Raw genomic sequence first — 72089 nt, forward strand, 5'->3', positions numbered from 1 at the left:
GCCCCTACAACCACAAAAAGGAATGGAGTCATTAGCACTTAAGGTTTGTAAATGGCACCCAGAATTATGTTGCACGAAGCACAATTTCACATCATTCTGGGTCCATTTGTGTGAAAACAAGGTCCAAACAGGCTGAAACGCTACAAGAAGGTAGAACCTATTGAGTTGTAAGTGATCTGAACGTTTCAAGATGATCTCACATTCCTATAGGGGGTAAAACCATGTCCCAAAGGTCACCGGGCCTGGTGTCTCTTTAAAGAAGTAGTCCAGTTACACCTTTGTGGGCTTATAACTTGGCTTCTGAATGTCCTAGAGAGATCAGGTTTGTTTTAGTGTACTCCAATCTACAGCCCCTACAACCACAAAAAGGAATGGAGTCATTAGCACTTATGGTTTTTAAATGGCACCCAGAATTATGTTGCACGAAGCACAATTTCACATCATTCTGGGTCCATTTGTGTGAAAACAAGTCCAATCAGGCTGAAACGTTACAGGAAGGTAGAATCTATTGAGTTGTAAGTGATCTGAACGTTTCATGATGATCGCACATTCCTAAGGGGGTCAAACCATGTCCCAAATGTCACGGGATCTGGTGTCAATTTAAAGAAGTAGTCCAGTTACACATTTGTGGGCTTCTAACTTGGCTTCTGAATGTCCTAGAGAGATCAGGTTTGTTTTAGTGTACTCCAATCAACATCCCCTACAACCTCAAAAAGGAATGGAGTCATTAGCACTTATGGTTTGTAAATGGCACCCAGAATTATGTTGCACGAAGCACAATTTCACATCATTCTGGGTCCATTTGTGTGAAAACAAGGTCCAATCAGGCTGAAACGCTACAAGAAGGTAGAATCTATTGAGTTGTAAGTGATCTGAACATTTCAAGATGATCGCACATTCCTATAGGGGGTAAAACCATGTCCCAAAGGTCACCGGGCCTGGTGTCACTTTAAAGAAGAAGTCCAGTTACACCTTTGTGGGCTTATAACTTGGCTTCTGAATGTCCTAGAGAGGTTAGGTTTGTTTTAGTGTTCTCCAATCAACAGCCCCTACAACCACAAAAAGGAATGGAGTCATTAGCACTTATGGTTTGTAAATGGCACCCAGAATAATGTTGCACGAAGCACAATTTCACATCATTCTGGGTTCATTTGTGTGAAATCAAGGTCCAATCAGGCTGAAACCTTACAGGAAGGTAGAATCTATTGAGTTGTAAGTGATCTGAACGTTTCATGATGATAGCACTTTCCTAAGGGGGTCAAACCATGTCCCAAAGGTCACCGGATCTGGTGTCAATTTAAAGAAGTAGTCCAGTTACACATTTGTGGGCTTATAACTTGGCTTCTGAATGTCCTAGTGAGATCAGGTTTGTTTTAATGTACTCCAATCAACAGCCCCTACAACCACAAAAAGGAATGGAGTCATTAGCACTTATGGTTTGTAAATGGCACCCAGAATTATGTTGCACGAAGCACAATTTCACATCATTCTGGGTCCATTTGTGTGAAAACAAGGTCCAATCAGGCTGAAACGCTACAAGAAGGTATAATCTATTGAGTTGTAAGTGATCTGAACGTTTCATGATGATCGCACATTCCTATAGAGGGTCAAACCATGTCCCAAAGGTGACCGGGCCTGGTGTCACTTTAAAGAAGTAGTCCAGTTACACATTTGTGGGATTATAACTTGGCTTCTGAATGTCCTAGAGAGATCAGGTTTGTTTTAGTGTACTCCAATCAACAGCCCCTACAACCACAAAAAGGAATGGAGTCATTAGCACTTAAGGTTTGTAAATGGCACCCAGAATTATGTTGCACGAAGCACAATTTCACATCATTCTGGGTCCATTTGTGTGAAAACAAGGTCCAAACAGGCTGAAACTCTACAAGAAGGTAGAACCTATTGAGTTGTAAGTGATCTGAACGTTTCAAGATGATCTCACATTCCTATAGGGGGTAAAACCATGTCCCAAAGGTCACCGGGCCTGGTGTCTCTTTAAAGAAGTAGTCCAGTTACACATTTGTGGGCTTATAACTTGGCTTCTGAATGTCCTAGAGAGATCAGGTTTGTTTTAGTGTACTCCAATCAACAGCCCCTACAACCACAAAAAGGAATGGAGTCATTAGCACTTATGGTTTGTAAATGGCACCCAGAATTATGTTGCACGAAGCACAATTTCACATCATTCTGGGTGCATTTGTGTTAAAACAAGGTCCAATCAGGCTGAAACGTTACAGGAAGGTAGAATCTATTGAGTTGTAAGTGATCTGAACGTTTCATGATGATCGCACATTCCTAAGGGGGTCAAACCATGTCCCAAATGTCACCGGATCTGGTGTCAATTTAAAGAAGTAGTCCAGTTACACATTTGTGGGCTTATAACTTGGCTTCTGAATGTCCTAGAGAGATCAGGTTTGTTTTAGTGTACTCCAATCAACATCCCCTACAACCTCAAAAAGGAATGGAGTCATTAGCACTTATGGTTTGTAAATGGCACCCAGAATTATGTTGCACGAAGCACAATTTCACATCATTCTGGGTCCATTTGTGTGAAAACAAGGTCCAATCAGGCTGAAACGCTACAAGAAGGTAGAATCTATTGAGTTGTAAGTGATCTGAACGTTTCAAGATGATCGCACATTCCTATAGGGGGTAAAACCATGTCCCAAAGGTCAACGGGCCTGGTGTCACTTTAAAGAAGAAGTCCAGTTACACCTTTGTGGGCTTATAACTTGGCTTCTGAATGTCCTAGAGAGGTTAGGTTTGTTTTAGTGTTCTCCAATCAACAGCCCCTACAACCACAAAAAGGAATGGAGTCATTAGCACTTATGGTTTGTAAATGGCACCCAGAATTATGTTGCACGAAGCACAATTTCACATCATTCTGGGTTCATTTGTGTGAAAACAAGGTCCAATCAGGCTGAAACCTTACAGGAAGGTAGAATCTATTGAGTTGTAAGTGATCTGAACGTTTCATGATGATAGCACTTTCCTAAGGGGGTCAAACCATATCCCAAAGGTCACCGGATCTGGTGTCAATTTAAAGAAGTAGTCCAGTTACACATTTGTGGGCTTATAACATGGCTTCTGAATGTCTAGTGAGATCAGGTTTGTTTTAATGTACTCCAATCACAGCCCCTACAACCACAAAAAGGAATGGAGTCATTAGCACTTATGGTTTGTAAATGGCACCCAGAATTATGTTGCACGAAGCACAATTTCACATCATTCTGGGTCCATTTGTGTGAAAACAAGGTCCAATCAGGCTGAAACGCTACAAGAAGGTAGAATCCATTGAGTTGTAAGTGATCTGAACGTTTCATGATGATCGCACATTCCTATAGGGGGTCAAACCATGTCCCAAAGGTCACCGGGCCTTGTGTCACTTTAAAGAAGTAGTCCAGTTACACCTTTGAGGGCTTATAACTTGGCTTCTGAATGTCCTAGAGAGATCAGGTTTGTTTTAGTGTACTCCAATCAACAGCCCCTACAACCTCAAAAAGGAATGGAGTCATTAGCACTTATGGTTTTTAAATGGCACCCAGAATTATGTTGCACGAAGCACAATTTCACATCATTCTGGGTTCATTTGTGTGAAAACAAGGTCCAATCAGGCTGAAACCTTACAGGAAGGTAGAATCTATTGAGTTGTAAGTGATCTGAACGTTTCATGATGATAGCACTTTCCTAAGGGGGTCAAACCATGTCCCAAAGGTCACCGGATCTGGTGTCAATTTAAAGAAGTAGTCCAGTTACACATTTGTGGGCTTATAACTTGGCTTCTGAATGTCCTAGTGAGATCAGGTTTGTTTTAATGTACTCCAATCAACAGCCCCTACAACCACAAAAAGGAATGGAGTCATTAGCACTTATGGTTTGTAAATGGCACCCAGAATTATGTTGCACGAAGCACAATTTCACATCATTCTGGGTCCATTTGTGTGAAAACAAGGTCCAATCAGGCTGAAACGCTACAAGAAGGTATAATCTATTGAGTTGTAAGTGATCTGAACGTTTCATGATGATCGCACATTCCTATAGGGGGTCAAACCATGTCCCAAAGGTCACCGGGCCTGGTGTCACTTTAAAGAAGTAGTCCAGTTACACATTTGTGGGCTTATAACTTGGCTTCTGAATGTCCTAGAGAGATCAGGTTTGTTTTAGTGTACTCCAATCAACAGCCCCTACAACCACAAAAAGGAATGGAGTCATTAGCACTTAAGGTTTGTAAATGGCACCCAGAATTATGTTGCACGAAGCACAATTTCACATCATTCTGGGTCCATTTGTGTGAAAACAAGGTCCAAACAGGCTGAAACGCTACAAGAAGGTAGAACCTATTGAGTTGTAAGTGATCTGAACGTTTCAAGATGATCTCACATTCCTATAGGGGGTAAAACCATGTCCCAAAGGTCACCGGGCCTGGTGTCTCTTTAAAGAAGTAATCCAGTTACACCTTTGTGGGCTTATAACTTGGCCTCTGAATGTCCTAGAGAGATCAGGTTTGTTTTAGTGTACTCCAATCAACAGCCCCTACAACCATAAAAAGGAATGGAGTCATTAGCACTTATGGTTTGTAAATGGCACCCAGAATTATGTTGCACGAAGCACAATTTCACATCATTCTGGGTCCATTTGTGTTAAAACAAGGTCCAATCAGGCTGAAACGTTACAGGAAGGTAGAATCTATTGAGTTGTAAGTGATCTGAACGTTTCATGATGATCGCACATTCCTAAGGGGGTCAAACCATGTCCCAAATGTCACCGGATCTGGTGTCAATTTAAAGAAGTAGTCCAGTTACACATTTGTGGGCTTATAACTTGGCTTCTGAATGTCCTAGAGAGATCAGGTTTGTTTTAGTGTACTCCAATCAACATCCCCTACAACCTCCAAAAGGAATGGAGTCATTAGCACTTATGGTTTGTAAATGGCACCCAGAATTATGTTGCACGAAGCACAATTTCACATCATTCTGGGTCCATTTGTGTGAAAACAAGGTCCAATCAGGCTGAAACGCTACAAGAAGGTAGAATCTATTGAGTTGTAAGTGATCTGAACGTTTCAAGATGATCGCACATTCCTATAGGGGGTAAAACCATGTCCCAAAGGTCAACGGGCCTGGTGTCACTTTAAAGAAGAAGTCCAGTTACACCTTTGTGGGCTTATAACTTGGCTTCTGAATGTCCTAGAGAGGTTAGGTTTGTTTTACTGTTCTCCAATCAACAGCCCCTACAACCACAAAAAGGAATGGAGTCATTAGCACTTATGGTTTGTAAATGGCACCCAGAATTATGTTGCACGAAGCACAATTTCACATCATTCTGGGTTCATTTGTGTGAAAACAAGGTCCGATCAGGCTGAAACCTTACAGGAAGGTAGAATCTATTGAGTTGTAAGTGATCTGAACGTTTCATGATGATAGCACTTTCCTAAGGGGGTCAAACCATATCCCAAAGGTCACCGGATCTGGTGTCAATTTAAAGAAGTAGTCCAGTTACACATTTGTGGGCTTATAACTTGGCCTCTGAATGTCTAGTGAGATCAGGTTTGTTTTAATGTACTCCAATCAACAGCCCCTACAACCACAAAAAGGAATGGAGTCATTAGCACTTATGGTTTGTAAATGGCACCCAGAATTATGTTGCACGAAGCACAATTTCACAACATTCTGGGTCCATTTGTGTGAAAACAAGGTCCAATCAGGCTGAAACGCTACAAGAAGGTAGAATCCATTGAGTTGTAAGTGATCTGAACGTTTCATGATGATCGCACATTCCTATAGGGGGTCAAACCATGTCCCAAAGGTCACCGGGCCTTGTGTCACTTTAAAGAAGTAGTCCAGTTACACTTTGAGGGCTTATAACTTGGCTTCTGAATGTCCTAGAGAGATCAGGTTTGTTTTAATGTACTCCAATCAACAGCCCCTACAACCTCAAAAAGGAATGGAGTCATTAGCACTTATGGTTTTTAAATGGCACCCAGAATTATGTTGCACGAAGCACAATTTCACATCATTCTGGGTTCATTTGTGTGAAAACAAGGTCCAATCAGGCTGAAATGTTACAAGAAGGTAGAATCTATTGAGTTGTAAGTGATCTGAACGTTTCATGATGATAGCACTTTCCTAAGGGGGTCAAACCATGTCCCAAAGGTCACTGGATCTGGTGTCAATTTAAAGAAGTAGTCCAGTTACACCTTTGTGGGCTTATAACTTGGCTTCTGAATGTCTTAGAGAGATCAGGTTTGTTTTAGTATACTCCAATCAACAGCCCCTACAACCACAAAAAGTAATGGAGTCATTAGCACTTATGGTTTTTAAATGGCACCCAGAATTATGTTGCACGAAGCACAATTTCACATCATTCTGGGTTCATTTGTGTGAAAACAAGGTCCAATCAGGCTGAAACGTTACAGGAAGGTAGATTCTATTGAGTTGTAAGTGATCTGAACGTTTCATGATGATAGGACTTTCCTAAGGGGGTCAAACCATGTCCCAAAGGTCACCGGATCTGGTGTCAATTTAAAGAAGTAGTCCAGTTACACATTTGTGGGCTTATAACTTGGCTTCTGAATGTCCTAGAGAGATCAGGTTTGTTTTAGTGTACTCCAATCAACAGCCCCTACAACCACAAAAAGGAATGGAGTCATTAGCACTTAAGGTTTGTAAATGGCACCCAGAATTATGTTGCACGAAGCACAATTTCACATCATTCTGGGTCCATTTGTGTGAAAACAAGGTCCAATCAGGCTGAAACGCTACAAGAAGGTAGAATCTATTGAGTTGTAAGTGATCTGAACGTTTCATGATGATAGCACTTTCCTAAGGGGGTCAAACCATGTCCCAAAGGTCACCGGATCTGGTGTCAATTTAAAGAAGTAGTCCAGTTACACCTTTGTGGGCTTATAACTTGGATTCTGAATGTCCTAGAGAGATCAGGTTTGTTTTAGTGTACTCCAATCAACAGCCCCTACAACCTCAAAAAGGAATGGAGTCATTAGCACTTATGGTTTGTAAATGGCACCCAGAATTATGTTGCACGAAGCACAATTTCACATCATTCTGGGTCCATTTGTGTGAAAACAAGGTCCAATCAGGCTGAAACGCTACAAGAAGGTAGAATCCATTGAGTTGTAAGTGATCTGAACGTTTCATGATGATCGCACATTCCTATAGGGGGTCAAACCATGTCCCAAAGGTCACCGGGCCTTGTGTCACTTTAAAGAAGTAGTCCAGTTACACCTTTGAGGGCTTATAACTTGGCTTCTGAATGTCCTAGAGAGATCAGGTTTGTTTTAGTGTACTCCAATCAACAGCCCCTACAACCTCAAAAAGGAATGGAGTCATTAGCACTTATGGTTTTTAAATGGCACCCAGAATTATGTTGCACGAAGCACAATTTCACATCATTCTGGGTTCATTTGTGTGAAAACAAGGTCCAATCAGGCTGAAACCTTACAGGAAGGTAGAATCTATTGAGTTGTAAGTGATCTGAACGTTTCATGATGATAGCACTTTCCTAAGGGGGTCAAACCATGTCCCAAAGGTCACCGGATCTGGTGTCAATTTAAAGAAGTAGTCCAGTTACACATTTGTGGGCTTATAACTTGGCTTCTGAATGTCCTAGTGAGATCAGGTTTGTTTTAATGTACTCCAATCAACAGCCCCTACAACCACAAAAAGGAATGGAGTCATTAGCACTTATGGTTTGTAAATGGCACCCAGAATTATGTTGCACGAAGCACAATTTCACATCATTCTGGGTCCATTTGTGTGAAAACAAGGTCCAATCAGGCTGAAACGCTACAAGAAGGTATAATCTATTGAGTTGTAAGTGATCTGAACGTTTCATGATGATCGCACATTCCTATAGGGGGTCAAACCATGTCCCAAAGGTCACCGGGCCTGGTGTCACTTTAAAGAAGTAGTCCAGTTACACATTTGTGGGCTTATAACTTGGCTTCTGAATGTCCTAGAGAGATCAGGTTTGTTTTAGTGTACTCCAATCAACAGCCCCTACAACCACAAAAAGGAATGGAGTCATTAGCACTTAAGGTTTGTAAATGGCACCCAGAATTATGTTGCACGAAGCACAATTTCACATCATTCTGGGTCCATTTGTGTGAAAACAAGGTCCAAACAGGCTGAAACGCTACAAGAAGGTAGAACCTATTGAGTTGTAAGTGATCTGAACGTTTCAAGATGATCTCACATTCCTATAGGGGGTAAAACCATGTCCCAAAGGTCACCGGGCCTGGTGTCTCTTTAAAGAAGTAATCCAGTTACACCTTTGTGGGCTTATAACTTGGCCTCTGAATGTCCTAGAGAGATCAGGTTTGTTTTAGTGTACTCCAATCAACAGCCCCTACAACCATAAAAAGGAATGGAGTCATTAGCACTTATGGTTTGTAAATGGCACCCAGAATTATGTTGCACGAAGCACAATTTCACATCATTCTGGGTCCATTTGTGTTAAAACAAGGTCCAATCAGGCTGAAACGTTACAGGAAGGTAGAATCTATTGAGTTGTAAGTGATCTGAACGTTTCATGATGATCGCACATTCCTAAGGGGGTCAAACCATGTCCCAAATGTCACCGGATCTGGTGTCAATTTAAAGAAGTAGTCCAGTTACACATTTGTGGGCTTATAACTTGGCTTCTGAATGTCCTAGAGAGATCAGGTTTGTTTTAGTGTACTCCAATCAACATCCCCTACAACCTCCAAAAGGAATGGAGTCATTAGCACTTATGGTTTGTAAATGGCACCCAGAATTATGTTGCACGAAGCACAATTTCACATCATTCTGGGTCCATTTGTGTGAAAACAAGGTCCAATCAGGCTGAAACGCTACAAGAAGGTAGAATCTATTGAGTTGTAAGTGATCTGAACGTTTCAAGATGATCGCACATTCCTATAGGGGGTAAAACCATGTCCCAAAGGTCAACGGGCCTGGTGTCACTTTAAAGAAGAAGTCCAGTTACACCTTTGTGGGCTTATAACTTGGCTTCTGAATGTCCTAGAGAGGTTAGGTTTGTTTTACTGTTCTCCAATCAACAGCCCCTACAACCACAAAAAGGAATGGAGTCATTAGCACTTATGGTTTGTAAATGGCACCCAGAATTATGTTGCACGAAGCACAATTTCACATCATTCTGGGTTCATTTGTGTGAAAACAAGGTCCGATCAGGCTGAAACCTTACAGGAAGGTAGAATCTATTGAGTTGTAAGTGATCTGAACGTTTCATGATGATAGCACTTTCCTAAGGGGGTCAAACCATATCCCAAAGGTCACCGGATCTGGTGTCAATTTAAAGAAGTAGTCCAGTTACACATTTGTGGGCTTATAACTTGGCCTCTGAATGTCTAGTGAGATCAGGTTTGTTTTAATGTACTCCAATCAACAGCCCCTACAACCACAAAAAGGAATGGAGTCATTAGCACTTATGGTTTGTAAATGGCACCCAGAATTATGTTGCACGAAGCACAATTTCACAACATTCTGGGTCCATTTGTGTGAAAACAAGGTCCAATCAGGCTGAAACGCTACAAGAAGGTAGAATCCATTGAGTTGTAAGTGATCTGAACGTTTCATGATGATCGCACATTCCTATAGGGGGTCAAACCATGTCCCAAAGGTCACCGGGCCTTGTGTCACTTTAAAGAAGTAGTCCAGTTACACTTTGAGGGCTTATAACTTGGCTTCTGAATGTCCTAGAGAGATCAGGTTTGTTTTAATGTACTCCAATCAACAGCCCCTACAACCTCAAAAAGGAATGGAGTCATTAGCACTTATGGTTTTTAAATGGCACCCAGAATTATGTTGCACGAAGCACAATTTCACATCATTCTGGGTTCATTTGTGTGAAAACAAGGTCCAATCAGGCTGAAATGTTACAAGAAGGTAGAATCTATTGAGTTGTAAGTGATCTGAACGTTTCATGATGATAGCACTTTCCTAAGGGGGTCAAACCATGTCCCAAAGGTCACTGGATCTGGTGTCAATTTAAAGAAGTAGTCCAGTTACACCTTTGTGGGCTTATAACTTGGCTTCTGAATGTCTTAGAGAGATCAGGTTTGTTTTAGTATACTCCAATCAACAGCCCCTACAACCACAAAAAGTAATGGAGTCATTAGCACTTATGGTTTTTAAATGGCACCCAGAATTATGTTGCACGAAGCACAATTTCACATCATTCTGGGTTCATTTGTGTGAAAACAAGGTCCAATCAGGCTGAAACGTTACAGGAAGGTAGATTCTATTGAGTTGTAAGTGATCTGAACGTTTCATGATGATAGGACTTTCCTAAGGGGGTCAAACCATGTCCCAAAGGTCACCGGATCTGGTGTCAATTTAAAGAAGTAGTCCAGTTACACATTTGTGGGCTTATAACTTGGCTTCTGAATGTCCTAGAGAGATCAGGTTTGTTTTAGTGTACTCCAATCAACAGCCCCTACAACCACAAAAAGGAATGGAGTCATTAGCACTTAAGGTTTGTAAATGGCACCCAGAATTATGTTGCACGAAGCACAATTTCACATCATTCTGGGTCCATTTGTGTGAAAACAAGGTCCAATCAGGCTGAAACGCTACAAGAAGGTAGAATCTATTGAGTTGTAAGTGATCTGAACGTTTCATGATGATAGCACTTTCCTAAGGGGGTCAAACCATGTCCCAAAGGTCACCGGATCTGGTGTCAATTTAAAGAAGTAGTCCAGTTACACCTTTGTGGGCTTATAACTTGGATTCTGAATGTCCTAGAGAGATCAGGTTTGTTTTAGTATACTCCAATCAACAGCCCCTACAACAACAAAAAGGAATGGAGTCATTAGCACTTATGGTTTTTAAATGGCACCCAGAATTATGTTGCACGGAGCACAATTTCACATCATTCTGGGTTCATTAGTGTGAAAACAAGGTTCAATCAGGCTGAAACGTTACAGGAAGGTAGAATCTATTGAGTTGTAAGTTATCTGAACGTTTCATCATGATAGCACTTTCCTAAGGGGGTCAAACCATGTCCCAAAGGTCACCGGATCTGGTGTCAATTTAAAGAAGTAGTCCAGTTACACATTTGTGGGCTTATAACTTGGCTTCTGAATGTCCTAGAGAGATCAGGTTTGTTTTAATGTACTCCAATCAACTGCCCCTACAACCACAAAAAGGAATGGAGTCATTAGCACGTATGGTTTGTAAATGGCACCCAGAATTATGTTGCACAAAGCACAATTTCACATTATTATGGGTTCATTTGTATGAAAACAAGGTCCAATCAGGCTGAAACGTTACAGGAAGGTATAATCTATTGAGTTGTAAGTGATCTGAACGTTTCATGATGATAGCACTTCCCTAAGGGGGTCAAACCATGTCCCAAAGGTCACCGGATCTGGTGTCAATTTAAAGAAGTAGTCCAGTTACACATTTGTGGGCTTATAACTTGGCTTCTGAATGTCCTAGAGAGATCAGGTTTGTTCTAATGTACTCCAATAAACAGCCCGTACAACTACAAAAAGGAATGGAGTCATTAGCACTTATGGTTTGTAAATGGCACCCAGAATTATGTTGCACGAAGCACAATTTCACATCATTCTGGGTCCATTTGTGTGAATACAAGGTCCAATCAGGCTGAAACGTTACAAGAAGGTAGACTCTATTGAGTTGTAAGTGATCTGAACGTTTCATGATGATCGCACATTCCTATAGGGGGTCAAACCATGTCACAAAGGTCACCGGGCCTAGTGTCACTTTAAAGAAGTAGTCCAGTTACACATTTGTGGGCTTATAACTTGGCTTCTGAATGTTCTAGAGAGATCAGATTTGTTTTAGTGTACTCCAATCAACAGCCCCTACAACCACAAAAAGGAATGGAGTCATTAGCACTTATGGTTTGTAAATGGCACCCAGAATTATGTTGCACGAAGCACAATTTCACTTCATTCTGGGTCCATTTGTGTGAAAACAAGGTCCAATCAGGCTGAAACGTTACAGGAAGGTAGAATCTATTGAGTTGTAAGTGATCTGAACGTTTCATGATGATAGCACTTTCCTAAGGGGGTCAAACCATGTCCCAAAGGTCACCGGGCCTGGTGTCACTTTAAAGAAGTAGTCCAGTTACACCTTTGTGGGCTTATAACTTGGCTTCTGAATGGCCTAGAGAGGTTAGGTTTGTTTTAGTGTACTCCAATCAACAGCCCCTACAACCACAAAAAGGAATGGAGTCATAAGCACTTATGGTTTGTAAATGGCACCCAGAATTATGTTGCACGAAGCACAATTTCACTTCATTCTGGGTCCATTTGTGTGAAAACAAGGTCCAATGAGGCTGAAACGTTACAGGAAGGTAGAATCTATTGAGTTGTAAGTGATCTGAACGTTTCATGATGATAGCACTTTCCTAAGGGGGTCAAACCATGTCCCAAAGGTCACCGGGCCTGGTGTCACTTTAAAGAAGTAGTCCAGTTACACATTTGTGGGCTTATAACCTGGCTTCTGAATGTCCTAGAGAGGTTAGGTTTGTTTTAGTGTACTCCAATCAACAGCCCCTACAACCACAAAAAGGAATGGAGTCATTAGCACATATGGTTTGTAAATGGCACCCAGAATTATGTTGCACGAAGCACAATTTCACATCATTCTGGGTTCATTTGTGTGAAAACAAGGTCCAATCAGACTGAAACGTTACAGGAAGGTAGAATCTATTGAGTTGTAAGTGATCTGAACGTTTCATGATGATAGCACTTTCCTAAGGGGGTCAAACCATGTCCCAAAGGTCACCGGGCCTGGTGTCACTTTAAAGAAGTAGTCCAGTTACACCTTTGTGGGCTTATAACTTGGCTTCTGAATGGCCTAGAGAGGTTAGGTTTGTTTTAGTGTACTCCAATCAACAGCCCCTACAACCACAAAAAGGAATGGAGTCATTAGCACTTATGGTTTGTAAATGGCACCCAGAATTATGTTGCACGAAGCACAATTTCACTTCATTCTGGGTCCATTTGTGTGAAAACAAGGTCCAATGAGGCTGAAACGTTACAGGAAGGTAGAATCTATTGAGTTGTAAGTGATCTGAACGTTTCATGATGATAGCACTTTCCTAAGGGGGTCAAACCATGTCCCAAAGGTCAACGGGCCTGGTGTCACTTTAAAGAAGTAGTCCAGTTACACATTTGTGGGCTTATAACCTGGCTTCTGAATGTCCTAGAGAGGTTAGGTTTGTTTTAGTGTACTCCAATCAACAGCCCCTACAACCACAAAAAGGAATGGAGTCATTAGCACATATGGTTTGTAAATGGCACCCAGAATTATGTTGCACGAAGCACAATTTCACATCATTCTGGGTTCATTTGTGTGAAAACAAGGTCCAATCAGACTGAAACGTTACAGGAAGGTAGAATCTATTGAGTTGTAAGTGATCTGAACGTTTCATGATGATAGCACTTTCCTAAGGGGGTCAAACCATGTCCCAAAGGTCACCGGGCCTGGTGTCACTTTAAAGAAGTAGTCCAGTTACACCTTTGTGGGCTCATAACTTGGCTTCTGAATGTCCTAGAGAGGTTAGGTTTGTTTTAGTGTACTCCAATCAACAGCCCCTACAACCACAAAAAGGAATGGAGTCATTAGCACATATGGTTTGTAAATGGCACCCAGAATTATGTTGCACGAAGCACAATTTCACATCATTCTGGGTTCATTTGTGTGAAAACAAGGTCCAATCAGACTGAAACGTTACAGGAAGGTAGAATCTATTGAGTTGTAAGTGATCTGAACGTTTCATGATGATAGCGCTTTCCTAAGGGGGTCAAACCATGTCCCAAAGGTCACCGGATCTGGTGTCAATTTAAAGAAGTAGTCCAGTTACACATTTGTGGGCTTATAACTTGGCTTCTGAATGTCCTAGAGAGATCAGGTTTGTTTTAGTATACTCCAGTCAACAGCCCCTACAACCACAAAAAGTAATGGAGTCATTAGCACTCATGGTTTGTAAAAGGCACCCAGAATTATGTTGCATGAAGCACAATTTCACATCATTCTGGGTCCATTTGTGTGAAAACAAGGTCCAATCAGGCTGAAACGTTACAAGAAGGTAGAATCTATTGAGTTGTAAGTGATCTGAACGTTTCAAGATGATCGCATTTTTCTAAGGGGGTCAAACCATGTCCCAAAGGTCACCGGATCTGGAGTCAATTTAAAGAAGTAGTCCAGTTACACATTTGTGGGCTTATAACTTGGCTTCTGAATGTCCTAGAGAGATCAGGTTTTTTTAGTATACTCCAATCACCAGCCCCTACAACCACAAAAAGGAATGGAGTCATTAGCACTTATGGTTTTTAAATGGCACCCAGAATTATGTTGCACGAAGCACAATTTCACATTTTCTGGGTCCATTTGTGTGAAAACAAGGTCCAATCAGGCTGAAACGTTACAGAAAGGTAGAATCTATTGAGTTGTAAGTGATCTGAACGTTTCATGATGATAGCACATTCCTAAGGGGGTCAAACCATGTCCCAAAGGTCACCTGATCTGGTGTCAATTTAAAGAAGTAGTCCAGTTACACATTTGTGGGCTTATAACTTGGCTTCTGAATGTCCTAGAGAGATCAGGTTTGTTTTAGTATACTCCAGTCATCAGCCCCTACAACCACAAAAAGTAATGGAGTCATTAGCACTTATGGTTTGTAAAAGGCACCCAGAATTATGTTGCATGAAGCACAATTTCACATCATTCTGGGTCCATTTGTGTGAAAACAAGGTCCAATCAGGCTGAAACGTTACAAGAAGGTAGAATCTATTGAGTTGTAAGTGATCTGAACGTTTCAAGATGATCGCATTTTTCTAAGGGGGTCAAACCATGTCCCAAAGGTCACCGGATCTGGAGTCAATTTAAAGAAGTAGTCCAGTTACACATTTGTGGGCTTATAACTTGGCTTCTGAATGTCCTAGAGAGATCAGGTTTTTTTTAGTATACTCCAATCAACAGCCCCTACAACCACAAAAAGGAATGGAGTCATTAGCACTTATGGTTTTTAAATGGCACCCAGAATTATGTTGCACGAAGCACAATTTCACATCATTCTGGGTCCATTTGTGTGAAAACAAGGTCCAATCAGGCTGAAACGTTACAGAAAGGTAGAATCTATTGAGTTGTAAGTGATCTGAACGTTTCATGATGATAGCACATTCCTATAGGGGGTCAAACCATGTCCCAAAGGTCACCGGATCTGGTGTCAATTTAAAGAAGTAGTCCAGTTACACATTTGTGGGCTTATAACCTGGCTTCTGAATGTCCTAGAGAGATCAGGTTTGTTTTAGTATACTCCAATTAACAGCCCCTACAACCACAAAAAGGAATGGAGTCATTAGCACTTATGGTTTTAAATGGCACCCAGAATTATGTTGCACGAAGCACAATTTCACATCATTCTGGGTTCATTTGTGTGAAAACAAGGTCCAGTCAGGCTGAAACGTTACAGGAAGGTAGAATCTATTGAGTTGTAAGTGATCTGAACGTTTCATGATGATAGCACATTCCTATAGGGGGTCAAACCATGTCCCAAAGGTCACCGGATCTGGTGTCAATTTAAAGAAGCAGTCCAGTTACACATTTGTGGGCTTATAACTTGGCTTCTGAATGTCCTAGAGAGATCAGGTTTGTTTTAGTATACTCCAATCAACAGCCCCTACAACCACAAAAAGGAATGGAGTCATTAGCACTTATGGTTTGTAAATGGCACCCAGAATTATGTTGCAAGAAGCACAATTTCACATCATTCTGGGTCCATTTGTGTGAAAACAAGGTCCAATCAGGCTGAAACGTCACAAGAAGGTAGAATCTATTGAGTTGTAAGTGATCTGAACGTTTCAAGATGATCGCACTTTCCTAAGGGGGTCAAACCATGTCCCAAAGGTCACCGGATCTGGTGTCAATTTAAAGAAGTAGTCCAGTTACACATTTGTGGGCTTATAACTTGGCTTCTGAATGTCCTAGAGAGATCAGGTTTGTTTTAGTGTACTCCAATCAACAGCCCCTACAACCACAAAAAGGAATGGAGTCATTAGCACTTATGGTTTGTAAATGGCACCCAGAATTATGTTGCACGAAGCACAATTTCACATCATTCTGGGTCCATTTGTGTTAAAACAAGGTCCAATCAGGCTGAAACGTTACAGGAAGGTAGAATCTATTGAGTTGTAAGTGATCTGAACGTTTCATGATGATCGCACATTCCTAAGGGGGTCAAACCATGTCCCAAATGTCACCGGATCTGGTGTCAATTTAAAGAAGTAGTCCAGTTACACATTTGTGGGCTTATAACTTGGCTTCTGAATGTCCTAGAGAGATCAGGTTTGTTTTAGTGTACTCCAATCAACATCCCCTACAACCTCAAAAAGGAATGGAGTCATTAGCACTTATGGTTTGTAAATGGCACCCAGAATTATGTTGCACGAAGCACAATTTGACATCATTCTGGGTCCATTTGTGTGAAAACAAGGTCCAATCAGGCTGAAACGCTACAAGAAGGTAGAATCTATTGAGTTGTAAGTGATCTGAACGTTTCAAGATGATCGCACATTCCTATAGGGGGTAAAACCATGTCCCAAAGGTCAACGGGCCTGGTGTCACTTTAAAGAAGAAGTCCAGTTACACCTTTGTGGGCTTATAACTTGGCTTCTGAATGTCCTAGAGAGGTTAGGTTTGTTTTACTGTTCTCCAATCAACAGCCCCTACAACCACAAAAAGGAATGGAGTCATTAGCACTTATGGTTTGTAAATGGCACCCAGAATTATGTTGCACGAAGCACAATTTCACATCATTCTGGGTTCATTTGTGTGAAAACAAGGTCCGATCAGGCTGAAACCTTACAGGAAGGTAGAATCTATTGAGTTGTAAGTGATCTGAACGTTTCATGATGATAGCACTTTCCTAAGGGGGTCAAACCATATCCCAAAGGTCACCGGATCTGGTGTCAATTTAAAGAAGTAGTCCAGTTACACATTTGTGGGCTTATAACTTGGCTTCTGAATGTCTAGTGAGATCAGGTTTGTTTTAATGTACTCCAATCAACAGCCCCTACAACCACAAAAAGGAATGGAGTCATTAGCACTTATGGTTTGTAAATGGCACCCAGAATTATGTTGCACGAAGCACAATTTCACAACATTCTGGGTCCATTTGTGTGAAAACAAGGTCCAATCAGGCTGAAACGCTACAAGAAGGTAGAATCCATTGAGTTGTAAGTGATCTGAACGTTTCATGATAATCGCACATTCCTATAGGGGGTCAAACCATGTCCCAAAGGTCACCGGGCCTTGTGTCACTTTAAAGAAGTAGTCCAGTTACACTTTGAGGGCTTATAACTTGGCTTCTGAATGTCCTAGAGAGATGAGGTTTGTTTTAATGTACTCCAATCAACAGCCCCTACAACCTCAAAAAGGAATGGAGTCATTAGCACTTATGGTTTTTAAATGGCACCCAGAATTATGTTGCACGAAGCACAATTTCACATCATTCTGGGTTCATTTGTGTGAAAACAAGGTCCAATCAGGCTGAAATGTTACAAGAAGGTAGAATCTATTGAGTTGTAAGTGATCTGAACGTTTCATGATGATAGCACTTTCCTAAGGGGGTCAAACCATGTCCCAAAGGTCACTGGATCTGGTGTCAATTTAAAGAAGTAGTCCAGTTACACCTTTGTGGGCTTATAACTTGGCTTCTGAATGTCTTAGAGAGATCAGGTTTGTTTTAGTATACTCCAATCAACAGCCCCTACAACCACAAAAAGTAATGGAGTCATTAGCACTTATGGTTTTTAAATGGCACCCAGAATTATGTTGCACGAAGCACAATTTCACATCATTCTGGGTTCATTTGTGTGAAAACAAGGTCCAATCAGGCTGAAACGTTACAGGAAGGTAGATTCTATTGAGTTGTAAGTGATCTGAACGTTTCATGATGATAGGACTTTCCTAAGGGGGTCAAACCATGTCCCAAAGGTCACCGGATCTGGTGTCAATTTAAAGAAGTAGTCCAGTTACACATTTGTGGGCTTATAACTTGGCTTCTGAATGTCCTAGAGAGATCAGGTTTGTTTTAGTGTACTCCAATCAACAGCCCCTACAACCACAAAAAGGAATGGAGTCATTAGCACTTAAGGTTTGTAAATGGCACCCAGAATTATGTTGCACGAAGCACAATTTCACATCATTCTGGGTCCATTTGTGTGAAAACAAGGTCCAATCACCTGAAACGCTACAAGAAGGTAGAATCTATTGAGTTGTAAGTGATCTGAACGTTTCATGATGATAGCACTTTCCTAAGGGGGTCAAACCATGTCCCAAAGGTCACCGGATCTGGTGTCAATTTAAAGAAGTAGTCCAGTTACACCTTTGTGGGCTTATAACTTGGATTCTGAATGTCCTAGAGAGATCAGGTTTGTTTTAGTATACTCCAATCAACAGCCCCTACAACCACAAAAAGGAATGGAGTCATTAGCACTTATGGTTTTTAAATGGCACCCAGAATTATGTTGCACGGAGCACAATTTCACATCATTCTGGGTTCATTAGTGTGAAAACAAGGTTCAATCAGGCTGAAACGTTACAGGAAGGTAGAATCTATTGAGTTGTAAGTTATCTGAACGTTTCATCATGATAGCACTTTCCTAAGGGGGTCAAACCATGTCCCAAAGGTCACCGGATCTGGTGTCAATTTAAAGAAGTAGTCCAGTTACACATTTGTGGGCTTATAACTTGGCTTCTGAATGTCCTAGAGAGATCAGGTTTGTTTTAATGTACTCCAATCAACTGCCCCTACAACCACAAAAAGGAATGGAGTCATTAGCACGTATGGTTTGTAAATGGCACCCAGAATTATGTTGCACAAAGCACAATTTCACATTATTATGGGTTCATTTGTGTGAAAACAAGGTCCAATCAGGCTGAAACGTTACAGGAAGGTAGAATCTATTGAGTTGTAAGTGATCTGAACGTTTCATGATGATAGCACTTCCCTAAGGGGGTCAAACCATGTCCCAAAGGTCACCGGATCTGGTGTCAATTTAAAGAAGTAGTCCAGTTACACATTTGTGGGCTTATAACTTGGCTTCTGAATGTCCTAGAGAGATCAGGTTTGTTCTAATGTACTCCAATAAACAGCCCGTACAACTACAAAAAGGAATGGAGTCATTAGCACTTATGGTTTGTAAATGGCACCCAGAATTATGTTGCACGAAGCACAATTTCACATCATTCTGGGTCCATTTGTGTGAATACAAGGTCCAATCAGGCTGAAACGTTACAAGAAGGTAGACTCTATTGAGTTGTAAGTGATCTGAACGTTTCATGATGATCGCACATTCCTATAGGGGGTCAAACCATGTCACAAAGGTCACCGGGCCTAGTGTCACTTTAAAGAAGTAGTCCAGTTACACATTTGTGGGCTTATAACTTGGCTTCTGAATGTTCTAGAGAGATCAGATTTGTTTTAGTGTACTCCAATCAACAGCCCCTACAACCACAAAAAGGAATGGAGTCATTAGCACTTATGGTTTGTAAATGGCACCCAGAATTATGTTGCACGAAGCACAATTTCACTTCATTCTGGGTCCATTTGTGTGAAAACAAGGTCCAATCAGGCTGAAACGTTACAGGAAGGTAGAATCTATTGAGTTGTAAGTGATCTGAACGTTTCATGATGATAGCACTTTCCTAAGGGGGTCAAACCATGTCCCAAAGGTCACCGGGCCTGGTGTCACTTTAAAGAAGTAGTCCAGTTACACCTTTGTGGGCTTATAACTTGGCTTCTGAATGGCCTAGAGAGGTTAGGTTTGTTTTAGTGTACTCCAATCAACAGCCCCTACAACCACAAAAAGGAATGGAGTCATTAGCACTTATGGTTTGTAAATGGCACCCAGAATTATGTTGCACGAAGCACAATTTCACTTCATTCTGGGTCCATTTGTGTGAAAACAAGGTCCAATCAGGCTGAAACGTTACAGGAAGGTAGAATCTATTGAGTTGTAAGTGATCTGAACGTTTCATGATGATAGCACTTTCCTAAGGGGGTCAAACCATGTCCCAAAGGTCACCGGGCCTGGTGTCACTTTAAAGAAGTAGTCCAGTTACACATTTGTGGGCTTATAACCTGGCTTCTGAATGTCCTAGAGAGGTTAGGTTTGTTTTAGTGTACTCCAATCAACAGCCCCTACAACCACAAAAAGGAATGGAGTCATTAGCACATATGGTTTGTAAATGGCACCCAGAATTATGTTGCACGAAGCACAATTTCACATCATTCTGGGTTCATTTGTGTGAAAACAAGGTCCAATCAGACTGAAACGTTACAGGAAGGTAGAATCTATTGAGTTGTAAGTGATCTGAACGTTTCATGATGATAGCACTTTCCTAAGGGGGTCAAACCATGTCCCAAAGGTCACCGGGCCTGGTGTCACTTTAAAGAAGTAGTCCAGTTACACCTTTGTGGGCTCATAACTTGGCTTCTGAATGTCCTAGAGAGGTTAGGTTTGTTTTTAGTGTACTCCAATCAACAGCCCCTACAACCACAAAAAGGAATGGAGTCATTAGCACATATGGTTTGTAAATGGCACCCAGAATTATGTTGCACGAAGCACAATTTCACATCATTCTGGGTTCATTTGTGTGAAAACAAGGTCCAATCAGACTGAAACGTTACAGGAAGGTAGAATCTATTGAGTTGTAAGTGATCTGAACGTTTCATGATGATAGCGCTTTCCTAAGGGGGTCAAACCATGTCCCAAAGGTCACCGGATCTGGTGTCAATTTAAAGAAGTAGTCCAGTTACACATTTGTGGGCTTATAACTTGGCTTCTGAATGTCCTAGAGAGATCAGGTTTGTTTTAGTATACTCCAGTCAACAGCCCCTACAACCACAAAAAGTAATGGAGTCATTAGCACTTATGGTTTGTAAAAGGCACCCAGAATTATGTTGCATGAAGCACAATTTCACATCATTCTGGGTCCATTTGTGTGAAAACAAGGTCCAATCAGGCTGAAACGTTACAAGAAGGTAGAATCTATTGAGTTGTAAGTGATCTGAACGTTTCAAGATGATCGCATTTTTCTAAGGGGGTCAAACCATGTCCCAAAGGTCACCGGATCTGGAGTCAATTTAAAGAAGTAGTCCAGTTACACATTTGTGGGCTTATAACTTGGCTTCTGAATGTCCTAGAGAGATCAGGTTTTTTTAGTATACTCCAATCAACAGCCCCTACAACCACAAAAAGGAATGGAGTCATTAGCACTTATGGTTTTTAAATGGCACCCAGAATTATGTTGCACGAAGCACAATTTCACATCATTCTGGGTCCATTTGTGTGAAAACAAGGTCCAATCAGGCTGAAACGTTACAGAAAGGTAGAATCTATTGAGTTGTAAGTGATCTGAACGTTTCATGATGATAGCACATTCCTAAGGGGGTCAAACCATGTCCCAAAGGTCACCTGATCTGGTGTCAATTTAAAGAAGTAGTCCAGTTACACATTTGTGGGCTTATAACTTGGCTTCTGAATGTCCTAGAGAGATCAGGTTTGTTTTAGTATACTCCAGTCATCAGCCCCTACAACCACAAAAAGTAATGGAGTCATTAGCACTTATGGTTTGTAAAAGTCACCCAGAATTATGTTGCATGAAGCACAATTTCACATCATTCTGGGTCCATTTGTGTGAAAACAAGGTCCAATCAGGCTGAAACGTTACAAGAAGGTAGAATCTATTGAGTTGTAAGTGATCTGAACGTTTCAAGATGATCGCATTTTTCTAAGGGGGTCAAACCATGTCCCAAAGGTCACCGGATCTGGAGTCAATTTAAAGAAGTAGTCCAGTTACACATTTGTGGGCTTATAACTTGGCTTCTGAATGTCCTAGAGAGATCAGGTTTTTTTTTAGTGTACTCCAATCAACAGCCCCTACAACCACAAAAAGGAATGGAGTCATTAGCACTTATGGTTTTTAAATGGCACCCAGAATTATGTTGCACGAAGCACAATTTCACATCATTCTGGGTCCATTTGTGTGAAAACAAGGTCCAATCAGGCTGAAACGTTACAGAAAGGTAGAATCTATTGAGTTGTAAGTGATCTGAACGTTTCATGATGATAGCACATTCCTATAGGGGGTCAAACCATGTCCCAAAGGTCACCGGATCTGGTGTCAATTTAAAGAAGTAGTCCAATTACACATTTGTGGGCTTATAACTGGCTTCTGAATGTCCTAGAGAGATCAGGTTTGTTTTAGTATACTCCAATTAACAGCCCCTACAACCACAAAAAGGAATGGAGTCATTAGCACTTATGGTTTTTAAATGGCACCCAGAATTATGTTGCACGAAGCACAATTTCACATCATTCTGGGTTCATTTGTGTGAAAACAAGGTCCAGTCAGGCTGAAACGTTACAGGAAGGTAGAATCTATTGAGTTGTAAGTGATCTGAACGTTTCATGATGATAGCACATTCCTATAGGGGGTCAAACCATGTCCCAAAGGTCACCGGATCTGGTGTCAATTTAAAGAAGCAGTCCAGTTACACATTTGTGGGCTTATAACTTGGCTTCTGAATGTCCTAGAGAGATCAGGTTTGTTTTAGTATACTCCAATCAACAGCCCCTACAACCACAAAAAGGAATGGAGTCATTAGCACTTATGGTTTGTAAATGGCACCCAGAATTATGTTGCAAGAAGCACAATTTCACATCATTCTGGGTCCATTTGTGTGAAAACAAGGTCCAATCAGGCTGAAACGTCACAAGAAGGTAGAATCTATTGAGTTGTAAGTGATCTGAACGTTTCAAGATGATCGCACTTTCCTAAGGGGGTCAAACCATGTCCCAAAGGTCACCGGATCTGGTGTTTCTTTAAAGAAGTTGTCAAGTTACATATTTGTGGGCTTATAACTTGGCTTCTGAATATCCTAGAGAGGTCAGGTTTGTTTTAGAGTACTCCAATTAACAGCCCCCATTACCCCAAAAAGGAATGGAGTCATTAGCACTTATGGTTTTTAAATGGCACCCAGAATTATGTTGCACAAAGCACAATTTCACATCATTCTGGGTTCATTTGTGTGAAAACAAGGTCCAATCAGGCTGAAACGTTACAGGAAGGTAGAATCTATTGAGTTGTAAGTGATCTGAACGTTTCATGATGATAGCATTTCCTAAGGGGGTCAAACCATGTCCCAAAGGTCACCGGGCCTGGTGTCACTTTAAAGAAGTAGTCCAGTTACACATTTGTGGGCTTATAACTTGGCTTCTGAATGTCCTAGAGAGGTTAGGTTTGTTTTAGTGTACTCCAATCAACAGGCCCTACAACCACAAAAAGGAATGGAGTCATTAGCACATATGGTTTGTAAATGGCACCCAGAATTATGTTGCACGAAGCACAATTTCACATCATTCTGGGTTCATTTGTGTGAAAACAAGGTCCAATCAGACTGAAACTTTACAGGAAGGTAGAATCTACTGAGTTGTAAGTGATCTGAACGTTTCATGATGATAGCAATTTCCTAAGGGGGTCAAACCATGTCCCAAAGGTCACCGGGCCTGGTGTCACTTTAAAGAAGTAGTCAAGTTACACCTTTGTGGGCTTATAACTTGGCTTCTGAATGTCCTAGAGAGGTTAGGTTTGTTTTAGTGTACTCCAATCAACAGCCCCTACAACCACAAAAAGGAATGGAGTCATTAGCACATATGGTTTGTAAATGGCACCCAGAATTATGTTGCACGAAGCACAATTTCACATCATTCTGGGTTCATTTGTGTGAAAACAAGGTCCAATCAGACTGAAACGTTACAGGAAGGTAGAATCTATTGAGTTGTAAGTGATCTGAACGTTTCATGATGATAGCACTTTCCTAAGGGGGTCAAACCATGTCCCAAAGGTCACCGGATCTGGTGTCAATTTAAAGAAGTAGTCCAGTTACACATTTGTGGGCTTATAACTTGGCTTCTGAATGTCCTAGAGAGATCAGGTTTGTTTTAGTATACTCCAGTCAACAGCCCCTACAACCACAAAAAGGAATGGAGTCATTAGCACTTATGGTTTGTAAATGGCACCCAGAATTATGTTGCACGAAGCACAATTTCACATCATTCTGGGTTCATTTGTGTGAAAACAAGGTCCAATCAGGCTGAAACCTTACAGGAAGGTAGAATCTATTGAGTTGTAAGTGATCTGAACGTTTCATGATGATAGCACTTTCCTAAGGGGGTCAAACCATATCCCAAAGGTCACCGGATCTGGTGTCAATTTAAAGAAGTAGTCCAGTTACACATTTGTGGGCTTATAACTTGGCTTCTGAATGTCTAGTGAGATCAGGTTTGTTTTAATGTACTCCAATCACAGCCCCTACAACCACAAAAAGGAATGGAGTCATTAGCACTTATGGTTTGTAAATGGCACCCAGAATTATGTTGCACGAAGCACAATTTCACATCATTCTGGGTCCATTTGTGTGAAAACAAGGTCCAATCAGGCTGAAACGCTTCAAGAAGGTAGAATCCATTGAGTTGTAAGTGATCTGAACGTTTCATGATGATCGCACATTCCTATAGGGGGTCAAACCATGTCCCAAAGGTCACCGGGCCTTGTGTCACTTTAAAGAAGTAGTCCAGTTACACCTTTGAGGGCTTATAACTTGGCTTCTGAATGTCCTAGAGAGATCAGGTTTGTTTTAGTGTACTCCAATCAACAGCCCCTACAACCTCAAAAAGGAATGGAGTCATTAGCACTTATGGTTTTTAAATGGCACCCAGAATTATGTTGCACGAAGCACAATTTCACATCATTCTGGGTTCATTTGTGTGAAAACAAGGTCCAATCAGGCTGAAACCTTACAGGAAGGTAGAATCTATTGAGTTGTAAGTGATCTGAACGTTTCATGATGATAGCACTTTCCTAAGGGGGTCAAACCATGTCCAAAAGGTCACCGGATCTGGTGTCAATTTAAAGAAGTAGTCCAGTTACACATTTGTGGGCTTATAACTTGGCTTCTGAATGTCCTAGTGAGATCAGGTTTGTTTTAATGTACTCCAATCAACAGCCCCTACAACCACAAAAAGGAATGGAGTCATTAGCACTTATGGTTTGTAAATGGCACCCAGAATTATGTTGCACGAAGCACAATTTCACATCATTCTGGGTCCATTTGTGTGAAAACAAGGTCCAATCAGGCTGAAACGCTACAAGAAGGTATAATCTATTGAGTTGTAAGTGATCTGAACGTTTCATGATGATCGCACATTCCTATAGGGGGTCAAACCATGTCCCAAAGGTCACCGGGCCTGGTGTCACTTTAAAGAAGTAGTCCAGTTACACATTTGTGGGCTTATAACTTGGCTTCTGAATGTCCTAGAGAGATCAGGTTTGTTTTAGTGTACTCCAATCAACAGCCCCTACAACCACAAAAAGGAATGGAGTCATTAGCACTTATGGTTTGTAAATGGCACCCAGAATTATGTTGCACGAAGCACAATTTCACATCATTCTGGGTCCATTTGTGTTAAAACAAGGTCCAATCAGGCTGAAACGTTACAGGAAGGTAGAATCTATTGAGTTGTAAGTGATCTGAACGTTTCATGATGATCGCACATTCCTAAGGGGGTCAAACCATGTCCCATATGTCACCGGATCTGGTGTCAATTTAAAGAAGTAGTCCAGTTACACATTTGTGGGCTTATAACTTGGCTTCTGAATGTCTAGTGAGATCAGGTTTGTTTTAATGTACTCCAATCAACAGCCCCTACAACCACAAAAAGGAATGGAGTCATTAGCACTTATGGTTTGTAAATGGCACCCAGAATTATGTTGCACGAAGCACAATTTCACAACATTCTGGGTCCATTTGTGTGAAAACAAGGTCCAATCAGGCTGAAACGCTACAAGAAAGTAGAATCCATTGAGTTGTAAGTGATCTGAACGTTTCATGATGATCGCACATTCCTATAGGGGGTCAAACCATGTCCCAAAGGTCACCGGGCCTTGTGTCACTTTAAAGAAGTAGTCCAGTTACACTTTGAGGGCTTATAACTTGGCTTCTGAATGTCCTAGAGAGATCAGGTTTGTTTTAATGTACTCCAATCAACAGCCCCTACAACCTCAAAAAGGAATGGAGTCATTAGCACTTATGGTTTTTAAATGGCACCCAGAATTATGTTGCACGAAGCACAATTTCACATCATTCTGGGTTCATTTGTGTGAAAACAAGGTCCAATCAGGCTGAAATGTTACAAGAAGGTAGAATCTATTGAGTTGTAAGTGATCTGAACGTTTCATGATGATAGCACTTTCCTAAGGGGGTCAAACCATGTCCCAAAGGTCACTGGATCTGGTGTCAATTTAAAGAAGTAGTCCAGTTACACCTTTGTGGGCTTATAACTTGGCTTCTGAATGTCTTAGAGAGATCAGGTTTGTTTTAGTATACTCCAATCAACAGCCCCTACAACCACAAAAAGTAATGGAGTCATTAGCACTTATGGTTTTTAAATGGCACCCAGAATTATGTTGCACGAAGCACAATTTCACATCATTCTGGGTTCATTTGTGTGAAAACAAGGTCCAATCAGGCTGAAACGTTACAGGAAGGTAGATTCTATTGAGTTGTAAGTGATCTGAACATTTCATGATGATAGGACTTTCCTAAGGGGGTCAAACCATGTCCCAAAGGTCACCGGATCTGGTGTCAATTTAAAGAAGTAGTCCAGTTACACATTTGTGGGCTTATAACTTGGCTTCTGAATGTCCTAGAGAGATCAGGTTTGTTTTAGTGTACTCCAATCAACAGCCCCTACAACCACAAAAAGGAATGGAGTCATTAGCACTTAAGGTTTGTAAATGGCACCCAGAATTATGTTGCACGGAGCACAATTTCACATCATTCTGGGTTCATTAGTGTGAAAACAAGGTTCAATCAGGCTGAAACGTTACAGGAAGGTAGAATCTATTGAGTTGTAAGTTATCTGAACGTTTCATCATGATAGCACTTTCCTAAGGGGGTCAAACCATGTCCCAAAGGTCACCGGATCTGGTGTCAATTTAAAGAAGTAGTCCAGTTACACATTTGTGGGCTTATAACTTGGCTTCTGAATGTCCTAGAGAGATCAGGTTTGTTTTAATGTACTCCAATAAACTGCCCCTACAACCACAAAAAGGAATGGAGTCATTAGCACTTATGGTTTGTAAATGGCACCCAGAATTATGTTGCACGAAGCACAATTTCCCATCATTCTGGGTCCATTTGTGTGAATACAAGGTCCAATCAGGCTGAAACGTTACAAGAAGGTAGACTCTATTGAGTTGTAAGTGATCTGAACGTTTCATGATGATCGCACATTCCTATAGGGGGTCAAACCATGTCACAAAGGTCACCGGGCCTAGTGTCACTTTAAAGAAGTAGTCCAGTTACACATTTGTGGGCTTATAACTTGGCTTCTGAATGTTCTAGAGAGATCAGATTTGTTTTAGTGTACTCCAATCAACAGCCCCTACAACCACAAAAAGGAATGGAGTCATTAGCACTTATGGTTTGTAAATGGCACCCAGAATTATGTTGCACGAAGCACAATTTCACTTCATTCTGGGTCCATTTGTGTGAAAACAAGGTCCAATCAGGCTGAAACGTTACAGGAAGGTAGAATCTATTGAGTTGTAAGTGATCTGAACGTTTCATGATGATAGCACTTTCCTAAGGGGGTCAAACCATGTCCCAAAGGTCACCGGGCCTGGTGTCACTTTAAAGAAGTAGTCCAGTTACACCTTTGTGGGCTTATAACTTGGCTTCTGAATGGCCTAGAGAGGTTAGGTTTGTTTTAGTGTACTCCAATCAACAGCCCCTACAACCACAAAAAGGAATGGAGTCATTAGCACTTATGGTTTGTAAATGGCACCCAGAATTATGTTGCACGAAGCACAATTTCACTTCATTCTGGGTCCATTTGTGTGAAAACAAGGTCCAATCAGGCTGAAACGTTACAGGAAGGTAGAATCTATTGAGTTGTAAGTGATCTGAACGTTTCATGATGATAGCACTTTCCTAAGGGGGTCAAACCATGTCCCAAAGGTCACCGGGCCTGGTGTCACTTTAAAGAAGTAGTCCAGTTACACATTTGTGGGCTTATAACTTGGCTTCTGAATGTCCTAGAGAGGTTAGGTTTGTTTTAGTGTACTCCAATCAACAGCCCCTACAACCACAAAAAGGAATGGAGTCATTAGCACATATGGTTTGTAAATGGCACCCAGAATTATGGTGCACGAAGCACAATTTCACATCATTCTGGGTTCATTTGTGTGAAAACAAGGTCCAATCAGACTGAAACGTTACAGGAAGGTAGAATCTATTGAGTTGTAAGTGATCTGAACGTTTCATGATGATAGCACTTTCCTAAGGGGGTCAAACCATGTCCCAAAGGTCACCGGGCCTGGTGTCACTTTAAAGAAGTAGTCCAGTTACACCTTTGTGGGCTCATAACTTGGCTTCTGAATGTCCTAGAGAGGTTAGGTTTGTTTTAGTGTACTCCAATCAACAGCCCCTACAACCACAAAAAGGAATGGAGTCATTAGCACATATGGTTTGTAAATGGCACCCAGAATTATGTTGCACGAAGCACAATTTCACATCATTCTGGGTTCATTTGTGTGAAAACAAGGTCCAATCAGACTGAAACGTTACAGGAAGGTAGAATCTATTGAGTTGTAAGTGATCTGAACGTTTCATGATGATAGCGCTTTCCTAAGGGGGTCAAACCATGTCCCAAAGGTCACCGGATCTGGTGTCAATTTAAAGAAGTAGTCCAGTTACACATTTGTGGGCTTATAACTTGGCTTCTGAATGTCCTAGAGAGATCAGGTTTGTTTTAGTATACTCCAGTCAACAGCCCCTACAACCACAAAAAGTAATGGAGTCATTAGCACTTATGGTTTGTAAAAGGCACCCAGAATTATGTTGCATGAAGCACAATTTCACATCATTCTGGGTCCATTTGTGTGAAAACAAGGTCCAATCAGGCTGAAACGTTACAAGAAGGTAGAATCTATTGAGTTGTAAGTGATCTGAACGTTTCAAGATGATCGCATTTTTCTAAGGGGGTCAAACCATGTCCCAAAGGTCACCGGATCTGGAGTCAATTTAAAGAAGTAGTCCAGTTACACATTTGTGGGCTTATAACTTGGCTTCTGAATGTCCTAGAGAGATCAGGTTTTTTTTTAGTATACTCCAATCAACAGCCCCTACAACCACAAAAAGGAATGGAGTCATTAGCACTCATGGTTTTTAAATGGCACCCAGAATTATGTTGCACGAAGCACAATTTCACATCATTCTGGGTCCATTTGTGTGAAAACAAGGTCCAATCAGGCTGAAACGTTACAGAAAGGTAGAATCTATTGAGTTGTAAGTGATCTGAACGTTTCATGATGATAGCACATTCCTAAGGGGGTCAAACCATGTCCCAAAGGTCACCGGATCTGGTGTCAATTTAAAGAAGTAGTCCAGTTACACATTTGTGGGCTTATAACTTGGCTTCTGAATGTCCTAGAGAGATCAGGTTTGTTTTAGTATACTCCAGTCATCAGCCCCTACAACCACAAAAAGTAATGGAGTCATTAGCACTTATGGTTTGTAAAAGGCACCCAGAATTATGTTGCATGAAGCACAATTTCACATCATTCTGGGTCCATTTGTGTGAAAACAAGGTCCAATCAGGCTGAAACGTTACAAGAAGGTAGAATCTATTGAGTTGTAAGTGATCTGAACGTTTCAAGATGATCGCATTTTTCTAAGGGGGTCAAACCATGTCCCAAAGGTCACCGGATCTGGAGTCAATTTAAAGAAGTAGTCCAGTTACACATTTGTGGGCTTATAACTTGGCTTCTGAATGTCCTAGAGAGATCAGGTTTTTTTTAGTATACTCCAATCAACAGCCCCTACAACCACAAAAAGGAATGGAGTCATTAGCACTTATGGTTTTTAAATGGCACCCAGAATTATGTTGCACGAAGCACAATTTCACATCATTCTGGGTCCATTTGTGTGAAAACAAGGTCCAATCAGGCTGAAACGTTACAGAAAGGTAGAATCTATTGAGTTGTAAGTGATCTGAACGTTTCATGATGATAGCACATTCCTATAGGGGGTCAATCCATGTCCCAAAGGTCACCGGATCTGGTGTCAATTTAAAGAAGTAGTCCAGTTACACATTTGTGGGCTTATAACCTGGCTTCTGAATGTCCTAGAGAGATCAGGTTTGTTTTAGTATACTCCAATTAACAGCCCCTACAACCATAAAAAGGAATGGAGTCATTAGCACTTATGGTTTTTAAATGGCACCCAGAATTATGTTGCACGAAGCACAATTTCACATCATTCTGGGTTCATTTGTGTGAAAACAAGGTCCAGTCAGGCTGAAACGTTACAGGAAGGTAGAATCTATTGAGTTGTAAGTGATCTGAACGTTTCATGATGATAGCACATTCCTATAGGGGGTCAAACCATGTCCCAAAGGTCACCGGATCTGGTGTCAATTTAAAGAAGCAGTCCAGTTACACATTTGTGGGCTTATAACTTGGCTTCTGAATGTCCTAGAGAGATCAGGTTTGTTTTAGTATACTCCAATCAACAGCCCCTACAACCACAAAAAGGAATGGAGTCATTAGCACTTATGGTTTGTAAATGGCACCCAGAATTATGTTGCAAGAAGCACAATTTCACATCATTCTGGGTCCATTTGTGTGAAAACAAGGTCCAATCAGGCTGAAACGTCACAAGAAGGTAGAATCTATTGAGTTGTAAGTGATCTGAACGTTTCAAGATGATCGCACTTTCCTAAGGGGGTCAAACCATGTCCCAAAGGTCACCGGATCTGGTGTTTCTTTAAAGAAGTTGTCAAGGTACATATTTGTGGGCTTATAACTTGGCTTCTGAATATCCTAGAGAGGTCAGGTTTGTTTTAGAGTACTCCAATTAACAGCCCCCATTATCCCAAAAAGGAATGGAGTCATTAGCACTTATGGTTTTTAAATGGCACCCAGAATTATGTTGCACAAAGCACAATTTCACATCATTCTGGGTTCATTTGTGTGAAAACAAGGTCCAATCAGGCTGAAACGTTACAGGAAGGTAGAATCTATTGAGTTGTAAGTGATCTGAACGTTTCATGATGATAGCATTTCCTAAGGGGGTCAAACCATGTCCCAAAGGTCACCGGGCCTGGTGTCACTTTAAAGAAGTAGTCCAGTTACACATTTGTGGGCTTATAACTTGGCTTCTGAATGTCCTAGAGAGGTTAGGTTTGTTTTAGTGTACTCCAATCAACAGCCCCTACAACCACAAAAAGGAATGGAGTCATTAGCACATATGGTTTGTAAATGGCACCCAGAATTATGTTGCACGAAGCACAATTTCACATCATTCTGGGTTCATTTGTGTGAAAACAAGGTCCAATCAGACTGAAACTTTACAGGAAGGTAGAATCTACTGAGTTGTAAGTGATCTGAACGTTTCATGATGATAGCAATTTCCTAAGGGGGTCAAACCATGTCCCAAAGGTCACCGGGCCTGGTGTCACTTTAAAGAAGTAGTCAAGTTACACCTTTGTGGGCTTATAACTTGGCTTCTGAATGTCCTAGAGAGGTTAGGTTTGTTTTAGTGTACTCCAATCAACAGCCCCTACAACCACAAAAAGGAATGGAGTCATTAGCACATATGGTTTGTAAATGGCACCCAGAATTATGTTGCACGAAGCACAATTTCACATCATTCTGGGTTCATTTGTGTGAAAACAAGGTCCAATCAGACTGAAACGTTACAGGAAGGTAGAATCTATTGAGTTGTAAGTGATCTGAACGTTTCATGATGATAGCACTTTCCTAAGGGGGTCAAACCATGTCCCAAAGGTCACCGGATCTGGTGTCAATTTAAAGAAGTAGTCCAGTTACACATTTGTGGGCTTATAACTTGGCTTCTGAATGTCCTAGAGAGATCAGGTTTGTTTTAGTATACTCCAGTCAACAGCCCCTACAACCACAAAAAGTAATGGAGTCATTAGCACTTATGGTTTGTAAAAGGCACAGAGAATTATGTTGCACGAAGCACAATTTCACATCATTCTGGGTCCATTTGTGTGAAAACAAGGTCCAATCAGGCTGAAACGTTACAAGAAGGTAGAATCTATTGAGTTGTAAGTGATCTGAACGTTTCAAGATGATCGCATTTTTCTAAGGGGGTCAAACCATGTCCCAAAGGTCACCGGATCTGGAGTCAATTTAAAGAAGTAGTCCAGTTACACATTTGTGGGCTTATAACTTGGCTTCTGAATGTCCTAGAGAGATCAGGTTTGTTTTAGTATACTCCAATCAACAGCCCCTACAACCACAAAAAGGAATGGAGTCATTAGCACTTATGGTTTTTAAATGGCACCCAGAATTATGTTGCACGAAGCACAATTTCACATCATTCTGGGTCCATTTGTGTGAAAACAAGGTCCAATCAGGCTGAAACGTTACAGAAAGGTAGAATCTATTGAGTTGTAAGTGATCTGAACGTTTCATGATGATAGCACATTCCTATAGGGGGTCAAACCATGTCCCAAAGGTCACCGGATCTGGTGTCAATTTAAAGAAGTAGTCCAGTTACACATTTGTGGGCTTATAACTTGGCTTCTGAATGTCCTAGAGAGATCAGGTTTGTTTTAGTATACTCCAATCAACAGCCCCTACAACCACAAAAAGGAATGGAGTCATTAGCACTTATGGTTTTTAAATGGCACCCAGAATTATGTTGCACGAAGCACAATTTCACATCATTCTGGGTTCATTTGTGTGAAAACAAGGTCCAGTCAGGCTGAAACGTTACAGGAAGGTAGAATCTATTGAGTTGTAAGTGATCTGAACGTTTCATGATGATAGCACATTCCTATAGGGGGTCAAACCATGTCCCAAAGGTCACCGGATCTGGTGTCAATTTAAAGAAGCAGTCCAGTTACACATTTGTGGGCTTATAACTTGGCTTCTGAATGTCCTAGAGAGATCAGGTTTGTTTTAGTATACTCCAATCAACAGCCCCTACAACCACAAAAAGGAATGGAGTCATTAGCACTTATGGTTTGTAAATGGCACCCAGAATTATGTTGCACGAAGCACAATTTCACATCATTCTGGGTCCATTTGTGTGAAAACAAGGTCCAATCAGACTGAAACGTCACAAGAAGGTAGAATCTATTGAGTTGTAAGTGATCTGAACGTTTCAAGATGATCGCACTTTCCTAAGGGGGTCAAACCATGTCCCAAAGGTCACCGGATCTGGTGTTTCTTTAAAGAAGTTGTCAAGTTACATATTTGTGGGCTTATAAATTGGCTTCTGAATATCCTAGAGAGGTCAGGTTTGTTTTAGAGTACTCCAATTAACAGCCCCCATTACCCCAAAAAGGAATGGAGTCATTAGCACTTATGGTTTTTAAATGGCACCCAGAATTATGTTGCACGAAGCACAATTTCACATCATTCTGGGTTCATTTGTGTGAAAACAAGGTCCAGTCAGGCTGAAATGTGACAGGAAGGTAGAATCTATTAAGTTGTAAGTGATCTGAACGTTTCATGATGATAGCACATTCCTATAGGGGGTCAAACCATGTCCCAAAGGTCACCGGATCTGGTGTCAATTTAAAGAAGTAGTCCAGTTACACATTTGTGGGCTTATAACTTGGCTTCTGAATGTCCTAGAGAGATCAGGTTTGTTTTAGTGTACTCCAATCAACAGCCCCTACAACCACAAAAAGGAATGGAGTCATTAGCACTTATGGTTTGTAAATGGCACCCAGAATTATGTTGCACGAAGCACAATTTCACATCATTCTGGGTCCATTTGTGTGAAAACAAGGTCCAATCAGGCTGAAATGTCACAAGAAGGTAGAATCTATTGAGTTGTAAGTGATCTGAACGTTTCAAGATGATCGCACTTTCCTAAGGGGGTCAAACCATGTCCCAAAGGTCACCGGATCTGGTGTCACTTTAAAGAAGTTGTCCAGTTACACATTTGTGGGCTTATAACTTGGCTTCTGAATATCCTAGAGAGGTCAGGTTTGTTTAAGAGTACTCCAATTAACAGCCCCCATTAACCCAAAAAGGAATGGAGTCATTAGCACTTATGGTTTTTAAATGGCACCCAGAATTATGTTGCACGAAGCACAATTTCACATCATTCTGGGTTCATTTGTGTGAAAACAAGGTCCAATCAGGCTGAAACGTTACAGGAAGGTAGAATCTATTGAGTTGTAAGTGATCTGAACGTTTCATGATGATAGCACTTTCCTAAGGGGGTCAAACCATGTCCCAAATGTCACCAGATCTGGTGTCAATTTAAAGAAGTAGTCCAGGTACACATCTGTGGGCTTATAACTTGGCTTCTGAATGTCCTAGAGAGGTCAGGTTTGTTTTAGTGTACTCCAATCAACAGCCCCTACAACCACAAAAAGGAATGGAGTCATTAGCACTTATGGTTTGTAAATGGCACCCAGAATTATGTTGCACGAAGCACAATTTCACATCATTCTGGGTCCATTTGTGTGAAAACAAGGTCCAATCAGGCTGAAACGTTACAGGAAGGTAGAATCTATTGGGTTGTAAGTGATCTGAACGTTTCATGATGATAGCACATTCCTATAGGGGGTCAAACCATGTCCCAAAGGTCACCGGATCTGGTGTCAATTTAAAGAAGTAGTCCAGTTACACATTTGTGGGCTTATAACTTGGCTTCTGAATGTCCTAGAGAGATCAGGTTTGTTTTAGTATACTCCAATCAACAGCCCCTACAACCACAAAAAGGAATGGAGTCATTAGCACTCATGGTTTTTAAATGGCACCCAGAATTATGTTGCACGAAGCACAATTTCACATCATTCTGGGTTCATTTGTGTTAAAACAAGGTCCAGTCAGGCTGAAATGTTACAGGAAGGTAGAATCTATTGAGTTGTAAGTGATCTGAACGTTTCATGATGATCGCACATTCCTATAAGGGGTCAAACCATGTCCCAAAGGTCACCGGATCTGGTGTCAATTTAAAGAAGTAGTCCAGTTACACCTTTGTGGGCTTATAACTTGGCTTCTGAATGGCCTAGAGAGGTTAGGTTTGTTTTAGTGTACTCCAATCAACAGCCCCTACAACCACAAAAAGGAATGGAGTCATTAGCACTAATGGTTTGTAAACGGCACCCAGCATTATGTTGCACGAAGCACAATTTCACATCATTCTGGGTTAGTTTGTGTGAAAACAAGGTCCAATCAGGCTGAAATGTTACAAGAAGGTAGAATCTATTGAGTTGTAAGTGATCTGAACGTTTCATGATGATAGCACTTTCCTAAGGGGGTCAAACCATGTCCCAAAGGTCACCGGATCTGGTGTCAATTTAAAGAAGTAGTCCAGTTACACTTTTGTGGGCTTATAACTTGGCTTCTGAATGTCCTAGAGAGGTTAGGTTTGTTTTAGTGTACTCCAATCAACAGCCCCTACAACCCAAAAAAAGGAATGGAGTCATTGGCACTTATGGTTTTTAAATGGCACCCAGAATTATGTTGCACGAAGCACAATTTCAAATCATTCTGGGTTCATTTGTGTGAAAACAAGGTCCAATCAGGCTGAAACGTTACAGGAAGGTAGAATCTATTGAGTTGTAAGTGATCTGAACGTTTCATGATGATAGCACTTTCCTAAGGGGGTCAAACCATGTCCCAAAGGTCACCGGATCTGGTGTCACTTTAAAGAAGTAGTCCAGTTACACATTTGTGGGCTTATAACTTGGCTTCTGAATGTCCTAGAGAGATCAGGTTTGTTTTAGTGTACTCCAATCAACAGCCCCTACAACCACAAAAAGGGATGGAGTCATTAGCACTTATGGTTTGTAAATGGCACCCAGAATTATGTTGCACGAAGCACAATTTCACATCATTCTGGGTCCATTTGTGTGAAAACAAGGTCCAATCAGGCTGAAACGTTACAAGAAGGTAGAATCTATTGAGTTGTAAGTGATCTGAACGTTTCATGATGATCGCACATTCCTATAGGGGGTCAAACCATGTCCCAAAGGTCACCGGGCCTGGTGTCACTTTAAAGAAGTAGTCCAGTTACACCTTTGTGGGCTTATAACTTGGCTTCTGAATATCCTAAAGAGGTCAGGTTTGTTTTAGTGTACTCCAATCAACAGCCCCTACAACCACAAAAAGGAATGGAGTCATTAGCACTTATGGTTTGTAAATGGCACCCAGAATTATGTTGCACGAAGCACAATTTCACATCATTCTGGGTTCATTTGTGTGAAAACAAGGTCCAATCAGGCTGAAACGTTACAGGAAGGTAGAATCTATTGAGTTGTAAGTGATCTGAACGTTTCATGATGATAGCACTTTCCTAAGGGGGTCAAACCATGTCCCAAAGGTCACCGGATCTGGTGTCATTTTAAAGAAGTAGTCCAGTTACACATTTGTGGGCTTATAACTTGGCTTCTGAATTTCCTAGAGAGATCAGGTTTGTTTTAGTGTACTCCAATCAACAGCCCCTACAACCACAAAAAGGAAGGGAGTCATTAGCACTTATGGTTTGTAAATGGCACCCAGAATTATGTTGCACGAAGCACAATTTCACATCATTCTGGGTCCATTTGTGTGAAAACAAGGTCCAATCAGGCTGAAACGTTACAGGAAGGTAGAATCTATTGAGTTGTAAGTGATCTGAATGTTTCATGATGATAGCACTTTCCTAAAGGGGTCAAACCATGTCCCAAAGGTCACCGGATCTGGTGTCACTTTAAAGAAGTAGTCCAGTTACACATTTGTGGGCTTATAACTTGGCTTCTGAACATCCTAGAGAGGTCAGGTTTGTTTTAGAGTACTCCAATTAACAGCCCCCATTACCCCAAAAAGGAATGTAGTCATTAGCACTTATGGTTTTTAAATGGCACCCAGAATTATGTTGCACAAAGCACAATTTCACATCATTCTGGGTTCATTTGTGTGAAAACAAGGTCCAATCAGGCTGAAACGTTACAGGAAGGTAGAATCTATTGAGTTGTAAGTGATCTGAACGTTTCATGATGATAGCACTTTCCTAAGGGGGTCAAACCATGTCCCAAAGGTCACCGGATCTGGTGTCACTTTAAAGAAGTAGTCCAGTTACACATTTGTGGGCTTATAACTTGGCTTCTGAATGTCCTAGAGAGATCAGGTTTGTTTTAGTGTACTCCAATCAACAGCCCCTACAACCACAAAAAGGGATGGAGTCATTAGCACTTATGGTTTGTAAATGGCACCCAGAATTATGTTGCACGAAGCACAATTTCACATCATTCTGGGTCCATTTGTGTGAAAACAATGTCCAATCAGGCTGAAACGTTACAAGAAGGTAGAATCTATTGAGTTGTAAGTGATCTGAACTTTTCATGATGATCGCACATTCCTATAGGGGGTCAAACCATGTCCCAAAGGTCACCGGGCCTGTTGTCACTTTAAAGAAGTAGTCCAGTTACACCTTTGTGGGCTTATAACTTGGCTTCTGAATGTCCTAGAGAGATCAGGTTTGTTTTAGTGTACTCCAATCAACAGCCCCTACAACCACAAAAAGGAATGGAGTCATTAGCACTTATGGTTTGTAAATGGCACCCAGAATTATGTTGCACGAAGCACAATTTCACATCATTCTGGGTCCATTTGTGTGAAAACAAGGTCCAATCAGGCTGAAACGTTACAAGAAGGTAGAATCTATTGAGTTGTAAGTGATTTGAACGTTTCATGATGATCGCACATTCCTATAGGGGGTCAAACCATGTCCCAAAGGTCACCGGGCCTGGTGTCACTTTAAAGAAGTAGTCCAGTTACACATTTGTGGGCTTATAACTTGGCTTCTGAATATCCTAGAGAGGTCAGGTTTGTTTTAGAGTACTCCAATTAACAGCCTCCATTACCCCAAAAAGGAATGCAGTCATTAGCACTTATGGTTTTTAAATGGCACCCAGAATTATGTTGCACAAAGCACAATTTCACATCATTCTGGGTTCATTTGTGTGAAAACAAGGTCCAATCAGGCTGAAACGTTACAAGAAGGTAGAATCTATTGAGTTGTAAGTGATCTGAACGTTTCATGATGATAGCACTTTCCTAAGGGGGTCAAACCATGTCCCAAAGGTCACCGGATCTGGTGTCACTTTAAAGAAGTAGTCCAGTTACACATTTGTGGGCTTATAACTTGGCTTCTGAATGTCCTAGAGAGATCAGGTTTGTTTTAGTGTACTCCAATCAACAGCCCCTACAACCACAAAAAGGGATGGAGTCATTAGCACTTATGGTTTGTAAATGGCACCCAGAATTATGTTGCACGAAGCACAATTTCACATCATTCTGGGTCCATTTGTGTGAAAACAAGGTCCAATCAGGCTGAAACGTTACAAGAAGGTAGAATCTATTGAGTTGTAAGTGATCTGAACGTTTCATGATGATCGCACATTCCTATAGGGGGTCAAACCATGTCCCAAAGGTCACCGGGCCTGGTGTCACTTTAAAGAAGTAGTCCAGTTACACCTTTGTGGGCTTATAACTTGGCTTCTGAATGTCCTAGAGAGATCAGGTTTGTTTTAGTGTACTCCAATCAACAGCCCCTACAACCACAAAAAGGAATGGAGTCATTAGCACTTATGGTTTGTAAATGGCACCCAGAATTATGTTGCACGAAGCACAATTTCACATCATTCTGGGTCCATTTGTGTGAAAACAAGGTCCAATCAGGCTGAAACGTTACAAGAAGGTAGAATCTATTGAGTTGTAAGTGATCTGAACGTTTCATGATGATCGCACATTCCTATAGGGGGTCAAACCATGTCCCAAAGGTCACCGGGCCTGGTGTCACTTTAAAGAAGTAGTCCAGTTACACCTTTGTGGGCTTATAACTTGGCTTCTGAATATCCTAAAGAGGTCAGGTTTGTTTTAGTGTACTCCAATCATCCGCCCGTACAACCACAAAAAGGAATGGAGTCATTAGCATTTATGGTTTGTAAATGGCACCCAGAATTATGTTGCACGAAGCACAATTTCACATCATTCTGGGTCCATTTGTGTGAAAACAAGGTCCAATCAGGCTGAAACTTTACTGGAAGGTAGAATCTATTGAGTTGTAAGTGATCTGAACGTTTCATGATGATAGCACATTCCTATAGGGGGTCAAACCATGTCCCAAATGTCACCGGATCTGGTGTCAATTTAAAGAAGTAGTCCAGTTACACATTTGTGGGCTTATAACTTGGCTTCTGAATGTCCTAGAGAGATCAGGTTTGTTTTAGTATACTCCAATCAACAGCCCCTACAACCACAAAAAGGAATGGAGTCATTAGCACTTATGGTTTGTAAATGGCACCCAGAATTATGTTGCACGAAGCACAATTTCACATCATTCTGGGTCCATTTGTGTGAAAACAGGGTCCAATCAGGCTGAAACGTTACAAGATGGTAGAATCTATTGAGTTGTAAGTGATCTGAACGTTTCAAGATGATCGCACTTTTCTAAGGGGGTCAAACCATGTCCCAAAGGTCACCGGATCTGGTGTCAATTTAAAGAAGTAGTCCAGTTAGTAGTCGAAGGATCTGTTATGGCGGTTAAAATGAAGAGTCGGAGTACCCGGCCCGGAGGGTTACCGGGGTCCCACCCTGGAGCCAGGCCTGGGGTTGGGGCCCGTGAGCGAGCGCCTGGTGGCCGGGCTTTCGTCCATGGGGCCCGGCCGGGCCCAGCCCGAACCGGATACATGGGCTCGTCCAACTGTGGACCCACCACCGGCAGGAGGAACATGAAGGGTCCGGTGCAATGCGAATAGGGTGGCAGACCAAGGCGGGAGCCTTGGCGGTCCAATCCCCGGACAAGAAAACTAGTTTTTGGGACATGGAACGTCACCTCGCTGGCGGGGAAGGAGCCGGAGCTTGTGGCAGAGGTTGAGCGGTACCGGCTAGATATAGTCGGACTCACCTCGACACATTGCATTGGCTCTGGAACCCGAGACCTGGAGAGGGGTTGGACACTCTACTTTGCTGGAGTTGCTCCGGGTGAGAGGCGGAGGGCTGGGGTTGGCTTTTTGTTAGCCCCGAGACTCTCTGCCTGTGTGTTGGGGTTTACCCCGGGGGACAAGAGGGTAGCTTCATTGCGCCTTCGGGTCGGGGAACGGGTCCTGACTGTTGTTTGTGCTTATGGGCCAAATATCAGTTCAGAGTACCCACCCTTTTTGGAGTCCCTGGGACGAGTGCTAGATAGTGCTCCATCAGGGGACTCCATTGTCCTGCTGGGGGACTTCAATGCTCACGTGGGCAATGACAGCTTGACCTGGAGGGGTGTGATTGGGAGGAACGGCCCACCTAATCTGAACTCGAGCGGTGTTTTGTTATTGGACTTCTGTGCAAGCCGCAGTTTGGCCATAACGAACACCATGTTCGAACATAAGGATGCCCACCGGTACACTTGGTACCAGGGCAACCTAGGTCACAGGTCGATGATAGATTTTGTAGTCGTATCATCTGACCTGCGGCCGTATGTTTTGGACACCCGAGTGAAGAGAGGGGCGGAGCTGTCAACTGATCACCACCTGGTGGTGAGTTGGATCAGATGGCAAGGGAACATGCCGCGTAGACCTGGCAGACCCAAACGCATAGTGAGGGTCTGCTGGGAACGCCTGGCAGAAGAACCTGTCAAGACGGTCTTCAACTCCCACCTCCGGCAGAGCTTTGACCACGTCCCGAGAGCAGTGGGGGACATTGAGTCCGAGTGGGCCTTGTTCCACTCTGTGATTGTCGAGGCGGCTGTTGCTAGCTGTGGTCGTAAGGTGGCCGGTGCCAGTCGTGGTGGCAACCCCCGTACCCGCTGGTGGACACCAGAGGTTCGGGGAGCCGTCAAGCTGAAGAAGGAGGCCTACAGGGCAAGGCTGGTCAGTGGGTCTCCGGAGGCAGCAGACAGGTACCGGATAGCCAAGCAGGGTGCAGCAGTGGCAGTTGCCGAGGCAAAATCTCGGGCGTGGGAGGAGTTTGGTGAGGCCATGGAGAAAGACTATCGATCGGCTCCAAAGAGGTTCTGGCAAACTGTCCGGCGCCTCAGGAGAGGAAGGCAGCAACTCGCTCACACTGTTTATAGTGGGGACGGGGAGCTGCTGACGTCAACTGAGGCTATAGTCGGACGGTGGAAGGAATACTTTGAGGAGCTCCTCAATCCCACCAATGCGCATTCCGAGGAAGAATCAGAGCTGGGAGGCCTGGGGATGGACTGTCCGATCTCGGGGGCAGAAGTTGCTGAGGTAGTCAAACAACTACACAGCGGCGGAGCCCCGGGGGCGGATGAGGTTCGTCCTGGGTATCTCAAGGCTATGGATGTTGTAGGGCTGTCATGGTTGACACGTCTCTACAACATTGCGTGGTCATCGGGGGCAGTACCTAGGGAGTGGCAGACCGGGGTGGTGGTCCCCATCTTTAAGAAGGGTGACCTGAGGGTGTGTTCCAACTATAGGGGGATCACACTCCTCAGCCTCCCTGGAAAGGTCTACTCCAAGGTACTGGAGAGGAGGGTCCGATCGATAGTTGAATCTCAGATAGAGTAGGAGCAATGTGGTTTTCGTCCTGGCCGTGGAACTGTGGACCAGCTCTATACCCTTGCAAGGGTGATGGAGGGGGCATGGGAGTTTGCCCAACCAATCCACGTGTGCTTTGTGGATTTGGAGAAGGCTTATGACCGTGTCCCCAGTGGCACCCTGTGGGGGACGCTCCAGGAGTATGGGGTGGGTGGCTTTCTGTTAAGGGCCATTCAGTCCCTTTACCAGAGGAGCGTGAGTTTGGTCCGCATAGCCGATAGTAAGTCGGACCTGTTCCCAGTGAGGGTTGGACTCCGCAAGGGCTGCCCTTTGTCACCGGTTCTGTTCATCACTTTTATGGACAGAATTTCTAGACGCAGCCGTGGTGTGGAGTGTGTCGAGTTTGGTGGCAGGAGAATCTCGTCTCTGCTTTTTGCGGATGATGTGGTCCTCCTAGCTTCATCCAGCTCTGACCTTCAGCTCTTGCTGGGTAGGTTCGCGGCCGAATGTGAAGCGGCTGGGATGAGGATCAGCACCTCCAAATCTGAGACCATGGTTCTCGACCGGAAAAGGGTGGCTTGCCACCTCCGGGTTGGGGGAGAGGTCCTACCTCAAGTGGAGGAGTTTAAGTATCTCGGGGTCTTGTTCACGAGTGAGGGTAGGAGGGATCGGGAGATCGACAGGCGGATTGGTTCGGCGTCTGCAGTGATGCGGACGCTGAGCCAATCTGTCGTGGGGAAGAGGGAGCTGAGCCAGAAAGCCAGGCTCTCGATTTAACAGTCGATCTACGTCCCAATCCTCACCTATGGTCATGAGCTTTGGGTAATGACCGAAAGAACGAGATTGCGGATACAAGCGGCCGAAATGAGTTTCCTCCGTAGGGTGGCCGGGCTCAGCCTTAGAGATAGGGTGAGGAGCTCGGACATTCGGGAGGGACTCGGAGTAGAACCGCTGCTCCTCCGGATCGAGAGGAGCCAGTTGAGGTGGTTTGGGCATCTGGTCAGGATGCCTCCTGGACGCCTCCCCGGGGAGGTGTTTCGGGCATGTCCTGCCGGCAGAAGGCCCCCGGGTTGACCCAGGACACGTTGGAGAGGTTACATCTCCAATCTGGTCCGGGAACGCCTTGGGGTCCTGCCGGAGGAGCTGGTGGACAAGGCCGGGGAGAGGACGGCCTGGAGCTCCCTAGTTGGGATGCTGCCCCCGCGAACCGGACCCGGATAAGCGGAGGAAGACGACAACGACGACGAGTCCAGTTACACCTTTGTGGGCTTATAACTTGGCTTCTGAATATCCTAGAGAGGTCAGGTTTGTTTTAGAGTACTCCAAATAACAGCCCCCATTACCACAAAAAGGAATGGAGTCATTAGCACTTATGGTTTTTAAATGGCACCCAGAATTATGTTGCACGAAGCACAATTTCACATCATTCTGGGTTCATTTGTGTGAAAACAAGGTCCAATCAGGCTGAAACGTTACAGGAAGGTAGAATCTATTGAGTTGTAAGTGATCTGAACGTTTCATGATGATAGCACTTTCCTAAGGGGGTCAAACCATGTCCCAAAGGTCACCGGATCTGGTGTCAATTTAAAGAAGTAGTCCAGTTACACATTTGTGGGCTTATAACTTGGCTTCTGAATTTCCTAGAGAGATCAGGGTTGTTTTAGTGTACTCCAATCAACAGCCCCTAGTACCACAAAAAGGAAGGGAGTAATTAGCACTTATGGTTTGTAAATGGCACCCAGAATTATGTTGCACGAAGCATAATTTCACATCATTCTGGGTCCATTTGTGTGAAAACAAGGTCCAATCAGGCTGAAACGTTACAAGAAGGTTGAATCTATTGAGTTGTAAGTGATCTGAACGTTTCATGATGATCGCACATTCCTATAGGGGGTCAAACCATGTCCCAAAGGTCACCGGGCCTGGTGTCACTTTAAAGAAGTAGTCCAGTTACACCTTTGTGGGCTTATAACTTGGCTTCTGAATGTCCTAAAGAGGTCAGGTTTGTTTTAATGTACTCCAATCAACAGCCCCTACAACCACAAAAAGTAATGGAGTCATTAGCACTTATGGTTTGTAAATGGCACCCAGAATTATGTTGCACGAAGCACAATTTCACATCATTCTGGGTCCATTTGTGTGAAAACAAGGTCCAATCAGGCTGAAACGTTACAAGAAGGTAGAATCTATTGATTTGTAAGTGATCTGAACGTTTCATGATGATCGCACATTCCTCTAGGGGGTCAAACCATGTCCCAAAGGTCACCGGGCCTGGTGTCAATTTAAAGAAGTAGTCCAGTTACAGCTTTGTGGGCTTATAACTTGGCTTCTGAATGTCCTAGAGAGATCAGGTTTGTTTTAGTATACTCCAATCAACAGCCCCTACAACCACAAAAAGGAATGGAGTCATTAGCACTTATGGTTTTTAAATAGCACCCAGAATTATGTTGCACGAAGCACAATTTCACATCATTCTGGGTTCATTTGTGTGAAAACAAGGTCCAGTCAGGCTGAAACGTTACAGGAAGGTAGAATCTATTGAGTTGTAAGTGATCTGAACGTTTCATGATGATCGCACATTCCTATAGGGGGTCAAACCATGTACCAAATGTCACCGCATCTGGTGTCAATTTAAAAAAGTAGTCCAGTTACACCTTTGTGGGCTTATAACTTGGCTTCTGAATGGCCTAGAGAGGTTAGGTTTGTTTTACTGTACTCCAATCAACAGCCCCTACAACCACAAAAAGGAATGGAGTCATTAGCACTTATGGTTTGTAAACGGCACCCAGAATTATGTTGCACGAAGCACAATTTCACATCATTCTGGGTTCATTTGTGTGAAAACAAGGTACAATCAGGTTGAAACGTTACAGGAAGGTAGAATCTATTGAGTTGTAAGTGATCTGAACGTTTCAAGATGATCGCACATTCCTATATAGGGTAAAACCATGTCCCAAAGGTCACCGGATCTGGTGTCAATTTAAAGAAGTAGCCCAGTTACACCTTTGTGGGCTTATAACTTGGCTTCTGAATGTCCTAGAGAGGTTAGGTTTGTTTTAGTGTACTGCAATCAACAGCCCCTACAACCACAAAAAGGAATGGAGTCATTAGCACTTATGGTTTGTAAATGGCACCCAGAATTATGTTGCACAAAGCACAATTTCACATCATTCTGGGTTCATTTGTGTGAAAACAAGGTCCAATCAGGCTGAAACGTTACAAGAAGGTAGAATCTATTGAGTTGTAAGTGATCTGAACGTTTCATGATGATAGCCCTTTCCTAAGGGGGTCAAACCATGTCCCAAAGGTCACTGGATCTGGTGTCAATTTAAAGAAGTAGTCCAGTTACACCTTTGTGGGCTTATAACTTGGCTTCTGAATGTCCTAGAGAGATCAGGTTTGTTTTAGTGTAGTCCAATCAACAGCCCCTACAACCACAAAAAGGAATGGAGTCATTAGCACTTATGGTTTGTAAATGGCACCCAGAATTATGTCGCACGAAGCACAATTTCACATCATTCTGGGTCTATTTGTGTGAAAACAAGGTCCAATCAGGCTGAAACGTTACAAGAAGGTAGAATCTATTGAGTTGTAAGTGATCTGAACGTTTCATGATGATCGCACATTCCTATAGGGGGTCAAACCATGTCCCAAAGGTCACTGGGCCTGGTGTCACTTTAAAGAAGTAGTCCAGTTACACCTTTGTGGGCTTATAACGTGGCTTCTGAATTTCCTAAAGAGGTCAAGTTTGTTTTAGTGTACTCCAATCAACAGCCCCTACAACCACAAAAAGGAATGGAGTCATTAGCACTTTTGGTTTGTAAATGGCACCCAGAATTATGTTGCACGAAGCACAATTTCACATCATTCTGGGTTAATTTGTGTGAAAACAAGGTCCAATCAGGCTGAAACGTTACAGGAAGGTAGAATCTATTGAGTTGTAAGTGATCTGAACGTTTAATGATGATAGCACATTCCTATAGGGGGTCAAACCATGTCCCAAAGGTCACCGGATCTGGTGTCAATTTAAAGAAGTAGTCCAGTTACACATTTGTGGGCTTATAACTTGGCTTCTGAATGTCCTAGAGAGATCAGGTTTGTTTTAGTATACTCCAATCAACAGCCCCTACAACCACAAAAAGGAATGGAGTCATTAGCACTTATGGTTTGTAAATGGCACCCAGAATTATGTTGCACGAAGCACAATTTCACATCATTCTGGGTCCATTTGTGTGAAAACAAGGTCCAATCAGGCTGAAACGTTACAAGACGGTAGAATCTATTGAGTTGTAAGTGATCTGAACGTTTCAAGATGATCGCACTTTCCTAAGGGGGTCAAACCATGTCCCAAAGGTCACCGGATCTGGTGTCAATTTAAAGAAGTAGTCCAGTTACACCTTTGTGGGCTTATAACTTGGCTTCTGAATGTCCTAGAGAGATCAGGTTTGTTTTAGTATACTCCAATCAACAGCCCCTAAAACCACAAAAAGGAATGGAGTCATTAGCACTTATGGTTTTTAAATGGCACCCAGAATTATGTTGCACGAAGCACAATTTCACATTATTCTGGGTCCATTTGTGTGAAAACAAGGTCCAATCAGGCTGAAACGCTACAAGAAGGTAGAATCTATTGAGTTGTAAGTGATCTGAAAGTTTCATGATGATAGCACTTTCCTAAGGGGGTCAAACCATGTCCCAAATGTCACCGGGCCTGGTGTCACTTTAAAGAAGTAGTCCAGTTACACCTTTGTGGGTTTATAACTTGGCTTCTGAATGTCCTAGAGAGGTTAGGTTTGTTTTAGTGTACTCCAATCAAAAGCCCCTACAACCACAAAAAGGAATGGAGTCATTAGCACTTATGGTTTGTAAATGGCACCCAGAATTATGTTGCACGAAGCACAATTTCACATCATTCTGGGTTCATTTGTGTGAAAACAAGGTCCAATCAGGCTGAAACGTTACAGGAAGGTAGAATCTGTTGAGTTGTAAGTGATCTGAACGTTTCATGATGATAGCACTTTCCTAAGGGGGTCAAACCATGTCCCAAAGGTCACCGGATCTGGTGTCAATTTAAAGAAGTAGTCCAGTTACACATTTGTGGGCTTATACCTTGGCTTCTGAATGTCCTAGAGAGATCAGGTTTGTTTTAATGTACTCCAATCAACAGCCCCTACAACCACAAAAAGGAATGGAGTCATTAGCACTTATGGTTTGTAAATGGCACCCAGAATTATGTTGCACGAAGCACAATTTCACATCATTCTGGGTCCATTTGTGTGAAAACAAGGTCCAATCAGGCTGAAACGCTACAAGAAGTTAGAATCTATTGAGTTGTAAGTGATCTGAACGTTTCAAGATGATCGCACATTCCTATAGAGTGTAAAACCATGTCCCAAAGGTCACCGGATCTGGTGTCAATTTAAAGAAGTAGTCAAGTTACACCTTTGTGGGCTTATAACTTGGCTTCTGAATGTCCTAGAGAGGTTAGGTTTGTTTTAGTGTACTCCAATCAACAGCCCCTACAACCACAAAAAGGAATGGAGTCATTAGCACTTATGGTTTGTAAATGGCACCCAGAATTATGTTGCACAAAGCACAATTTCACATCATTCTGGGTTCATTTGTGTGAAAACAAGGTCCAATCAGGCTGAAACGTTACAAGAAGGTAGAATCTATTGAGTTGTAAGTGATCTGAACGTTTCATGATGATAGCCCTTTCCTAAGGGGGTCAAACCATGTCCCAAAGGTCACCGGATCTGGTGTCAATTTAAAGAAGTAGTCCAGTTACACATTTGTGGGCTTATAACTTGGCTTCTGAATGTCCTAATGAGATCAGGATTGTTTTAGTGTAGTCCAATCAACAGCCCCTACAACCACAAAAAGGAATGGAGTCATTAGCACTTATGGTTTGTAAATGGCACCCAGAATTATGTTGCACGAAGCACAATTTCACATCATTCTGGGTCCATTTGTGTGAAAACAAGGTCCAATCAGGCTGAAACGTTACAAGAAGGTAGAATCTATTGAGTTGTAAGTGATCTGAACGTTTCATGATGATCGCACATTCCTATAGGGGGTCAAACCATGTACCAAAGGTCACCGGATCTGGTGTCAATTTAAAGAAGTAGTCCAGTTACACCTTTGTGGGCTTATAACTTGGCTTCTGAATGGCCTAGAGAGGTTAGGTTTGTTTTAGTGTACTCCAATCAACAGCTCCTACAACCAAAAAAAGGAATGGAGTCATTAGCACTTATGGTTTGTAAACGGCACCCAGAATTATGTTGCACGAAGCACAATTTCACATCATTCTGGGTTCATTTGTGTGAAAACAAGGTCCAATCAGGTTGAAACGTTACAGGAAGGTAGAATCTATTGAGTTGTAAGTGATCTGAACGTTTCATGATGATAGCACTTTCCTAAGGGGGTCAAACCATGTCCCAAAGGTCACCGGATCTGGTGTCAATTTAAAGAAGTAGTCCAGTTACACATTTGTGGGCTTATACCTTGGCTTCTGAATGTCCTAGAGAGATCAGGTTTGTTTTAATGTACTCCAATCAACAGCCCCTACAACCACAAAAAGGAATGGAGTCATTAGCACTTATGGTTTGTAAATGGCACCCAGAATTATGTTGCACGAAGCACAATTTCACATCATTCTGGGTCCATTTGTGTGAAAACAAGGTCCAATCAGGCTGAAACGCTACAAGAAGGTAGAATCTATTGAGTTGTAAGTGATCTGAACGTTTCAAGATGATCGCACATTCCTATAGAGGGTACAACCATGTCCCAAAGGTCACCGGATCTGGTGTCAATTTAAAGAAGTAGCCCAGTTACACCTTTGTGGGCTTATAACTTGGCTTCTGAATGTCCTAGAGAGGTTAGGTTTGTTTTAGTGTACTCCAATCAACAGCCCCTACAACCACAAAAAGGAATGGAGTCATTAGCACTTATGGTTTGTAAATGGCACCCAGAATTATGTTGCACAAAGCACAATTTCACATCATTCTGGGTTCATTTGTGTGAAAACAAGGTCCAATCAGGCTGAACTGTTACAGGAAGGTAGAATCTATTGAGTTGTAAGTGATCTGAACGTTTCATGATGATAGCACTTTCCTAAGGGGGTCAAACCATGTCCCAAAGGTCACCGTATCTTGTGTCAATTTAAAGAAGTAGTCCAGTTACACCTTTGTGGGCTTACAACTTGGCTTCTGAATGTCCAGGAGAGATCAGGTTTGTTTTAGTGTACTCCAATCAACAGCCCCTACAACCTCAAAAAGGAATGGAGTAATTAGCACTTATGGTTTTTAAATGGCACCCAGAATTATGTTGCACGAAGCACAATTTCACATCATTCTGGGTCCATTTGTGTGAAAACAAGGTCCAATCAGGCTGAAACGTTACAAGAAGGTAGAATCTATTGAGTTGTAAGTGATCTGAACGTTTCATGATGATCGCACATTCCTATAGGGGGTCAAACCATGTACCAAAGGTCACCGGATCTGGTGTCAATTTAAAGAAGTAGTCCAGTTACACCTTTGTGGGCTTATAACTTGGCTTCTGAATGGCCTAGAGAGGTTAGGTTTGTTTTAGTGTACTCCAATCAACAGCCCCTACAACCAAAAAAAGGAATGGAGTCATTAGCACTTATGGTTTGTAAACGGCACCCAGAATTATGTTGCACGAAGCACAATTTCACATCATTCTGGGTTCATTTGTGTGAAAACAAGGTCCAATCAGGTTGAAAAGTTACAGGAAGGTAGAATCTATTGAGTTGTAAGTGATCTGAACGTTTCATGATGATAGCACTTTCCTAAGGGGGTCAAACCATGTCCCAAAGGTCACCGGATCTGGTGTCAATTTAAAGAAGTAGTCCAGTTACACATTTGTGGGCTTATACCTTGGCTTCTGAATGTCCTAGAGAGATCAGGTTTGTTTTAATGTACTCCAATCAACAGCCCCTACAACCACAAAAAGGAATGGAGTCATTAGCACTTATGGTTTGTAAATGGCACCCAGAATTATGTTGCACGAAGCACAATTTCACATCATTCTGGGTCCATTTGTGTGAAAACAAGGTCCAATCAGGCTGAAACGCTACAAGAAGGTAGAATCTATTGAGTTGTAAGTGATCTGAACGTTTCAAGATGATCGCACATTCCTATAGAGGGTACAACCATGTCCCAAAGGTCACCGGATCTGGTGTCAATTTAAAGAAGTAGCCCAGTTACACCTTTGTGGGCTTATAACTTGGCTTCTGAATGTCCTAGAGAGGTTAGGTTTGTTTTAGTGTACTCCAATCAACAGCCCCTACAACCACAAAAAGGAATGGAGTCATTAGCACTTATGGTTTGTAAATGGCACCCAGAATTATGTTGCACAAAGCACAATTTCACATCATTCTGGGTTCATTTGTGTGAAAACAAGGTCCAATCAGGCTGAACTGTTACAGGAAGGTAGAATCTATTGAGTTGTAAGTGATCTGAACGTTTCATGATGATAGCACTTTCCTAAGGGGGTCAAACCATGTCCCAAAGGTCACCGGATCTTGTGTCAATTTAAAGAAGTAGTCCAGTTACACCTTTGTGGGCTTACAACTTGGCTTCTGAATGTCCAAGAGAGATCAGGTTTGTTTTAGTGTACTCCAATCAACAGCCCCTACAACCTCAAAAAGGAATGGAGTCATTAGCACTTATGGTTTTTAAATGGCACCCAGAATTATGTTGCACGAAGCACAATTTCACATCATTCTGGGTCCATTTGTGTGAAAACAAGGTCCAATCAGGCTGAAACGTTACAAGACGGTAGAATCTATTGAGTTGTAAGTCATCTGAACGTTTCAAGATGATCGCACTTTCCTAAGGGGGTCAAACCATGTCCCAAAGGTCACCGGATCTGGTGTCAATTTAAAGAAGTAGTCCAGTTACACCTTTGTGGGCTTATAACTTGGCTTCTGAATGTCCTAGAGAGATCAGGTTTGTTTTAGTATACTCCAATCAACAGCCCCTAAAACCACAAAAAGGAATGGAGTCATTAGCACTTATGGTTTTTAAATGGCACCCAGAATTATGTTGCACGAAGCACAATTTCACATCATTCTGGGTCCATTTGTGTGAAAACAAGGTCCAATCAGGCTGAAACGCTACAAGAAGGTAGAATCTATTGAGTTGTAAGTGATCTGAAAGTTTCATGATGATAGCACTTTCCTAAGGGGGTCAAACCATGTCCCAAATGTCACCGGGCCTGGTGTCACTTTAAAGAAGTAGTCCAGTTACACCTTTGTGGGTTTATAACTTGGCTTCTGAATGTCCTAGAGAAGTTAGGTTTGTTTTAGTGTACTCCAATCAAAAGCCCCTACAACCACAAAAAGGAATGGAGTCATTAGCACTTATGGTTTGTAAATGGCACCCAGAATTATGTTGCACGAAGCACAATTTAACATCATTCTGGGTTCATTTGTGTGAAAACAAGGTCCAATCAGGCTGAAACGTTACAGGAAGGTAGAATCTGTTGAGTTGTAAGTGATCTGAACGTTTCATGATGATAGCACTTTCCTAAGGGGGTCAAACCATGTCCCAAAGGTCACCGGATCTGGTGTCAATTTAAAGAAGTAGTCCAGTTACACATTTGTGGGCTTATACCTTGGCTTCTGAATGTCCTAGAGAGATCAGGTTTGTTTTAATGTACTCCAATCAACAGCCCCTACAACCACAAAAAGGAATGGAGTCATTAGCACTTATGGTTTGTAAATGGCACCCAGAATTATGTTGCACGAAGCACAATTTCACATCATTCTGGGTCCATTTGTGTGAAAACAAGGTCCAATCAGGCTGAAACGCTACAAGAAGTTAGAATCTATTGAGTTGTAAGTGATCTGAACGTTTCAAGATGATCGCACATTCCTATAGAGTGTAAAACCATGTCCCAAAGGTCACCGGATCTGGTGTCAATTTAAAGAAGTAGTCAAGTTACACCTTTGTGGGCTTATAACTTGGCTTCTGAATGTCCTAGAGAGGTTAGGTTTGTTTTAGTGTACTCCAATCAACAGCCCCTACAACCACAAAAAGGAATGGAGTCATTAGCACTTATGGTTTGTAAATGGCACCCAGAATTATGTTGCACAAAGCACAATTTCACATCATTCTGGGTTCATTTGTGTGAAAACAAGGTCCAATCAGGCTGAAACGTTACAAGAAGGTAGAATCTATTGAGTTGTAAGTGATCTGAACGTTTCATGATGATAGCCCTTTCCTAAGGGGGTCAAACCATGTCCCAAAGGTCACCGGATCTGGTGTCAATTTAAAGAAGTAGTCCAGTTACACATTTGTGGGCTTATAACTTGGCTTCTGAATGTCCTAGAGAGATCAGGATTGTTTTAGTGTAGTCCAATCAACAGCCCCTACAACCACAAAAAGGAATGGAGTCATTAGCACTTATGGTTTGTAAATGGCACCCAGAATTATGTTGCACGAAGCACAATTTCACATCATTCTGGGTCCATTTGTGTGAAAACAAGGTCCAATCAGGCTGAAACGTTACAAGAAGGTAGAATCTATTGAGTTGTAAGTGATCTGAACGTTTCATGATGATCGCACATTCCTATAGGGGGTCAAACCATGTAACAAAGGTCACCGGATCTGGTGTCAATTTAAAGAAGTAGTCCAGTTACACCTTTGTGGGCTTATAACTTGGCTTCTGAATGGCCTAGAGAGGTTAGGTTTGTTTTAGTGTACTCCAATCAACAGCCCCTACAACCAAAAAAAGGAATGGAGTCATTAGCACTTATGGTTTGTAAACGGCACCCAGAATTATGTTGCACGAAGCACAATTTCACATCATTCTGGGTTCATTTGTGTGAAAAAAAGGTCCAATCAGGTTGAAACGTTACAGGAAGGTAGATTCTATTGAGTTGTAAGTGATCTGAACGTTTCATGATGATAGCACTTTCCTAAGGGGGTCAAACCATGTCCCAAAGGTCACCGGATCTGGTGTCAATTTAAAGAAGTAGTCCAGTTACACATTTGTGGGCTTATAACTTGGCTTCTGAATGTCCTAGAGAGATCAGGTTTGTTTTAATGTACTCCAATCAACAGCCCCTACAACCACAAAAAGGAATGGAGTCATTAGCACTTATGGTTTGTAAATGGCACCCAGAATTATGTTGCACGAAGCACAATTTCACATCATTCTGGGTCCATTTGTGTGAAAACAAGGTCCAATCAGGCTGAAACGCTACAAGAAGGTAGAATCTATTGAGTTGTAAGTGATCTGAACGTTTCAAGATGATCGCACATTCCTATAGAGGGTACAACCATGTCCCAAAGGTCACCGGATCTGGTGTCAATTTAAAGAAGTAGCCCAGTTACACCTTTGTGGGCTTATAACTTGGCTTCTGAATGTCCTAGAGAGGTTAGGTTTGTTTTAGTGTACTCCAATCAACAGCCCCTACAACCACAAAAAGGAATGGAGTCATTAGCACTTATGGTTTGTAAATGGCACCCAGAATTATGTTGCACAAAGCACAATTTCACATCATTCTGGGTTCATTTGTGTGAAAACAAGGTCAAATCAGGCTGAACTGTTACAGGAAGGTAGAATCTATTGAGTTGTAAGTGATCTGAACGTTTCATGATGATAGCACTTTCCTAAGGGGGTCAAACCATGTCCCAAAGGTCACCGGATCTTGTGTCAATTTAAAGAAGTAGTCCAGTTACACCTTTGTGGGCTTACAACTTGGCTTCTGAATGTCCAAGAGAGATCAGGTTTGTTTTAGTGTACTCCAATCAACAGCCCCTACAACCTCAAAAAGGAATGGAGTCATTAGCACTTATGGTTTTTAAATGGCACCCAGAATTATGTTGCACGAAGCACAATTTCACATCATTCTGGGTCCATTTGTGTGAAAACAAGGTCCAGTCAGGCTGAAACTTTACAAGACGGTAGAATCTATTGAGTTGTAAGTGATCTGAACGTTTCAAGATGATCGCACTTTCCTAAGGGGGTCAAACCATGTCCCAAAAGTCACCGGATCTGGTGTCAATTTAAAGAAGTAGTCCAGTTACACCTTTGTGGGCTTATAACTTGGCTTCTGAATGTCCTAGAGAGATCAGGTTTGTTTTAGTATACTCCAATCAACAGCCCCTAAAACCACAAAAAGGAATGGAGTCATTAGCACTTATGGTTTTTAAATGGCACCCAGAATTATGTTGCACGAAGCACAATTTCACATCATTCTGGGTCCATTTGTGTGAAAACAAGGTCCAGTCAGGCTGAAACGCTACAAGAAGGTAGAATCTATTGAGTTGTAAGTGATCTGAAAGTTTCATGATGATAGCACTTTCCTAAGGGGGTCAAACCATGTCCCAAATGTCACCGGGCCTGGTGTCACTTTAAAGAAGTAGTCCAGTTACACCTTTGTGGGTTTATAACTTGGCTTCTGAATGTCCTAGAGAAGTTAGGTTTGTTTTAGTGTACTCCAATCAAAAGCCCCTACAACCACAAAAAGGAATGGAGTCATTAGCACTTATGGTTTGTAAATGGCACCCAGAATTATGTTGCACGAAGCACAATTTCACATCATTCTGGGTTCATTTGTGTGAAAACAAGGTCCAATCAGGCTGAAACGTTACAGGAAGGTCGAATCTGTTGAGTTGTAAGTGATCTGAACGTTTCATGATGATAGCACTTTCCTAAGGGGGTCAAACCATGTCCCAAAGGTCACCGGATCTGGTGTCAATTTAAAGAAGTAGTCCAGTTACACATTTGTGGGCTTATACCTTGGCTTCTGAATGTCCTAGAGAGATCAGGTTTGTTTTAATGTACTCCAATCAACAGCCCCTACAACCACAAAAAGGAATGGAGTCATTAGCACTTTTGGTTTGTAAATGGCACCCAGAATTATGTTGCACGAAGCACAATTTCACATCATTCTGGGTTCATTTGTGTGAAAACAAGGTCCAATCAGGCTGAAACGTTACAGGAAGGTAGAATCTGTTGAGTTGTAAGTGATCTGAACGTTTCATGATGATAGCACTTTCCTAAGGGGGTCAAACCATGTCCCAAAGGTCACCGGATCTGGTGTCAATTTAAAGAAGTAGTCCAGTTACACCTTTGTGGGCTTATAACTTGGCTTCTGAATGTCCTAGAGAGATCAGGTTTGTTTTAGTATACTCCAATCAACAGCCCCTAAAACCACAAAAAGGAATGGAGTCATTAGCACTTATGGTTTTTAAATGGCACCCAGAATTATGTTGCACGAAGCACAATTTCACATCATTCTGGGTCCATTTGTGTGAAAACAAGGTCCAATCAGGCTGAAACGCTACAAGAAGGTAGAATCTATTGAGTTGTAAGTGATCTGAAAGTTTCATGATGATAGCACTTTCCTAAGGGGGTCAAACCATGTCCCAAATGTCACCGGGCCTGGTGTCACTTTAAAGAAGTAGTCCAGTTACACCTTTGTGGGTTTATAACTTGGCTTCTGAATGTCCTAGAGAAGTTAGGTTTGTTTTAGTGTACTCCAATCAAAAGCCCCTACGACCACAAAAAGGAATGGAGTCATTAGCACTTATGGTTTGTAAATGGCACCCAGAATTATGTTGCACGAAGCACAATTTCACATCATTCTGGGTTCATTTGTGTGAAAACAAGGTCCAATCAGGCTGAAATGTTACAGGAAGGTAGAATCTGTTGAGTTGTAAGTGATCTGAACGTTTCATGATGATAGCACATTCTTAGGGAGGTCAAACCATGTCCCAAAGGTCACCGGATCTGGTAACAATTTAAAGAAGTAGTCCAGTTACACATTTGTGGGCTTATACCTTGGCTTCTGAATGTCCTAGAGAGATCAGGTTTGTTTTAATGTACTCCAATCAACAGCCCCTACAACCACAAAAAGGAATGGAGTCATTAGCACTTTTGGTTTGTAAATGGCACCCAGAATTATGTTGCACGAAGCACAATTTCACATCATTCTGGGTTCATTTGTGTGAAAACAAGGTCCAATCAGGCTGAAACGTTACAGGAAGGTAGAATCTGTTGAGTTGTAAGTGATCTGAACGTTTCATGATGATAGCACTTTCCTAAGGGGGTCAAACCATGTCCCAAAGGTCACCGGATCTGGTGTCAATTTAAAGAAGTAGTCAAGTTACACCTTTGTGGGCTTATAACTTGGCTTCTGAATGTCCTAGAGAGGTTAGGTTTGTTTTAGTGTACTCCAATCAACAGCCCCTACAACCACAAAAAGGAATGGAGTCATTAGCACTTATGGTTTGTAAATGGCACCCAGAATTATGTTGCACAAAGCACAATTTCACATCATTCTGGGTTCATTTGTGTGAAAACAAGGTCCAATCAGGCTGAAACGTTACAAGAAAGTAGAATCTATTGAGTTGTAAGTGATCTGAACGTTTCATGATGATAGCCCTTTCCTAAGGGGGTCAAACCATGTCCCAAAGGTCACCGGATCTGGTGTCAATTTAAAGAAGTAGTCCAGTTACACATTTGTGGGCTTATAACTTGGCTTCTGAATGTCCTAGAGAGATCAGGATTGTTTTAGTGTAGTCCAATCAACAGCCCCTACAACCACAAAAAGGAATGGAGTCATTAGCACTTATGGTTTGTAAACGGCACCCAGAATTATGTTGCACGAAGCACAATTTCACATCATTCTGGGTTCATTTGTGTGAAAACAAGGTCCAATCAGGTTGAAACGTTACAGGAAGGTAGAATCTATTGAGTTGTAAGTGATCTGAACGTTTCATGATGATAGCACTTTCCTAAGGGGGTCAAACCATGTCCCAAAGGTCACCGGATCTGGTGTCAATTTAAAGAAGTAGTCCAGTTACACATTTGTGGGCTTATACCTTGGCTTCTGAATGTCCTAGAGAGATCAGGTTTGTTTTAATGTACTCCAATCAACAGCCCCTACAACCACAAAAAGGAATGGAGTCATTAGCACTTATGGTTTGTAAATGGCACCCAGAATTATGTTGCACGAAGCACAATTTCACATCATTCTGGGTCCATTTGTGTGAAAACAAGGTCCAATCAGGCTGAAACGCTACAAGAAGGTAGAATCTATTGAGTTGTAAGTGATCTGAACGTTTCAAGATGATCGCACATTCCTATAGAGGGTACAACCATGTCCCAAAGGTCACCGGATCTGGTGTCAATTTAAAAAAGTAGCCCAGTTACACCTTTGTGGGCTTATAACTTGGCTTCTGAATGTCCTAGAGAGGTTAGGTTTGTTTTAGTGTACTCCAATCAACAGCCCCTACAACTTCAAAAAGGAATGGAGTCATTAGCACTTATGGTTTGTAAATGGCACCCAGAATTATGTTGCACAAAGCACAATTTCACATCATTCTGGGTTCATTTGTGTGAAAACAAGCTCCAATCATGCTGAAATGTTACAGGAAGGTAGAATCTATTGAGTTGTAAGTGATCTGAACGTTTCATGATGATAGCACTTTCCTAAGGGGGTCAAACCATGTCCCAAAGGTCACCGGATCTGGTGTCAATTTAAGGAAATAGTCCAGTTACACATTTGTGGGCTTATAACTTGGCTTCTGAATTTCCTAGAGAGGTCAGGCTTGTTTTAGTGTACTCCAATCAACAGCCCCTACAACCACAAAAAGGAATGGAGTCATTAGCACTTATGGGTGCTATCATCATGAAACGTTCAGATCACTTACAACTCAATAGATTCTACCTTCCTGTAACGTTCCAGCCTGATTGGGCCTTGTTTTCACACAAATGAACCCAGAATGATGTGAAATTGTGCTTCGTGCAACATAATTCTGGGTGCCATTTACAAACCATAAGTGCTAATGACTCCATTCCTTTTTGTGGTTGTAGGGGCTGTTGATTGGAGAACACTAAAACAAACCTAACCTCTCTAGGACATTCAGAAGCCAAGTTATAAGCCCACAAAGGTGTATCTGGACTACTTCTTTAAAGTGACACCAGGCCCGGTAACCTTTGGGACATGGTTTAACCCCCTATAGGAATGTGCGATCAACTTGAAACGTTCAGATCACTTACAACTCAATAGATTCTACCTTCTTGTAGCGTTTCAGCCTGATTGGACCTTGTTTTCACACAAATGAACCCAGAATGATGTGAAATTGTGCTTCGTGCAACATAATTCTGGGTGCCATTTACAAACCTTAAGTGCTAATGACTCCATTCCTTTTTGTGGTTGTAGGGGCTGTTGATTGGAGTACACTAAAACAAACCTGATCTCTCTAGGACATTCAGAAGCCAAGTTATAAGCCCACAAATGTGTAACTGGACAACTTCTTTAAATTGACACCAGATCCGGTGACCTTTGGGACATGGTTTTACCCCCTTAGGAAAGAGCTATCATCATGAAACGTTCAGATCACTTACAACTCAATATATTCTACCTTCCTGTAATGTTTCAGCCTGATTGGACCTTGTTCTCACACAAATGAACCCAGAATGATGTGAAATTGTGCTTCGTGCAACATAATTCTGGGTGCCATTTACAAACCATAAGTGCTAATGACTCCATTCATTTTGTGGTTTTAGGGGCTGTTGACTGGAGTACACTAAAACAAACCTAACCTCTCTAAGACATTCAGAAGCCAAGTTATAAGCCCACAAAGGTGTAACTGGACTACTTCTTTAAATTGACACCAGATCCGGTGACCTTTGGGACATGGTTTGACCCCCTTAGGAAAGAGCTATCATCATGAAACGTTCAGATCACTTACAACTCAATAGATTCTACCTTCCTGTAGCGTTTCAGTCTGATTGGACCTTGTTTTCACACAAATGGACCCAGAATTATGTGAAATTGTGCTTCGTGCAACATAATTCTGGGTGCCATTTACAAACCAAAAGTGCTAATGACTCCATTCCTTTTTGTGGTTGTATGGGCTGTTGATTGGAGTACACTAAAACAAACCTAACCTCTCTAGAACATTCAGAAGCCAAGTTATAGGCCCACAAAGGTGTAACTGAGCTACTTCTTTAAATTGACACCAGATCCGGTGACCTTTGGGACATGGTTTTACCCTCTATAGGAATGTGCGATCATCTTGAAACGTTCAGATCACTTACAACTCAATAGATTCTACCTTCTTGTAGCGTTTCAGCCTGATTGGACCTTGTTTTCACACAAATGGACCCAGAATGATGTGAAATTGTGCTTCGTGCAACATAATTCTGGGTGCCATTTACAAACCATAAGTGCTAAAGACTCCATTCCTTTTTGTGGTTGTAGGGGCTGTTGATTGGACTACATTAAAACAAACCTGATCTCTCTAGGACATTCAGAAGCCAAGAAATAAGCCCACAAATGTGTAACTGGACTACTTCTTTAAATTGACACCAGATCCGGTGACCTTTGGGACATGGTTTGACCCCCTTAGGAAAGTGCTATCATCATGAAACGTTCAGATCACTTACAACTCAGTAGATTCTACCTTCCTGTAACTTTTCAACCTGATTGTACCTTGTTTTCACACAAATGAACCCAGAATGATGTGAAATTGTGCTTCGTGCAACATAATTCTGGGTGCCGTTTACAAACCATAAGTGCTAATGACTCCATTCCTTTTTGTGTTGTAGGGGCTGTTGATTGGACTACACTAAAACAAACCTGATCTATCTAGGACATTCAGAAGCCAAGTTATATGCCCACAAATGTGTAACTGGACTACTTCTTTAAATTGACACCAGATCCGGTGACCTTTGGGACATGGTTTGACCCCCTTAGGAAAGGGCTATCATCATGAAACGTTCAGATCACTTACAACTCAGTAAAATCTACCTTCCTGTAACGTTTCAACCTGATTGTACCTTGTTTTCACACAAATGAACCCAGAATGATGTGAAATTGTGCTTCGTGCAACATAATTCTGGGTGCCGTTTACAAACCATAAGTGCTAATGACTCCATTCCTTTTTGTGGTTGTAGGGGCTGTTGATTGGAGTACACTAAAACAAACCTAACCTCTCTAGGCCATTCAGAAGCCAAGTTATAAGCCCACAAAGGTGTAACTGGACTACTTTTTTAAATTGACACCAGATCCGGTGACCTTTGGGACATGGTTTTACCCTCTATAGGAATGTGCGATCATCTTGAAACGTTCAGATCACTTACAACTCAATAGATTCTACCTTCTTGTAGCGTTTCAGCCTGATTGGACCTTGTTTTCACACAAATAGACCCAGAATGATGTGAAATTGTGCTTCGTGCAACTTAATTCTGGGTGCCATTTACAAACCATAAGTGCTAATGACTCCATTCCTTTTTGTGGTTGTAGGGGCTGTTGATTGGAGTACATTAAAACAAACCTGATCTCTCTAGGACATTCAGAAGCCAAGGTATAAGCCCACAAATGTGTAACTGGACTACTTCTTTAAAGTGACACCAGATCCGGTGACCTTTGGGACATGGTTTGACCCCCTTAGGAAAGTGCTATCATCATGAAACGTTCAGATCACTTACAACTCAGTAGATTCTACCTTCCTGTAACGTTTCAACCTGATTGTACCTTGTTTTCACACAAATGAACCCAGAATGATGTGAAATTGTGCTTCATGCAACATAATTCTGGGTGCCGTTTACAAACCATAAGTGCTAATGACTCCATTCCTTTTTGTGTTGTAGGGGCTGTTGATTGGACTACACTAAAACAAACCTGATCTATCTAGGACATTCAGAAGCCAAGTTATATGCCCACAAATGTGTAACTGGACTACTTCTTTAAATTGACACCAGATCCGGTGACCTTTGGGACATGGTTTGACCCCCTTAGGAAAGGGCTATCATCATGAAACGTTCAGATCACTTACAACTCAGTAGATTCTACCTTCCTGTAATGTTTCAACCTGATTGTACCTTGTTTTCACACAAATGAACCCAGAATGATGTGAAATTGTGCTTCGTGCAACATAATTCTGGGTGCCGTTTACAAACCATAAGTGCTAATGACTCCATTTCTTTTTGTGGTTGTAGGGGCTGTTGATTGGAGTACACTAAAACAAACCTAACCTCTCTAGGCCATTCAGAAGCCAAGTTATAAGCCCACAAAGGTGTAACTGGACTACTTTTTAAAATTGACACCAGATCCGGTGACCTTTGGTACATGGTTTGACCCCCTATAGGAATGTGCGATCATCATGAAACGTTCAGATCACTTACAACTCAATAGATTCTACCTTCCTGTAACGTTTCAGCCTGATTGGACCTTGTTTTCACACAAATGGACCCAGAATGATGTGAAATTGTGCTTCGTGCAACATAATTCTGGGTGCAATTTACAAACCATAAGTGCTAATGACTCCATTACTTTTTGTGGTTGTAGGGGCTGTTGATTGGAGTACACTAAAACAAACCTGACCTCTTTAGGACATTCAGAAGCCAAGTTATAAGCCCACAAAGGTGTAACTGGACTACTTCTTTAAAGTGACACCAGGCCCGGTGACCTTTGGGACATGGTTTGACCCCCTATAGGAATGTGTGATCATCATGAAACGTTCAGATCACTTACAACTCAATAGATCCAACCTTCTTGTAACGTTTCAGCCTGATTGGACCTTGTTTTCACACAAATGGACCCAGAATGATGTGAAATTGTGCTTCGTGCAACATAATTCTGGGTGTCATTTACAAACCATAAGTGCTAATTACTCCCTTCCTTTTTGTGGTTGTAGGGGCTGTTGATTGGAGTACACTAAAACAACCCTGATCTCTCTAGGAAATTCAGAAGCCAAGTTATAAGCCCACAAATGTGTAACTGGACTACTTCTTTAAATTGACACCAGATCCGGTGACCTTTGGGACATGGTTTGACCCCCTTAGGAAAGTGCTATCATCACGAAATGTTCAGATCACTTACAACTCAATAGATTCTACCTTCCTGTAACGTTTCAGCCTGATTGGACCTTGTTTCCACACAAATGAACCCAGAATGATGTGAAATTGTGCTTCGTGCAACATAATTCTGGGTGCCATTTACAAACCATAAGTGCTAATGACTGCATTCATTTTTGTGGTTGTAGGGGCTGTTGATTGGAGTACACTAAAACAAACCTGACCTCTCTAGGACATTCAGAAGCCACGTTATAAGCCCACAAAGGTGTAACTGGACTCGTCGTCGTCTTCCTCCGCTTATCCGGGTCCGGGTCGCGGGGGCAGCATCCCAACTAGGGAGCTCCAGGCCGTCCTCTCCCCGGCCTTGTCCACCAGCTCCTCCGGCAGGACCCCAAGGCGTTCCCGGACCAGATTGGAGATGTAACCTCTCCAACGTGTCCTGGGTCAACCCGGGGGCCTTCTGCCGGCAGGACATGCCCGAAACACCTCCCCGATGAGGCGTCCAGGAGGCATCCTGACCAGATGCCCAAACCACCTCAACTGGCTCCTTTCGATCCGGAGGAGCAGCAGTTCTACTCCGAGACCCTCCCGAATGTCCGAGCTCCTCGCCCTATCTCTAAGGCTGAGCCCGGCCACCCTACGGAGGAAACTCATTTCGGCCGCTTGTATCCGCGATCTCGTTCTTTCGGTCATTACCCAAAGCTCATGACCATAGGTGAGGATTGGGACGTAGATCGACCGGTAAATCGAGAGCCTGGCTTTCTGGCTCAGCTCCCTCTTCCCCACGACAGATTGGCTCAGCGTCCGCATCACTGCAGACGCCGAACCAATCCGCCTGTCGATCTCCCGATCCCTCCTACCCTCTCTCTTTAACAAGACCCCGAGATACTTAAACTCCTCCACTTGAGGTAGGACCTCTCCCCCGACCCGGAGGTGGCAAGCCACCCTTTTCCGGTCGAGAACCATGGTCTCAGATTTGGAGGTGCTGATCCTCATCCCAGCCGCTTCACATTCGGCCGCGAACCTACCCAGCAAGAGCTGAAGGTCAGAGCTGGATGAAGCTAGGAGGACCACATCATCCGCAAAAAGCAGAGACGAGATTCTCCTGCCACCAAACTCGACACACTCCACATCACGGCTGCATCTAGAAATTCTGTCCATAAAAGTGATGAACAGAACCGGTGACAAAGGGCAGCCCTGGCGGAGTCCAACCCTCACTGGGAACAGGTCCGACTTACTACCGGCTATGCGGACCAAACTCACGCTCCTCTGGTAAAGGGACTGAATGGCCCTTAACAGAAAGCCACCCACCCCATACTCCTGGAGCGTCCCCCACAGGGTGCCCTGGGGACACGGTCATAAGCCTTCTCCAAATCCACAAAGGACATGTGGATTGGTTGGGCAAACTCCCATGCCCCCTCCATCACCCTTGCAAGGGTATAGAGCTGGTCCACAGTTCCACGGCCAGGACGAAAACCACATTGCTCCTCCTCTATCTGAGATTCAACTATCGATCGGACCCTCCTCTCCAGTACCTTGGAGTAGACCTTTCCAGGGAGGCTGAGGAGTGTGATCCCCCTATAGTTGGAACACACCCTCAGGTCACCCTTCTTAAAGATGGGGACCACCACCCCGGTCTGCCACTCCCTAGGTACTGCCCCCGATGACCACGCAATGTTGTAGAGACGTGTCAACCATGACAGCCCTACAACATCCATAGCCTTGAGATACCCAGGACGAACCTCATCCGCCCCCGGGGCTCCGCCGCTGTGTAGTTGTTTGACTACCTCAGCAACTTCTGCCCCCGAGATCGGACAGTCCATCCCCAGGCCTCCCAGCTCTGGTTCCTCCTCGGAATGCGCATTGGTGGGATTGAGGAGCTCCTCAAAGTATTCCTTCCACCGTCCGACTATAGCCTCAGTTGACGTCAGCAGCTCCCCGTCCCCACTGTAAACAGTGTGAGCGAGTTGCTGCCTTCCTCTACTGAGACGCCGGACAGTTTGCCAGAACCTCTTTGGAGCCGATCGATAGTCTTTCTCCATGGCCTCACCAAACTCCTCCCACGCCCGAGATTTTGCCTCGGCAACTGCCACTGCTGCACCCCGCTTGGCTATCCGGTACCTGTCTGCTGCCTCCGGAGACCCACTGACCAGCCACGCCCTGTAGGCCTCCTTCTTCAGCTTGACGGCTCCCCGAACCTCTGGTGTCCACCAGCGGGTACGGGGGTTGCCACCACGACTGGCACCGGCCACCTTACGACCACAGCTAGCAACAGCCGCCTCGACAATCGCAGAGTGGAACAAGGCCCACTCGGACTCAATGTCCCCCACTGCTCTCGGGACGTGGTCAAAGCTCTGCCGGAGGTGGGAGATGAAGACCGTCTTGACAGGTTCTTCTGCCAGGCGTTCCCAGCAGACCCTCACTATGCGTTTGGGTCTGCCAGGTCTACGCGGCATGTTCCCTTGCCATCTGATCCAACTCACCACCAGGTGGTGATCAGTTGACAGCTCCGCCCCTCTCTTCACTCGGGTGTCCAAAACATACGGCCGCAGGTCAGATGATACGACTACAAAATCTATCATCGACCTGTGACCTAGGTTGCCCTGGTACCAAGTGTACCGGTGGGCATCCTTATGTTCGAACATGGTGTTCGTTATGGCCAAACTGCGGCTTGCACAGAAGTCCAATAACAAAACACTGCTCGAGTTCAGATTAGGTGGGCCGTTCCTCCCAATCACACCCCTCCAGGTCAAGCTGTCATTGCCCACGTGAGCATTGAAGTCCCCCAGCAGGACAATGGAGTCCCCTGATGGAGCACTATCTAGCACTCGTCCCAGGGACTCCAAAAAGGGTGGGTACTCTGAACTGATATTTGGCCCATAAGCACAAACAACAGTCAGGACCCGTTCCCCGACCCGAAGGCGCAATGAAGCTACCCTCTTGTCCCCCGGGGTAAACCCCAACACACAGGCAGAGAGTCTCGGGGCTAACAAAAAGCCAACCCCAGCCCTCCGCCTCTCACCCGGAGCAACTCCAGCAAAGTAGAGTGTCCAACCCCTCTCCAGGTCTCGGGTTCCAGAGCCAATGCAATGTGTCGAGGTGAGTCCGACTATATCTAGCCGGTACCGCTCAACCTCTGCCACAAACTCCGGCTCCTTCCCCGCCAGCGAGGTGACGTTCCATGTCCCAAAAACTAGTTTTCTTGTCCGGGGATTGGACCGCCAAGGCTCCCGCCTTGGTCTGCCACCCGATTCGCATTGCACCGGACCCTTCATGTTCCTCCTGCGGGTGGTGGGACCACAGTTGGACGAGCCCATGTATCCGGTTCGGGCTGGGCCCGGCCGGGCCCCATGGGCGAAAGCCCGGCCACCAGGCGCTCGCTCACGGGCCCCAACCCCAGGCCTGGCTCCAGGGTGGGACCCCGGTAACCCTCCGGGCCGGGTACTCCGACTCTTCGTTTTAACCGCCATATCAGATCCTTCGACTACTAACTGGACTACTTCTTTAAATTGACACCAGATCCGGTGACCTTTGGGACATGGTTTGACCCCCTTAGGAAAGTGCGATCATCTTGAAACGTTCAGATCACTTACAACTCAATAGATTCTACCATCTTGTAATGTTTCAGCCTGATTGGACCCTGTTTTCACACAAATGGACCCAGAATGATGTGAAATTGTGCTTCGTGCAACATAATTCTGGGTGCCATTTACAAACCATAAGTGCTAATGACTCCATTCCTTTTTGTGGTTGTAGGGGCTGTTGATTGGAGTATACTAAATCAAACCTGATCTCTCTAGGACATTCAGAAGCCAAGTTATAAGCCCACAAATGTGTAACTGGACTACTTCTTTAAATTGACACCAGATCCGGTGACCTTTGGGACATGGTTTGACCCCTTATAGGAGTGTGCTATCATCATGAAACGTTCAGATCACTTACAACTCAATAGATTCTACCTTCCTGTAAAGTTTCAGCCTGATTGGACCTTGTTTTCACACAAATGGACCCAGAATGATGTGAAATTGTGCTTCGTGCAACATAATTCTGGGTGCCATTTACAAACCATAAATGCTAATGACTCCATTACTTTTTGTGGTTGTACGGGCGGATGATTGGAGTACACTAAAACAAACCTGACCTCTTTAGGATATTCAGAAGCCAAGTTATAAGCCCACAAAGGTGTAACTGGACTACTTCTTTAAAGTGACACCAGGCCCGGTGACCTTTGGGACATGGTTTCTCCCCCTATAGGAATGTGCGATCATCATGAAACGTTCAGATCACTTACAACTCAATAGATTCTACCTTCTTGTAACGTTTCAGCCTGATTGGACCTTGTTTTCACACAAATGGACCCAGAATGATGTGAAATTGTGCTTCGTGCAACATAATTCTGGGTGCCATTTACAAACCATAAGTGCTAATGACTCCATTCCTTTTTGTGGTTGTAGGGGCTGTTGATTGGACTACACTAAAACAAACCTGATCTCTCTAGGACATTCAGAAGCCAAGTTATAAGCCCACAAAGGTGTAACTGGACTACTTCTTTAAAGTGACACCAGGCCCGGTGACCTTTGGGACATGGTTTGACCCCCTATAGGAATGTGCGATCATCATGAAACGTTCAGATCACTTACAACTCAATAGATTCTACCTTCTTGTAACGTTTCAGCCTGATTGGACCTTGTTTTCACACAAATGGACCCAGAATGATGTGAAATTGTGCATCGTGCAACATAATTCTGGGTGCCATTTACAAACCATAAGTGCTAATGACTCCATCCCTTTTTGTGGTTGTAGGGGCTGTTGATTGGAGTACACTAAAACAAACCTGATCTCTCTAGGACATTCAGAAGCCAAGTTATAAGCCCACAAATGTGTAACTGGACTACTTCTTTAAAGTGACACCAGATCCGGTGACCTTTGGGACATGGTTTGACCCCCTTAGGAAAGTGCTATCATCATGAAACGTTCAGATCACTTACAACTCAATAGATTCTACCTTCCTGTAACGTTTCAGCCTGATTGGACCTTGTTTTCACACAAATGAACCCAGAATGATGTGAAATTGTGCTTCGTGCAACATAATTCTGGGTGCCATTTAAAAACCATAAGTGCTAATGACTCCATTCCTTTTTGGGGTAATGGGGGCTGTTAATTGGAGTACTCTAAAACAAACCTGACCTCTCTAGGATATTCAGAAGCCAAGTTATAAGCCCACAAATGTGTAACTGGACTACTTCTTTAAAGTGACACCAGATCCGGTGACCTTTGGGACATGGTTTGACCCCTTTAGGAATGTGCGATCATCATGAAACGTTCAGATCACTTACACCTCAATAGATTCTACCTTCTTGTGACGTTTCAGCCTGATTGGACCTTGTTTTCACACAAATGGACCCAGAATGATGTGAAATTGTGCTTCGTGCAACACAATTCTGGGTGCCATTTACAAACCATAAGTAATAATGACTCCATTCCTTTTTGTGGTTGTAGGGGCTGTTGATTGGAGTACACTAAAACAAACCTAACCTCTCTAGGACATTCAGAAGCCAAGTTATAAGCCCACAAAGGTGTAACTGGACTACTTCTTTAAATTGACACCAGATCCGGTGACCTTTGGGACATGGTTTTACCCCCTCTGGGAATGTGCGATCATCTTGAAACGTTCAGATCACTTACAACTCAATAGATTCTACCTTCTTGTAGCGTTTCAGCCTGATTGGACCTTGTTTTCACACAAATGGACCCAGAATGATGTGAAATGGTGATTCGTGCAACATAATTCTGGGTGCCATTTAAAAACCATAAGTGCTCATGACTCCATTCCTTTTTTGGGTTGTAGGGGCTGTTGATTGGAGTACACTAAAACAAACCTAACCTCTCTAGGACATTCAGAAGCCAAGTTATAAGCCCACAAAGGTGTAACTGGACTACTTCTTTAAAATGACACCAGATCCGGTGACCTTTGGGACATGGTTTGACCCCCTTAGGAAAGTGCTATCATCATGAAACGTTCAGATCACTTACAACTCAATAGATTCTACCTTCTTGTAACGTTTCAGCCTGATTGGACCTTGTTTTCACACAAATGAACCCAGAATGATGTGAAATTGTGCTTCGTGCAACATAATTCTGGGTGCCGTTTACAAACCATAAGTGCTAATGACTCCATTCCTTTTTGTGGTTGTAGGGGCTGTTGATTGGAGTACACTAAAACAAACCTAACCTCTCTAGGCCATTCAGAAGCCAAGTTATAAGCCCACAAAGGTGTAACTGGACTACTTTTTTAAATTGACACCAGATCCGGTGACCTTTGGGACATGGTTTGACCCCTTATAGGAATGTGCGATCATCATGAAACGTTCAGATCACTTACAACTCAATCGATTTTTTTTTAATTATCTTTATTTCATTCAATAAAAAATAACACAACAGATACTAAACAATATTCATGAAAACACAATATATATTTGAATGAAAGGGAGCAGATAGAAGAAAAATCTTATTATTTCTACCCCCTTTTTAAACTTAAATATCAATTTATATTTGTGCAGTCCCTCACCAGTTCTTTCAGTCCCGTAACTGTTCACATTTGTTAATTATTATGTCCACATCAATTGTCCGTTGTCATATCCACTCAACACACGTGATTTAATGTGTAGACTGAACACTTTTAGAGTTCTTGACTCTTTCCATTCTCTGTCCAGGCAATTCCACAACTTCACATCATTCACAGATATACTCATTTCCTTCATTCTTGTTCTAAATTTAGGTTTTTTGAAGATTTCAAATCCCTTCAACAAATAAATGCTATCTCTCTTTTCAAATATATGCTGAATATTCTTTGGCAATGTACCTTTATTTGCTTTATACATTATATGCAATATTCTCCAGTTGACCAAATCATGAAATTTAATTACTTTATATTTTATAAATAATGGATTAGATGGAGCTGTACTATGAGTGTTGTCTATAATTCTCATTGCTTTTTTCTGCAAAACAAACAAAGGTTGTGTATACGTTCTATATGCGGTTCCCCAGATTTCTACACAGTAATTTAAGTATGGCAGAAACAGTGCATTGTATAGTAATAACAATCCTTCACTATTTAGTAGAAACTTTACGCTATATAATACTGCAATGGCTTTGGCCACTTTACCTTTTATATAGCCTATGTGTGATTTCCAGCTTAGAGCTTCATCAATCATTACTCCCAAAAATTTGATTTCTTTTACCCTTTGAATTTCCATGTTATCTATTTTTAATATTACGTCTATATTTTCTTTGTCATTAAATAGAATGAAATTAGTTTTTTTAAGATTAAGTGTTAATTTATTTATATCAAACCAGTTTTTAACTTTTATCAGTTCAGTATTTATCACATTAGTTACTTCATTTATATCAGACCCTGAATAAAACAGTGTTGTATCATCTGCAAACAAAACAGAACCTAGTTTGTCAGACACATTTACCAATTCTACCTTCCTGTAACGTTTCAGCTTGACTGGACCTTGTTTTCACACAAATGAACCCAGAATGATGTGAAATTGTGCTTCGTGCAACATAATTCTGGGTGCCATTTAAAAACCATAAGTGCTAATGACTCCATTCCTTTTTGTGGTTGTAGGGGCTGTTGATTGGAGTATACTAAAACAAACCTGATCTCCCTAGGACATTCAGAAGCCAAGTTATAAGCCCACAAATGTGTAACTGGACTACTTCTTTAAATTGACACCAGATCCGGTGACCTTTGGGACATGGTTTGACCCCCTATAGGAATGTGCTATCATCATGAAACGTTCAGATCACTTACAACCCAATAGATTCTACCTTCCTGTAAAGTTTCAGCCTGATTGGACCTTGTTTTCACACAAATGGACCCAGAATGATGTGAAATTGTGCTTCGTGCAACATAATTCTGGGTGCCATTTACAAACCATAAGTGCTAATGACTCCATTCCTTTTTGTGGTTGTAGGGGCTGTTGATTGGAGTACACTAAAACAAACCTCACCTCTCTAGGACATTCAGAAGCCAAGTTATAAGCCCACAAATGTGTAACTGGACTACTTCTTTAAATTGACACCTGATCTGGTGACCTTTGGGACATGGTTTGACCCCCTTAGGAAAGTGCTATCATCATGAAACGTTCAGATCACTTACAACTCAATAGATTCTACCTTCCTGTAACGTTTCAGCCTGATTGGACCTTGTTTTCACACAAATGAACCCAGAATGATGTGAAATTGTGCTTCGTGCAACATAATTCTGGGTGCCATTTAAAAACCATAAGTGCTAATGACTCCATTCCTTTTTGGGTTAATGGGGGCTGTTAATTGGAGTACTCTAAAACAAACCTGACCTCTCTAGGATATTCAGAAGCCAAGTTATAAGCCCACAAATGTGTAACTGGACAACTTCTTTAAAGTGACACCAGATCCGGTGACCTTTGGGACATGGTTTGACCCCCTTAGGAAAGTGCGATCATCTTGAAACGTTCAGATCACTTACAACTCAATAGATTCTACCTTCTTGTGACATTTCAGCCTGATTGGACCTTGTTTTCACACAAATGGACCCAGAATGATGTGAAATTGTGCTTCGTGCAACATAATTCTGGGTGCCATTTACAAACCATAAGTGCTAATGACTCCATTCCTTTTTGTGGTTGTAGGGGCTGTTGATTGGTGTATACTAAAACAAACCTGATCTCTCTAGGACATTCAGAAGCCAAGTTATAAGCCCACAAATGTGTAACTGGACTACTTCTTTAAATTGACACCAGATCCGGTGACCTTTGGGACATGGTTTGACCCCCTATAGGAATGTGCTATCATCATGAAACGTTCAGATCACTTACAACTCAATAGATTCTATCTTCCTGTAACATTTCAGCCTGACTGGACCTTGTTTTCACACAAATGAACCCAGAATGATGTGAAATTGTGCTTCGTGCAACATAATTCTGGGTGCCATTTACAAACCATAAGTGCTAATGACTCCATTCCTTTTTGTGGTTGTAGGGGCTGTTGATTGGTGTATACTAAAACAAACCTGATCTCTCTAGGACATTCAGAAGCCAAGTTATAAGCCCACAAATGTGTAACTGGACTACTTCTTTAAATTGACACCAGATCCGGTGACCTTTGGGACATGGTTTGACCCCCTATAGGAATGTGCTATCATCATGAAACGTTCAGATCACTTACAACTCAATAGATTCTACCTTTCTGTAACGTTTCAGCCTGATTGGACCTTGTTTTCACACACATGAACCCAGAATGATGTGAAATTGTGCTTCGTGCAATATAATTCTGGGTGCCATTTAAAAACCATAAGTGCTAATGACTCCATTCCTTTTTGGGGTAATGGGGGCTGTTGATCGGAGTATACTAAAACAAACCTGATCCCTCTAGGACATTCAGAAGCCAAGTTATAAGCCCACAAATGTGTAACTGGACTACTTCTTTAAATTGACACCAGATCCGGTGACCTTTGGGACATGGTTTGACCCCCTATAGGAATGTGCTATCATCATGAAACGTTCAGATCAATTACAACTCAATAGATTCTACCTTCCTGTAACGTTTCAGCCTGACTGGACCTTGTTTTCACACAAATGAACCCAGAATGATGTGAAATTGTGCTTCGTGCAACATAATTCTGGGTGCCATTTAAAAACCATAAGTGCTAATGACTCCATTCCTTTTTGTGGTTGTAGGGGCTGTTGATTGGAGTATACTAAAACAAACCTGATCTCTCTAGGACATTAAGAAAGCCAAGTTATAAGCCCACACATGTGTAACTGGACTACTTCTTTAAATTGACACCAGATCCGGTGACCTTTGGGACATGGTTTGACCCCCTATAGGAATGTGCTATCATCATGAAACATTCAGATCACTTACAACTCAATAGATTCTACCTTTCTGTAACGTTTCAGCCTGATTGGACCTTGTTTTCACACAAATGGACCCAGAATGATGTGAAATTGTGCTTCGTGCAACATAATTCTGGGTGCCATTTAAAAACCATAAGTGCTAATGACTCCATTCCTTTTTGTGGTTGTAGGGGCTGTTGATTGGGGTATACTAAAACAAACCTGATCTCTCTAGGACATTCAGAAGCCAAGTTATAAGCCCACAAATGTGTAACTGGACTACTTCTTTAAATTGACTCCAGATCCGGTGACCTTTGGGACATGGTTTGACCCCCTTAGAAAAATGCGATCATCTTGAAACGTTCAGATCACTTACCACTCAATAGATTCTACCTTCTTGTAACGTTTCAGCCTGATTGGACCTTGTTTTCACACAAATGGACCCAGAATGATGTGAAATTGTGCTTCGTGCAACATAATTCTGGGTGCCTTTTACTAACCATAAGTGCTAATGACTCCATTACTTTTTGTGGTTGTATGGGGCTGTTGACTGGAGTATACTAAAACAAACCTGATCTCTCTAGGACATTCAGAAGCCAAGTTATAAGCCCACAAATGTGTAACTGGACTACTTCTTTAAATTGACACCAGATCCGGTGACCTTTGGGACATGGTTTGACCCCCTTAGGAAAGTGCTATCATCATGAAACGTTCAGATCACTTACAACTCAATAGATTTTACATTCCTGTAACGTTTCAGTCTGATTGGA

This window comes from Nothobranchius furzeri, unplaced genomic scaffold (genome assembly GCF_043380555.1).
Source record: "Nothobranchius furzeri strain GRZ-AD unplaced genomic scaffold, NfurGRZ-RIMD1 Scf020, whole genome shotgun sequence".
Taxonomy (NCBI): domain Eukaryota; kingdom Metazoa; phylum Chordata; class Actinopteri; order Cyprinodontiformes; family Nothobranchiidae; genus Nothobranchius; species Nothobranchius furzeri.